At 38.1% G+C, this 72,089-nt stretch overlaps 2 protein-coding genes, 3 long non-coding RNA genes and 3 pseudogenes across 7 annotated transcripts in view; 1 reads left to right on the top strand and 7 right to left on the bottom strand.

Moving 5' to 3' along the window:
* The first annotated feature begins 870 nt into the window (after window positions 1–870).
* LOC143906779 (uncharacterized) lies at window positions 871–2,967 on the top strand. Its single transcript, XR_013259664.1, has 4 exons — window positions 871–999; window positions 1,772–1,858; window positions 2,132–2,633; window positions 2,721–2,967. It is a non-coding gene; the product is annotated as an uncharacterized LOC143906779 (long non-coding RNA).
* A 260-nt stretch (window positions 2,968–3,227) lies between these two features.
* Window positions 3,228–5,931, bottom strand: LOC143906768 (uncharacterized; annotated as a pseudogene).
* Window positions 5,932–24,248: 18,317 nt separating this feature from the next.
* LOC143906776 (uncharacterized) lies at window positions 24,249–25,547 on the bottom strand. Of its 2 annotated transcripts, none has more exons than XR_013259661.1 (3): window positions 25,292–25,547; window positions 24,909–25,188; window positions 24,249–24,262 (listed from the first exon to the last, which is right to left on the bottom strand). It is a non-coding gene; the product is annotated as an uncharacterized LOC143906776 (long non-coding RNA). The 2 variants fall into 2 exon arrangements; XR_013259660.1 differs by lacking the exon at window positions 24,249–24,262 and adding an exon at window positions 24,440–24,636 and having other exon boundaries at window positions 25,292–25,545.
* A 3,247-nt stretch (window positions 25,548–28,794) lies between these two features.
* On the bottom strand, window positions 28,795–37,166 carry LOC143906769 (uncharacterized). Of its 2 annotated transcripts, none has more exons than XR_013259656.1 (3): window positions 36,906–37,166; window positions 29,508–31,712; window positions 28,795–29,020 (listed from the first exon to the last, which is right to left on the bottom strand). XR_013259656.1 is itself a non-coding variant. In XM_077423024.1 (3 exons), exons 1-2 carry the CDS (start codon window positions 37,126–37,128, stop codon window positions 30,832–30,834), a joined length of 1,104 nt encoding a protein of 367 aa, XP_077279150.1. In that variant the 5' UTR covers window positions 37,129–37,166; the 3' UTR covers window positions 28,795–29,020; window positions 30,830–30,831. The 2 variants fall into 2 exon arrangements, 1 of the variants encoding a protein (XP_077279150.1); XM_077423024.1 differs by having other exon boundaries at window positions 30,830–31,712.
* A 20,121-nt stretch (window positions 37,167–57,287) lies between these two features.
* On the bottom strand, window positions 57,288–57,734 carry LOC143906801 (uncharacterized). The gene has a single exon (XM_077423053.1). The coding sequence runs from the start codon at window positions 57,732–57,734 to the stop codon at window positions 57,288–57,290; it is 447 nt and encodes a 148-aa protein (XP_077279179.1).
* Window positions 57,735–60,547: 2,813 nt separating this feature from the next.
* Window positions 60,548–61,236, bottom strand: LOC143906800 (uncharacterized; annotated as a pseudogene).
* A 6,027-nt stretch (window positions 61,237–67,263) lies between these two features.
* Window positions 67,264–68,564, bottom strand: LOC143906799 (uncharacterized; annotated as a pseudogene).
* A 3,210-nt stretch (window positions 68,565–71,774) lies between these two features.
* Window positions 71,775–72,089, bottom strand: part of LOC143906777 (uncharacterized) — a 765-nt gene continuing 450 nt past the window's right edge. Inside the window, exons 3-4 of the long non-coding RNA XR_013259662.1 lie at window positions 71,983–72,087; window positions 71,775–71,907 (exon numbers count right to left, since the gene is read on the bottom strand). This is a non-coding gene — a long non-coding RNA (uncharacterized LOC143906777). The remainder of the gene's footprint in view (window positions 71,908–71,982; window positions 72,088–72,089) is intronic.

Genomic DNA, 72,089 nt, shown 5'->3' with positions numbered 1-72,089 from the left:
AAGAAAAATTATGTCCAAGACATTCGAGAAGTTTTTCCCAAGAACAAACTCTCCCAACAGAAATCTCTAGATCTCCGATCTCCCCAGCACAACCTCCTCCGAAAAATCTCCAAGAAATAGAACAAACTCTACACGTTGTGCAATTGATGGCACCAGGTCTTTGTGATAGACTAGAAAAACTAATTCCTTCAGCAGAAACCTCTCGATATCCGATCTCCCCAGCAAAAACCTCTACAAAAAAATCCCAAGAAAAATTATCCCCAAGACATTCGGGAATTTGTTTCCGAGAAGCAATTCTCCTAACAGGAACCTCTGACTGTCCGTTCTCTTCAGCACAAACCCCTCCAATACTTTTGGTCGCGACAAATCCGTTGTACGGCTGCAAGTTACGCCCTTCGTTAAGACGCGAACCTGCGTATAGGTGCAAATTCATGAGACGCTGAAAATGAGCGTCAACAGAGTGAACGTGGTTTCGCTGTGACGCTAGCGTCAAAGAAATAAAGTTGAAATTGTTTAATATCCAGCGTCATCGCTGAATCATCGTTAATTGTCCCAGTTACAATCCAAAATGGACTTCGAAGTACGTAAAACATTAATTATTTTCAAATATCTTCGCACACACACATAAGTAGTAATATTTTACATATATATATATGTATATATATATATAAATATATATATATATTCTTATTTTATATTACACACACACACACACACACACACACACACACACACACACACACACACACACACACACACACACACGCGCGCGCGCGCGCGCACGCACATATATATGTATTGAACTATAAACAAATATTTAGAAATATTTGTAGTATTAAATTTAATGTATTTTTCAGAACGAATCCTTGCAATTAGTACAAACGTGCGGGTTATGTGAAATGATCTGTGACTAACCAGACATCGCAAATCACCCTTGCTTGAAAAATTACAAGCAGTATACAACTGATCCTAATACGTTGTACTTTTATCCCTTATTAGGTAAATTATAGCTTTTATATTATTACAGTCCCTCTAATCAGAGTCTGGCCAACTTGCAGTTTTGGCAAAATTCTGTGAGAGAGAAGGATATAAGAAAGAAAGAGAAAGCGATATACATACATATCGGCTTATCCACTGATACCGCGATCTCAGATCCTAGGTTCACCCCGGTCTCTAATCACTCGATAGTTCTAATCACTGGTACCGGTTTATTTTTTTTTCTTTTTTTCTTCGAACTTTATCAAACAGAAAATCTCTGTCTCTCGAAAGTGGCGGAGATATCGACGTAATTCGATGGTGATCTCTCCGCCAAGATTTTTCGACACCGGGCCGATCACACGCGACTCTCGAGCACTTTCTCTTTCTCTCTTATATCTTTTTTCTTTTTCTGTTCCTCTTGCTTTTGCCAAGAAATGGCGAACCAATCAAAAGTTGCTACTGTATGGCCAGACTCTGATTAGAAGGACTCTAATTATTATCATTATATTTAAGGCTCTTGTCCTCGCTTCTGTCTTTGTTATTTATTTCTTTAATATTTTATTGGTCTTTTTATATATATATATATATATATATATATATATATATATATATATATATATATATATATATACTTCTCATCATAGCCTTAATATTTTATTTTATTTTATTTTTTTAGAATTTTTGACATGCTATATATATTTCTCGCTTCTGACGTCATCCAAACAAGGATAGAAGCGGCGAGTAGGCAGGAGCCTTAAGATAAAGCAAGATGTTTTTAAATTATATTTTGCAGATGATGGAGTGACCATAGTCAGGAAAAGCAGAATACCGAACAATGAAGAACAAGTGGTGGCAACGCGATTGTACAAGAAGAATATAAGTAATAATTTATATAGGCTGGTTCGCGCGCGCGCGCGGCTGGTTCTACATATAATCAGTCGTATGTCGGAGTTGGATGTCGGAACGCAGCCGATGGTCCAATGAAAGAATTTCTCTTTTGAAAACGAATTTTCCTCATTGGACCAACAGCTACGTTCTGATATCCGACTTCGACATATGACTAATTGTAGAACCGGCAGTGAGAATCGTATAAAAATAATAATGTTAAACAATTTTTTTATTATTTATAATGTATTTTAATTTTATATTATAGATTCCATTAAGTCGAAACGGGAAGGAGTATTGTCTGAAGTGCAAAATGCTTTATTAAAGAAGCCCCAAAGAAATTCAAATGAAGGCGTAAGGGCCAGGCTGAATCACGACGATGAAGAAACTTTTTTTTTTGGAGGTCCAGTTACGAAAGGCTCTTTGGAACTATAAACTTCCGCTAATACAACGAAACGTAAGGATCACGAAAAATTTGTGGCAAGAAGTGGCAAATGCCTTGAACGGAAAAATTACGGCCGACGAAGCAAAAGCAAAATTTAAAAGCCTTCACGACACTTATCGACGAATAATCAGATCGGAAGCTTGCGTCAGTGGATCTACCAGAAAAGATAGTGGAAAAAAGTGGGCTCATTATATGATTCAATGGAATTTATGCGAGATTCTTGCTTGCTGAAAACGTAAGAATTATATATTTTATATAAATGTTAAAGCTATTATATTGGACAATTTTGGAGATAATGGCGAAAACGCAGAAAACATTGAACCAAGTATGTATTAATAAAAAAATATTCCATGGTATTGTGTGTACAAGTATTAAAAGAAAATAGTTAATGTTTATAATGTTTTTTTTTTAGATCATGGGCCTCGGAACATAAAAAGAAGAGGCGATCTTGAGGCGTGTACCAACGCCATAGAACGAATTGCAAGTGCAATATGTGACAATAACGACGTGCCTATTGATCTTCCGCCTCCTCCAGTTCTAGACGAAGTTGATTCTTTCTTGTCGATGTTAGGGTGCCAGTTGCGAGAACTAGTATTACGTAAACGACGAAAGATAATGAAAATAATTTTGAATGTAACATACGATGCTTTGACAGAACAGTGAATAATATTTATGCTTCTATTTATTAATATAGTTTGTAATGTAATAATAATTTTGGTTTGAGAATAAAATACTATTAAATGTTATATTGTTTTTTAATTTAAAAGAATCAAATTTAAAATTGTTATTAATGTAATAAATTATCATAAAAGCAGATTGAATGACACATAAATATGTAAACAATGCAAATTAATAATTAAGTTAAATGTCAGTTGACAATTTGAATAGAGATAAAATATGATGGTCATATGTACAAATATTAACAATGGTCGAATTGCCACGGTACAGCTCCTTCACTGTTGAAATATCTGCAAAATTCTTCTCGAATTTCTCTAGCTCGACGACTACTATTATTAGTACCGCATTTATTTATGTCACGAAGTCCACTATTTTCAATGCATTTTCTCCAAGAACCAATAATTAAACCATTTGGACCATCTTGATCAACCATTGATGAAGGAACATATTGATTTTCACCAATATCTTGTAAGCGCAGCCAATTATGGAGACATACTATTGCTTGAACTATTTTCATTATTTTTTCAATAGTACAAATGATTGGTCGCTTCAAAATTCTCCATCTACTCACTAGAATGCCAAAAGTGTTTTCAATTGTCCTTCTAGCACGACTGAGACAATAATTGAAAATTGTTCGATCTTCATTTAAATATTCTCTTCCTGGATAAGGTCGAAGTAAATAATCCGATAGTTGAAAAGCTTCATCGCCCACAAGAATATAAGGCAAAGGTTGTCCATCCGAAGTAATAAGTAATAGGTTCTGGTTCCGGTAAATTCATTCGTTTATGATGAAATGATTGACCAATCAAGGAATCCTTAAAAATACCACCATCACTGCGTCGACCATAAGCTCCAATGTCCACGAATGTAAAAATATACTTTGCATTGCATATTCCAAGCAATACAATGCTGTGACAATTTTTATAATTGAAATACGATGAACCCGCATTGTCAGGACACTGAAGAAATTAATGGCTTTAGTTTTATAATGTTTCAGTTTTATAATGGATTCATTTTTATGATGTTTGTATATATTAATCTCGAAAATTTAGATTTGTTCTAGGTTTATACATTTCAATTTAATAAATATTCAAAATTAAGGCTCCTGTTTACTCGCTACTTTTACCCTTGTTTGATGACGTCAGAAGCGAGAAATCGCATGCCAAAAATTCTTGCGGTATACGTTAAAATAAAATTCAGCAAATCGATTCAGCACATTTGTAAAATATACCGAACACTTTCCTTTGTAATCACTAAATAGCCGTAGAATTTTCGGCATGCGATTTCTCGCTTTTGACGTCATCAAACAAAGATAGAAGCAGCGAATAGGCAGAAGTCTTAATCCATTAATTCCAAGTTTTATTTGATCGCAATTTGCAATTCGTAACAAAATATTGATATAAAAAAATACCCCCAACATTTAACTCGTATAAGCATAATATGGGCTCATACTTGTATCAAGATATGTTTTCCGTCAATTGCTCCGACACAATGTTTGAAATTCCATAAATCTTCAAAATCATGTGCAATGTCCAACCAATTTTCCTTTGTTAAAAAAAAGGAAGTACTTTCTTTTGAAGGCTACTCTATATAGCATTACATGTTTCGTAAATAATGTTACTCACAGTTGTCAAACCAATAAGATATTGGTAAGACATAGAAGTCATAGAATCACCAGATGCCAAGAATCTGTTCAATATAAATTGTAAATATTTATTAAGGATGTTGGTTGCCGGCAGGGGAAAGCCTATAGGTGTGTTTTCGTCGCGTGAAATAAACGAGTTTTAGCAAATAAATATGTGGAATGCATTTAATAATTAGCTGTTTCTTTTGTAAAAAATATTTTTATTAGACTGATGTGGAATATTTCATGAAAGATTTAAAAATATTTTAAATGTTTTATGAAATATTTTTGAAAATGTATGAAAAATTTTTTACAAAATATTTCTGCAATATATATGACAAATATTTTACAAAATTTTTTTATCAATTATGAAATCTTTCATAAAATGATTGGAAATATTTCAAAAATTCTTCATGAAACATTTTTAACAATACATCAAAAATTTTTCTTGAAATTTTACAACAAATATTTTAGAAATCTTTGTGTAATATCTGTGCATTTTGAACAAGTAAATTAAAAATTTACTCATTTGCCGTTTTTATATTTATTTGAATATTTATTATTCAGTTACGTGTAAATAGATTAATTTATTAAAATAACATCTTTTTATTGAGCTCGTACCGTTGCGCGTTGGTCCATTTATCACACTGTTATTAATATTATTAATATTCATTATAGGTATATCAAAATTTTTGTTACATTGTTTTTATTACATTGTTTTAGGCTAACCTTATTGTCAATGATAGTCGTTCTTCAGCAGAAATTAGCTCTCGAATTGTTAAGAAAGTAAACTCATTTTATTTTAATATTATGTACATGCACACCCTCGCACACTCTCGTTCTAGATCGACCTATCAATCTCATACTCTATGTCGATTCTCGATTATTTGTATAAGTTACGCTGGAGAATATATAGCGTTTTTATTCGCCATTAGCACACGTAGCACGCTGTATTGTCTGATTTCATCCCTGCACAAAATCCTGCACCATCACGAATCACTGTTTGTTTGGTGATTAGAGGAGCAACTAAAAGTAATAGTTCTTCGAATTGCGTTGCCGTCATGCGAAAGTAGTTTCTGAATCAACTTTCGTGTAATAATACAACCGGAAAAAGTGCATTATAAAATCCATGAGTATGGCGTTCTTGAAATATTGGCTCAACTCAAAAGCGCTTTTGATGATAAAAGCGTTTTTCTGTTTGTTTTTGTAATTCGTGAATCGCAAGTATTGCAAGTATTTTTTTTCGCTTATTTTTCTTCTTTTTCTTGATGATTGCCATGCACTTCTTTAGCCACGTATAATATTTGTATGCAAACGACATTTCCGATGTTGATATGTATTGATCTGTATATGGAGGGGTAAAAACCAGGGATCTTAAATATTGTCTTTGTATTTGTATTTTTCGGAACAAAACGCATTTTAATTTTGGCTCCAAGAACGCTCCAAACTTCAACTACATATATTAAAAAATAAAAAGCATCAATATATGGAGGGGTAAAAACCAGAGTGGTGTAAGTCAATTTTTTTTAAATTTTTTCTCGTGTGCTTAGATGCAATTTATATATTGTAGAGATTGCATCTATGCACATGAGAAAATATTTAAAAAAATTCGACTTACACCACTCTGGTTTTTACCCCTCCATATATTGATGCTTTTTATTTTTTAATATATGTAGTTGAAGTTTGGAGCGTTCTTGGAGCAAAAATTAAAATGCGTTTTGTTCCGAAAAATACAAATACTTACGAGGACAATATTTAAGATCCCTGAAAAATTAAAGAAAAAAATAGTTTGTTGAGATTCGAAGTCCAAAAGTGCCTCGTTCAGCCGTGAATAACAGCGCGTACTTGTATATATGAGATTAAAAATTCTTAGTAGTCCTTCCTGAGTTTCAACAAACTATTTTTTTTTACTTTTAGGGATCTTAAATATTGCCTCGCACTTGTACCTTTTGGCACAAAACGCATTTTAATTTTCGTGTGAAAAAAGGCAAACTTACTTTTATTTATTTTAATTTACTTTGTGTCGTAATTTTTCTTTACTTTTCGTAATTGGAAAACGTCGAACGAAACTTGTTTACTGTAATGTATGTCACTACCACTTCAAAATAGGTTAAATTGCCGCTTAATATTTGACGCTATGGGCCTTTTCATGGATTTCAATGTACAAGTTAATAATTGAAAAAAAATAGCAAAAAATGTTTCCAAATACTTGCATCGTATTGAAAATATATCTCATTTTTATGACCACGAATTGTACAAGCGAAAGATCTTTTTCAAAATTAAAACTGATAAAAAATCAATTAAGGTCATCGATGGGCCAAGATTGACTCAATAATCTTTCTCTTGAACATTGAAAGCGATTTATTGAGAAAAATTTCCTATTCTGATATTATAAACAATTTCGCGGAAAAAGCACGTAAGATACTATTATAATCATATCATATTATAGTTGCAAAATAAATTAATCAAACCAAAAATATTGCCAAAATAATAATACATCTAATGTTAAGTATAATTGTATATTAATTAAGACATGTTTTAACTCTGAAAATAAATTTAAACAAAAACCATACATTTCGTTCAATTAAGTATTATCCTATTCAGAATACATCATTATTTGTATTATATTAATTACAGTTCCTTTTTCAGTGCTCAAATGTGCAATTATTTTTGAAAAAATCCTTGCCTTACACAGGCTCCCATTAAAATCTGCCTAGAGCCGCATATTAAGTTAATCCAGCCCTGGCAATCTCGGAGCGATTTCTATAGTATCGTGGACACAAGGCTTAAAAAGGGCGGATAGTTTAACTATAAGGGTTTAACTCATTGTCAGTCATCTCGTCATAAAATTTAAAAGTAATGGTACGTTCGACCCTTCGATATTCGAAAAATGTAAAAGTTTGATGCCATTTCAGGCTGTAACACAGCTTTCTAATTAAGGAGGTTCGATGGCTACAACAAAATGCAGAGAGTTTCATGAAATTTTAATATGTTGTTCTGGAATGCAAAATAGAATTATGTGAACTTTTTAGAAATTTTTCACCGTCCCGTTTTGAAAAAAAATCTACTCCAAAAACTTAAAAAGTACAATTTTTGGATTAGATTTTTTTCAAAACGGGACGGTAAAAAATTTCCTAAAAATTCACATAATTCTATTTTGCATTCCAAAACAACATATTAAAATTTCATGAAACTGGCTGCATTTTTAACATAGGTTTTTATGGGAAATGATATATTGCATATACCTTCAGAATAAAATAAGTGCAAGAAAAAATGCAAATGATAAGAAAAAAAAATATGCACATGTAACTTAATAATTTACAAATAAATGAGCGAAAGAAAGAGGAAGGTTACCGCACATTTCGTAGAAAAATTAATTATTAAAGCATAAATTGCTTGATTTTTCGTCTGCTAGACTGCCACGGTCGTGAACGACGTGAATAGCAGCACGCATTATACGCACGCGGCGACCAATCAGAGCAATCCCCTTCATTTCCACTACTTACTTCAAACGCTAGTGCGCTGTTTCCAGAACCCCCGCGTCCCACTACTCCCTCCGATGAAGCCATCGAACCTCCTTAACTCTGCTCGACACTCGTAATAAATTTCTTTTTTTTTTGTTTTTCAGAATTAGCTATTGCTCATTCCGTAAATGATTTACCTTGAATGCAAGCGGTGTCCTACATCATAAAAGAATTTCTAACAGACAGATGAGTTATTCGTTATAAAACAGCTATAAAACGATCTTATCCGTTTCTGTTTTTATTTCCTTTCCAAATCGAAATAAGATGCTTAGACTAAAGCTCGAAATTATACCCAGTGAAAGTTACTTTTTTTGTATTTTAGGATTAGCTTTGGTACGTTTTATGTATACCTTAAACGCAGGTAGTCCAAAAACATAAAAGAAAGACGGATTAGTCACACTATGTCATAAAGCGGTCTTGCCCGTTCCTCTTTCCCCGCCCCCCTCCGTCAAAATAAGATGCTCAGAGAGCCCCTTGCACAATGCTAGGCAATAGGCAATAAAAACAGGGAATAAAAATCAGAAATCATGTATAAATGCAGAATAAACAGTGACACAGGCAATAGACACAGAGTTTCCGTCACGTTGGAAATTCTGTACCTATTGCCTGTTGCCAACCAATCATAGCATTCGAATTTTTTAGGTTGTAATTAACGATTTTTTTGTTATTTCATGTTCCTATTGCCTATTGCTTAGCATTGTGCAAGGGGCTTAAGGCTCGAAATCACCACGTAATAAATTACGTTTTTTTTCACGCTACGTTTCATAAAATTTGAACGCAGGTAGTCCTAAATCAATAAAAAATACCTTTTTCTAAAATGGATATTGTACCTACGGTGATCCGGTGACCATAAATCTTTTATTGTCAAGGACAGTATTTTATTTCAAGTAGCTGTTCTTCGGATTTTTTTATTTTTTTAATACACAATTTTGTTTCTTTTATTTTTATAATAATGGAAAATTCTTTTCTACTTAGCATTTCAATGTCTAACGTCGTACTAACAAGAGAATTTTTACGGAAACATAAATAATTTTTAAAGCAGTGAAAAGTTGAAACTCTGGAAGCTCGCATTTGCACAAAATGTAACTATTATTATAGATAAATTAATAAATTAATAAATTGTTTACGCAGTTTTTATGATTTTTTGAAAAATAATTATGTATTTTAAAAAATTCCATTTATTTGAAAAATATTGCTGAAAGTAATTTTTAATTTTAATTTCTTTTTATATTTTAGATATACACCTAATTTGGTAAAGCTAAATTTGTGATCAATAATATTTATATTTTTACGTGCATTTTTTTTTATATAACATCTTTTCTCTTAACAATTCCAAACTTCAGCTTGAGACTGCGTTTCAAAACTGACATATAATCGACACGTAGTTTGATAAGTAAAAAAATATTACATTCTTTTAATTTTACATACATAAAAATATCCTGCTAATACTTTTTGTATAAAAAAAAAGTCTGTAGCAAAATTTTAATTGTTAAAATGTCAATATTTTATTTGCAATACAACTTTATTTCTTTCTTATAAATGACTGTTGAGCTGTATTTCGTATTCTCTCTCTGTATGTGTACTTATGCGAGTGTAGCCTCGAGCACAATAGCACACTAAATTAACAAATAATGAATCAATGTACTTGCGCGAGTATAGCCTCAAGCACACTAGCATAGCAAATTAACAAATAATAAAAGACAAGTTCAAGATTAAATACTTGTTAAATTCTTTTATATAGTTCATCCATTTTAGGGTAGCGGATTCATGAAGTTTGATATTCATTTTTAATATAATCATAATAATGTCGATACGATATATTTGATTTTTCTGACATTTTTCATAAATCTGTTACTTCATTGAGAATTTTTTAATCGCATTTTAATTAAATATCTATTAAAAATGTATACTATATATATATACATAATTATACATTTTTTAAATCTTTACATATACATATAAAAATGAACTTTTAATAAAGTTTCAAATTAATTTTTTCCTCTGATTATTATTAAATTTAAATTTTTAGAATAAAACGATCTGAATAAACGAAAAAAGATAAACGACTATTTTTACTCAAATATTAATATTTACTGGAGTTACTCCACCCCCGCGCCGGTTAGTTGTTACCTCTGATACCTCTTTTGCTTTCCTCTATTGCTCTCGGGTTTTTATTTTTTATAGTTCCTTCTTTGCCTTTGACAGAATATCCAAACTCCTTCATTTCACTATATACTCGCATCACGATGCACAACAGCGGAATTATGGTAGGACTGATCTGTTACATATACAATATTCAAATAAAAATAATATTCAAAATAAATATATCGAAAAATAATTTTTGCACTCAAATATCTTGTTCCTAACTTCAACAAATTTTTCAGAAAAGAATAACATTTTGATAAAAATGTTTTCTTAGATATTAATTTATATAAAATTTGGTAAAAAAAATCCAATAATATAATTTAAATTATTATAAATCTTAAATATTTAAAGATACTTCGTAGGTATATTTGTTAATATTAAACATGTTGTAAAATATTTTCTAAATATTTTTAAAACATTAAAATACAATCTGAAATATTTTGTATTTATTAAAAAATATACTACGTGCAATACATTATTGTATATTATACAGTGATCTAAAATGTACTATTGTGCAAATAAACAATAAACAACTATTTCCATCAATAACAAATAATAAAATAAGTTACAAAATATTATTTTCAGCGATTCGCTGTCACATCTGGCTATCTTTTTGGCCTTCTCCTTCGCTCTTCTCTTTCTATTGCTATTTCTTCGTGGCATTTAGGCAAAATTTGTTCACAATAAATTGTCGCTCAAAATTAAGCGCGATTATAAATTACTAGATTACAAACGATAGTGCGGCTATGTCATACTTCGTGTGACTCCCAATATTAATCACAACGCATACTTAATCGTGTCGCGATAGCAAAAAAATTATAGGTGCGTACGAAATTACGGCACGTTCGATATTTCACAAATAAAATGCAAATGCAAATGAAATGCATTTCTATAGGTGCATTCTGTTTCACGCATGATGCGCATGATGCATCATTTAGCTTTGTTTAACATTCGGCGAACAACAAACGGAATGTACCCATATTCTATTTGTACATTTCTATATTTTATAATACCATAAAAAAGTAAAAATAGTGATTTGGGACAAGTCGGAAATTGTTCCTTTTCTTAAATGCGCTTTATTTTATAAGTAAAATTTATGAGTAAAAAGTTTATATTATTATAAGATATTATTACATTAATAAAAAAGTTGAAGATACGATTAGTATTTAAATAAGTTTTAAATAAAAAAAACGTAACATGTACGACCACCGAATCATGAGATACATGGTAGTGTTTCGCGCCAAGTACACTGTTGGAAAATTTGTGTTAAATATAACATAAATCACATGTCCCAACCAGTCCACTCAAATTTTTTTGTTAATTTAACATAATATGGATGTGTTAAATAGTAAAACCGATACTATGTTAAAATATTTCAACAGAAAAAAATGTAAATGTGTACAATTAACATAACTTTTATGTTAAAGTTGAAATTGTAAGATAAAATCAACACTCTTTTTCTGTAAATTTTTATTCCCATTTCTATTATACAGTAAAATTAACACTTTTTTTCTGCAAATTTTAACACATTTAATAAATACGTTCAAATATTGTGTTACTTTAACATATTTTTTAAATTATTTTAATAATTTTACATTTTTAATTTGTAAAGTTAAATTAACATAGCAAGCATATGTTAAATCTACACATGTATGCGTGTTGATTATTTTACACAAAAATTTTAACACAAAGACCCTTTTTAACAAAACTACAAAAATTTTCCAACAGTGATATACGCGCATCGCAAGACCGCCTCGTGTATTCTTATGCGATAGTTAAATTTGTAATAAATTATAAATGTGAAGTTAATATAAGTTGTACTTACCAATTAAATTAGTCGCGACACCATCTGTTTCAGAGTTGATCCGTCCAATGTCCACAGTGCTTTGCAAATAAAATGTATTATTAAAACCCGTGATATATACACATAAGACATAATATATCTAGCATTTGCCTTTATTTAAAAAGTGGAAAATTCCTACTGGGATTATTGGGAACTGGGAATAGAGGCGCACGCGCGTTACGTGCGGCACGTATACGGCGACGGAGTGGCGTGGACGTGGAAACGGCGTGGTACTGAGTGTCCACCTGGGGGGTGGTAGTTAGGGGCCTGAAATCGGCATATTCTTTTGTGCTTCTCCGTTTTCTTTTGTTCGCGTGCAAACGAGAAAAAAGGCAAAGCGAGCATAAATTTTTTTCTACCTGCGCCTCTACCCTTCCCTAACAATCCGTCTACGATTCTATAAGAGCATTGCGAACGCTAAATGAAACGTACCCTATGAGTATGGGTACACGATGCGTTTTTGCCTGCTGAATTGCTACATGGCTAGATTTACGTTGAAGGCAGCTGGAAATGTGATTGCCGTATTGCTAGCTTGGCTTCAGAATTTCAAATAATGCAATAATTTTCGTTCTAGCTGAACAGCTGACAGTAGCGCGCATATATATTCGTTAATTTCAAACATATTTATTAATGTAATGTGGCGTGCATACAAGTATAATTTCTCTTTATAGACCTCTATCAGAATTGAAATAGTTTCCTTTGTCCATTTTTCTTTCCATTACTTTTGCAACACGTGGTGGACCGGTGGACGTTACATGTTTCTCCCCAGTTAAACACAAGCAGCTAGACGACGCGACGTGTGAAAAAAAATTTTGCTCACGCGATCCAAGGCTGCGTCCTAATTGGCTCTTACCATGCAAAAAAATAGCATTTTCTAATATATCACTAAAATCTAGCCAAGCAGCATGATTAGCGGATACTACACAATTTCCAGTTTGCAGTCAGAAAGATCGTCAGCACAAGCGCGCGCATGCATTCCAACAGACAAAATCGTACCGCGTGTCGTAGGTTGAAGATGGAACAGATGTGAAGAACGTTCTTCTACCACGTGGTTAATTTTACACTCTAAAAATGGCGCGCGGCCTCACATGTCCTCTTAACATTTCGCATTTATGCGTTTTTTACGTTTTAACAATAAATATGCTGTACGCTTGTTTTAAAGGTCGTTATTATGCATTATAATGCAAGTTAAATATGCAAGATAAAATTATAAATTAATATACACGATACTTGCAATATCTGAAAATGTAATCGTCTTTTTATCGATTTTTCACGGAATATACTTGAGGCCGATTGAATCTTGTGAAATACGCATATTCTAATAGATCGTCAATGTGCGAACGCAAAATTTATATTTACACGATAATTAGAAATCGGAATATTATAAGGAATAAATGCAGGGTTAACATAGATTTTACTTACCAATTAAATTAATTGCAACGCCACTTGTCCCAGAATTGATCCATCTTGTGTCCCAGCCCCTGTGTTCCGTTAATATTAACGACGAAACATTCGAGAATATCGGTCTTGACGCGCGATATTTATTAATCAAATAACGATTAATAAAGACACACTTACAATTGATTAATCAGAAATACGGAATTTAACATTGCACGTGCAGACAATCGATTACGCGAAAACATATTATGTAAAATTATATATTGTTAATCAATGTATTATTGTTTTATTTGATTCTCCGATTCGCGATAATTCTCATTCCGAAAAATGTATGTATTTATTATTTTACTTACAATAATACTTTTTTAACTTATATCGATGCAACACTATAGTAATCGACTATGCGTCGTAAGTATACAGCGTACTGAAATCTTTGAACTTGACCCGTCGAAGAACTGCTGAGAAGTGCTGCCGTATGCCGAGAGTCCTCTTCTTTTATAGGATCCAAAAAGGTTCTATAGATTTTTCTGGAAAATTCTGGTTGGTTCTATAGATGACTCATCAATATATGTATAGTATGGACTCCGCACAAGTATAGAAAAATATGACCGGCGACTCACACCGGTGGAAAAAAAGAGATAGCTCTGGTAGAGTGACCTCTACCAGTCGCTATCTCTTTTCTTCCACCGGTGTGAGTCGCCGGTCATATTTTTCTATACCTGTGCGGAGTCCATACTATATGACGCTATATGTCGATAAGATGACTCGTCCTAAGGGTACCTATACATTCCTCAGGTAGTTACATAGACGATCACAACATTTTATGTTCTCAACTATAATATTAACTTTTTACAAATTATATAAACTTTTAGACCAAAACTAAGGCATTTCAAAGTTTTTTCAAAGTTTTTATTTTTATTGCTTTGAGCATTTTAGTTGCCTAAATTGTTTTAGAAACGCAGCAGAATTATGATAATTTTTCTAATTAAAACAGAAAAAACATGAATTAATTACTTGCCAATTAACATTGACATTATAAGCTTACCAAATTATAAAGTTTTTAGTCATTTAATTTATAAAACCGAGAACTTGAGTCGCCAGTAAATAATTAACAATTAGCACAGGAGTTGTGTTCGACCAAACTGGCAATTTTATTATTCAAAAGACGCTACGTTTCGACCGCAAAATTCGGTCCTTTTCAAGCGTGTACAACTCACAAATATTAATAACACTTCTGAGATTCGACTCGCAGTTTTCGCTGACAAAGAGCGTGGCGATCTGTCCTGGGCGCTGACGAAGAGTATGGCGAACTGCAATGGTACTTTCGCTGCCGAAAGGCGTAGCGGTTACGGGGTTGATTCTTAGAAATCGCAACAATCGTTATTAATTCCCGAAAGAGAATTCGGCCTTTACGCTGACGAAGAGTGTGGCGGATTGGCCCGAATAATAATAATATAATAATAATAACTTCCCTGGTAAATTGCTTAAATGCATTGACCAAAAAACGGACGAACAACAAACAGAACGCGACAATAATGAATATACTTAACCTCCGGTGGGCAAAAGACCAGGAATGTCTCCCCGTGTAACTCGTGTTCATCAAGGTTCCTCTCGTTCACATCATGCTGTAAAAAATTAAACAAAATATATTATTTAAAAAAACGCGCACACACACAAATCACGTACTTCCGAAATAAAGTGCATGCTGCTCAATATGTCCGATTGAAACCGATTGAAAAAAGTTCAATTTGTATGAATCCGGTTTCTTAATCCGGAATTCATGGATTCGTAACGATTAAACCGATTAAAAACGATTGAAACGGATTCGTATTCAAGGATGTAATTTTAATCGGTTTCTATCGGTTTGAATCGGTTTTAGTCAATCAATTTTAATCGTTATAAATCCATGAATTCTGGATTAAGGCACCGGATTTACACCAATTTATTTCAATCGGTTTTTATTGTTTTGAATCGGTCTTACAATTATTCAATCCGTTTCAATCGTTATAATTTATCGTAAACCCCGTTTTAATTAATGTGAATCCGTCTTTGTCGTTTTTAATAGTATTTATATATATTTTTTAATTTGTTTTAATTAGCTAAATAAAGTGTAGTGTAATGCGCGATCTAATAATCATGTTTAAATATACAAATGAAATTGGTCATTTATAATTAAATACATTAAAAGGTATAATAAATTGCTTAGATGACTCAAAATCTTTTTGATTGTCAAAAAAAAATATATATATATATATATATTTGTATGAAAATAAAATAAATAATATCTCTTATAATAAATAATATCATGTAATAATAATATGTAATAAGTAATATTAACAACTTTCTGATGACTTTTTGGTATTTATTTATTACCGGTATTACCAGTAACAAGAAATATTACTTGTTAGTAATGTTTTATATTTATTTCAATATTAGTCTCGCTAAAACTAGTATTAAATCAAATTAGAAATATATTTTATTAAAAAATAAATAAACTGTTTATAATGATCGATAATATATACTGCCCTTACGTTATTTTTTTGTAGCTGCGCTTATTTAAAATGCATTTCTTAAATATCTATATATGTCTTAATCATAAAATATATCCAGCTGCATCAAACTTTCATATCATAAACATAAATCATAAACTTTATAATCATAAACATTGAAGTTAAAACATTAAATTTGAGTTATCTTAAAAAATTTGGTAATTATGCAGTGTAGGGGAGGCACCTCCGATGACCTTGACTTGACATATGTTGTCAAGGTCACCCTCCTGAGTGACCTTCAGAAGGTTTTAGCCGTCGCTCGTTTTTTATTAAAAAGTTATTAACAAAAAAAAGTTTGGCGACCTCACCGATTTCAATGACCTTGATATATGTTGTCAAGGTCATGACCACGAGTGACCTTCAGAAGGTTTTAGCCGTCGCTCGCTATTCATAGGTACGATTTACTGCTTTAAATGTTGTGTTTTGGTAAAGCAGCGATTTTTTTGCAAAATAAAGTATTCTCTGCTTTAACAAAAAAATTTCAATTTATCAACAATTTAGTGTTTTCAATGTTGTGTTTTGGTAAAGCAGCGACTTTCTCGCGAAATAAAGTATTCTCTGCTTTAAAGAAAAACGTAATATTAGTCGTTTATGCCTCTCAGTACTTAAAATAACTGCTATATTTTCAAAACTTTTTTTGTTTATAACTTTTTAATAAAAAACGAGCGACGGCCAAAACCTTCTGAAGGTCACTCAAGAGGGTGACCTTGACAACATATGTCAAGGTCAAGGTCATCCCCAAGCAGCAAAGCAGGGCATCTTAACCAAACCAAAATCAGATTGCCCTAATTAAGTGAAGAATTACCAACTTTCGACATAAAAAATGTCTTAAAAATCAAATAGCGTTTGAAGTCTTAAGTACAGGTTGAAAATTACGTAGTTCAAACCTACAAAATGCCTTCAAAGTTTAATGACTTTAAAGTTATACAATAGGTTGTAAATGACTAAATTTTGATCAAAGGTATGCCTTCAAAGTCGATTCAAATTATAAGTCAAAATTAGACCCCCATTTGAAGGAAATGTGACCTGGTTGTATTACCTAATTTCAATTTCGTAGGCGATATGACTTAATTGGTCAGGATTACCTAATTTTTACCATATATAAGTCTTGTGTGTTTGACTTGACTAATAGGGAATATTTTAGGCGCGAAATAAACCTCGCGGCCGTACTACGAGTTAACTACAAAGTTGAGATTACCACGGAAAATGACCTATAAGGGAAATTGGTCCGAGTTTAGGTCGAAATGCTCAGCAAAATTGCCTTGAGAGTTAGTTATTGGTCTTGGACCTTAAATTATTGAAAGTTACCATAACCTATCTATAATTATTGCACGTATCGATTCCTGTTTGCTGATAAATAATTATCCATTTTGTAAGACCTTTTGTAAGACGCATTATCGAAGAAAATAAAATTGTTCCTCATCGATAAATGAATAAATCGAGGTTAACGCCCGACACACACTAATATCTTCCTACTGTATTTTTCTCATTGTACAAGGCTTGCGATCGTTATGCTAGGAAACGCAAACACACGGGAATTAATTCGGCGCTCGTCACCCGGGGGGGATGAGATTTTTCAAGAAGTTACGAAGTACAGAAGAAACTCTCTATACTGTAATAAATAGAATAATCGAGACGATTCGCGCGAGCAACAACGAATTTGCGAGAAAGAGTCGTTACAGAACAAAACACGTTCGCACTTGACCGCGTCACACGGTGAACTCATGATCAATGTTTACGTTCGCGGCACAGCCGACCGGCATTTCTCGATATATCGATCCACAGATCTCGAAGCACGCCGTATCTCGAAGTCGATCTTTAAAGTCAATTTAACTTATAAATAGGGAAATCAGACTTATTAGTCAAAATGCCTTATTGATCGACAAGACGATTTTAAAGTCAACGACTTTGAAGTAAAAATGCCCTAATTAAGGAAATCTGCCCTCAAAATTTAGTATTTGGTTTTCACAGTAGGGAAATTCGACTTACAGGTCGAAATTCAGACGAAAACGTTAAATCAGCCATTATTATGAGAACCAGTATGTCTGCCATGATACATCAAAACGCTTTCTAAAATTATAGGCATTATAAAATAAATTATATTATATCTCTCAGAGTAACTAAGAATTGAAAAAAAATCTATTTTGCAATACTTTTCACGTTAGGTGCAAGATTAAAATATTTTTATTGTGCTAAATGCAAAAAATATTATTGCTAAATAATTAACGATTAATTAATAATTGCTTAAATTATTTATTTTCGACATCGCGTTGCTTTTAACGAAGTAAAATAAAATTCTGTACAGAAAATTTTCTTTCGCACTTATATTTCTGTTACATGTCACACGATATTCAGTTTCAAAACCGACGTAGTGGTGGACTCTATTAATATTTTACTCCGAGTTTCCATGGCTGGTTTGAACCATATGCTATGACTGTAGCATAGACCCGTCTTGGTAGAGAACGTAGAACTAATATGGAATATATATTTTTTCGTGATGTGCAGCGCTGCCATCTACTAGATGTCTCAAAGACAAAAGTTAGGTCGAAGAGAGGGCACAAATTGGTCAAAATTACCAAAATATTACCGATATTCGACCTTCTGATAGGTCCATTTCACCGAATCAGACTATGACTTATAAGGCGAAATGCCTTGCATTACCTAATTTCAACCGTAAAATTACTTCAACTTTATTCCCCACTTACCTTCTTTCGACGTCGATTCGACGTAAGTTGGGCTTGGTCGAACAGACTTTTGAACCTATCAGAAGGTCGAATAAACGTAATTTCGCCCTATTTTGCTGCTTGGGTCGGAGGTGCTTCCCTTATACTGCATAATTACCAAAAAATTTTAAGAAACTAAAGTTATACACTTTTTTTTACTCATAGATCCTGCTATACAACATTTATACGGCATCCCTCAACGGATCAACCTCTTCAATTTCTATCTCATTGTCAGATAAAGAAATTGAAGTGTTCGGGGACCAATCATAGAATACATCACTCGTTTCAGCATTTTCTTGATTTTCGTTATCAGGTTCACGACTGCAACTTGCAGTACTTTCGGCAGTTTTTTGTTCACACAAAGGTCTTCAAGATTTTCATTAATTTTAGCTGGATTAGTACTTGCTTGCGTCTTTTTTTCTATTTAAAACTTTTCATTATTGAGGTCTTCGTCAGATTATGATAACTGTTTAGTCTTGTTCAAGCGTTTACTTGATTTTTTACTCAAACTTTCTGTATCTTTTTTCAATTCGGCTATTTTCTTACCAGCATAAAAATCAAACTTATTTAATTCACTCAAATAATTTTTTTTTCTTGTTTTTTGTTGGTTTATAGGTGTTCTTCATCCAATAAATGTAAAAGTCTGAAAAACACAAAATTAACGTTATTAATTACTTATCAGAAAAATGACGATTGAGTTAATAATATTACTTTGAAAGTCTATAAAATGTTAAACAAAAATTTAAAATACTGATAATAAGATAAATGGTATATTGTACAACTAGTGGGAAAAGTGGTCGATTCTGAATGAGTGTGAAGCACAAGCGAAGCGAGTGCGACCATCACACTCATTTGGGCTCGACCACTCTTCTTTCCACGAGTTGTTCATACTATTTTTCCTAACAAGAGCGTGAAACAGGCCGCTTTTCGCGTTGGTTTTACAATTTTATTTCTCCACAGTTAAGAAATGGCTTCATTTCTCAACGCTTACGTCATCGATGCGAAATGGATCGTTTTTCTCCTTCAAAACAAGCACGAAAAGCGGCCCATTTCACGCTCGCATTAGGAAAATACTAATAAAATACAGAAAATTTAAAATAGTGATAAATAAAAACAAAATAAAAAAATAGTTCTATTTAAAAAAATACTACACTAACAAAAAATACTCTGAATTTATATGAATATTTATTCCAATTTTTCTAATATATAATTTTTATTTGGAATTAACAATATTTATTTGACGTAAAAATACTTATTTGATTTAAAATATATTCATACCCATAATTAATAAATATTTATTACTTTTAATAATTATATTAATATTAGTTTAAATAAATAAATTGTTAGGAGTACCTACTGAAATATTTATTTGAATTCAGTTTAAATTTTTTTTAATGCATTATAAATATATACAGTGTTACATTAAATTAAATATTCCGTTTTATTGTGAACAAATATTTTTTACCTTTACATGCACCAAATTTGACTGGATCTAATTTTAGACAAGTTTTTTTCTAATTGCTTTTTATTACTCTCGAATCCTGACTTTGTACTCGTTAATAAAATTTCCAGATCAAAAACTAATGTAAGTATGCTACTAGCACATTGGCGTGGACTTTTTGTTGTCTTTATTTATTTAAAATTTTGAGGTCTAGCAACGCCAAGTTTTTTTACAAGAAAAATTTATGTATTTTAATAAAATATTTTTATTTTGTACTGTTACCTCTGTAATTCTTTGTGACCACTAAAAAATACACATGTAAACTTTGTATTTAAATATCTTGTATTCCCTTGTTAAATTTAAACACAATTTAAAGATTTTTCAAAGTAGTGCAACAATTATTTTTTGAGGCAATATATATGTTTTCTCTGTAATTGGCGCTGTAATTTAAAGAGATATCATTTCTTTTTTGTAATTGTAATAGATTACTTGAAGCGCGACTCTTCTTTTTGATAAGGTAACATAATTTTGTGATGTCTTGATAGATCACTTAGGTTATAATTTTTCAGAAATAAAGATACTACTGCTTAAATTTTTTCGAGATTTTTTGAGATATAAAGATTACGTCTACCACTTGTTACTTAAATTTTTTCAAGGTATTTTATACGTAAATTTTTGTTTTCTCGAAGAAGAAACTTTAGGATGATAAAGTAAAAAATGTATATAACTTATTAAAGCAACTTTTGAAACCCCAAGTTCGGAAAAGTAATTTTTAAACTTATACCTATATTATTATATAGGTACTTGTAATTATTAGTAACATGTGTTTTTAAAATTATTTATAATGTATAGAACTGTATAGAAATAAAACTAATATGTGAATCATTTTTACTATAGCTTTTGTACATTTTTTGTACACAAAAGATTTTCCTGTGAAAAATATGATTATTTAAACGAAGTTGTAATTGTATAAACTGTATACAGACTATATCTAAAGTTCAAACATTATTACAACTAACAAAATAACCCCAGAAATATTCTTGATTACTATAAAAAAAAAATTCAAGCCAAAAGAGACCTTCAACAGTGTCAATTAAAGTATTACAACGTACTTCGACTTGCTCATCCTCTTCAGAAATACACTCAAATTGTGATAAACTCTTAAAATTACAAATCTGTTATTTATACTTTTAACATATTCCGTTACTATTGTTTATAATAATTAGCAATTCATTAACATACCTCTGTTTCGTATGTTTGATGTATTCGAGATTTTGCAGTCTGTAAGTATCTAAAATACAATTTTACATGTGTATAACTGTTCTAAAACAGATGTAATGTCTGGATTTATTGTTGTAGGAGAAACCGAGGCTATCTACTGTCTACGGGAGCTATATATATATTATGTGTCCACAATACTGCTATCTCAAGTTTTAAGAAACAAATGTCTCTATCATTGTAACAAGTAGTTGAAAAATGCCCTATACGTAAGATATTTAAGGTAGTTGTATCGCAAAACCCATTTTCATAGGAATCTTTTAAAATTTGAACAGCATATTAATGTAAACACGCTCTACACACACGTGCAAGTAGAAAAATATTGACTATACCAAAGTTGAAATAATAGAAGTCAAACTTAGCACTTTTTACATGTATCGTAGGACGAAAACGGCTTCCCATATCACGTTTGTAATTGTAGCGATCAAACTACTCATACAATTTTGATGAAAAACAAAGAGATAACAAAAGAGACTTGTAAAAATATTCTTACAAAAGTACAAAACCCTTGTCTATCTAGTTTTGAAGCAATTGTTACGCAAAGTACACAATTTCTTATAGCGGTGGACGCATACGACACCTAACCTGTAAAGATCTGGCAACACTGCATATGAAGGTAGTTCAGATCAGCCAATATCCTATTCTATACCGTACTAATTTATTTTATAATAGGTAAAATAATAGGTATTGTATGTGTAGAACTATAAATTTATTTATGTTAATGTTGAGCACAACAAATATAACGTACTATATATATATATATATATATATATATATATATATATATATAAGTAATATATACATTGTATTTTTATTAATCTTTTATAAAATATTTAAGAAAAAAACAGAACGACGAATATAACGTACTCTAAAAGTAATACAACGTATTTATTAATCTTTTATAAAATAAAATAAAAAACAGAACGAGATTTTGGTCGCTTGTTGTAGAAAACGCACCATATATAAACCTTAAATGAAACAATTGTAGAATAAGATACAAATTAGTTAACATGATCTTTTACATAATTAATAATATTGTTTAATATATTTTCGATCTATTTGTTACGCGAACTTTTTTATTGGTCGACTTTTCTGATAAAAATTGTTTCAGCCCGATTTTGCCCTTTTGCTTATAAATATCCTGTAAAGTATTATCCGCACAAAATTACCTTTTTTAAAAAAAGGTAAAAAAAGGCGCCAAGTACACGTATAGTAGTGTATATGTTGTTACCTAAAAAAAAAAAAAAAAGTGGTAGTATTATACCTCGAAAAAACCTAAGTAACAAGTTTTAGATCTTTATATCTTGAAAAATCTTGAAAAAATCTAAGCAGTAGTATCTTTATTTCCGAAAAATTATAACCCAAGTGATACACGTCACAAAATTATGTTACCTTATCAAAAAGAAGAGTCGCGCTTCAAGTGATCTATTACAAATACAAAAAAGAAATGATATCTTTTTAAATTAGAGCGCCAATTACAGAGAGAATAATAATTGCTCAAAAAATAATTGTTGCACTACTTTGAAAAATCTTTACCTTGTGTCAATTAGAAAAGAATGTATAATAACAATTTTATAAGATTAAAAAATTTTATTTAAATTTAACAAGGGAATACAAGATATTTAAATACAAAGTTTACATGTGTATTTTTTAATGGCCACAAAGAATTACAGAAGTAACAGTACAAAATAAAAATATTTTATTAAAATACATAAATTTTTCTTGTAAAAAAACTTGGCGCTGCTAGACCTCGAAATTTTAAATAAATAAATAAACTCATTCTATACTTAATTATAAGCCGCATTATCCGCCGTCCGCGTAGTCACGCACACCCATATCACTCACTCCCACATCCACGCTGATAATCATTTAATATTACTCCCATTGCATTCTTCTCTGAATTATTTTTATTTATTGTTGTCCTTATTTATTTAAAAGGTCTAGCAGCGCCAAGTTTTTTTACAAGAAAAATTTATGTATTTTAATAAAATATTTTTATTTTGTACTGTTACCTTTGTAATTCTTTGTGGCCATTAAAAAATACACATGTAAATAACTTTGTATTTAAATATCTTGTATTCCCTTGTTAAATTTAAATAAAATTTTTTAATCTTATAAAATTGTTATTATACATTCTTTTCTAATTGACACAATGTAAAGATTTTTCAAAGTAGTGCAACAATTATTTTTTGAGGCAATATACATGTTCTCTCTGTAATTGGCGCTCTAATTTAAAGAGATATCATTTCTTTTTTGTAATTGTAATAGATCACTTGAAGCGCGACTCTTCTTTTTGATAAGGTAACATAATTTTGTGACGTGTATCACTTGGGTTATAATTTTTCAGAAATAAAGATACTACTGCTTAGATTTTTTCGAGATTTTTCGAGATATAAAGATCTAAAACTTGTTACTTAGGTTTTTTCGAGGTATAATACTACCACTTTCTTTTTTTTTTTTTTAGGTAACAACATATACACTACTATACGTGTACTTGGCGCCTTTTTTTACCTTTTTTTAAAAAAGGTAATTTTGTGCGGATATCACGCCTTTTTGTAGTATATTACGCATTGTATAAACAGTATGTACAGGATAAAGCTATTTGGAGGTATAATACTACCACTTTGTTTTTTTTCGAGGTAACAACATAAAAGGGTAACAACATAATACATATACACTATTATGCGTGTACTTGGCGCTCTTTTTTACCTTTTTTTTAAAAGGTAATTTTGTACGGATCAACAGCTACGTCTAAAAATAAAATAATATATCAATATGATATTATGGCTACGATCAACGTGACACTACAAATGCTTCGAAGCATTCCTCTTCTCTTTTCTTTCAATGAAGAAAGAAGGAGAAGAAGAACCTCCAGAGCATTTGTATCACGTTGACCGTAGCCTATATATCAAGATATATATAATATCAACAACCTGTTCACCGTTCTCTGGATAGAATTGTAACACTGCTCTTGCGCTTCTTGACAGACATGCATACAACGTTGATAAGAAACGATATAAACGTCTTGTAGGATTGTGCAAAGTTTTGCTTGCATAGCACAACCACAAGCGCAGAAATACTGACAGCCCCATCAAACGTACCAGCTTTAAATGGCAATCCTTGACCTAAAAAATAAAATAATGTATTAATATGATATTATGGCTATACGGTCAACAAGACACTACAAATGTTTCGAAGCATTCCTCTTCTCTTTTCTTTCAATGAAGAAAGAAGGAGAAGAAGAACGCTCCAGAGCATTTGTATCACGTTGACCGTAGCCTATATATCAAGATATATATATATATATCTTTCAGCAACGTGCACAACTTTATTTGAGGTTATAATTGGGTACAACATTCATCGCACAAAATTTTTTAATTGCAAATCGGAAACGTACCTCGAGTTGAGCTCTTCTGCGATCAACGAAGTCGGGATCGAACGTGTCAGTCGTCACTTTCTGCCAAGCGTAGAGAACCTTCTTTTCCGGCAGCGATAGTAACACGATGGGTGCGTTCAGCCGATACTCCGCTAGCCTAGCAATCGTGAGCAGTCGCTCGTTTCCTCTCCTTTTAATCCATTGGGTCAAAGGAGAGGAAACGAGCGAAAACGAGCGACTACTCACGATTGCTAGGTTAGCGGAGTATCGGCTGAACGCACCCAATGTAGGGATACGAAATCTTTAGATAAGCACGAAGCAATTCAATTCAGTATATCGACGGCACGATTACGGTGTTACTGCCGTTTCGCGTACGCGCGTATGCGCGCGTTGTCGCACCTTACCTCGCGACGCGTAATAAAGAGTCACACGATCGGTCTCGCTCCGCGCGTACTACCGTGTCTCTCGATCGATCGAGATAGGTTAACTGATCAGATGATGAACTGACTGACAGGATAGCGCTCTAAACGAACGCACTGTTTGCACTGCACTGCACTGCGACACTAACGCCGCTAGCCGCCAGTGTCGAAAAAGTGAAAGTGACGTTCTCTGTTTGTTACATGTATGTTATAAAGAAAAGCGGTCGACGTAGACGACGTATCTTAAAAATAAATTTTCGCATTTGGACTTTGCGTCGCAATATCTCCGCTCGTAGGGCACGTAGCGAAATATTATGAGAGAAACCCCCCCCCTAATTGGACCCCAAGCTATCGATCAAGCCTACTTAGAAATTGATCCGTTCACTCGTTATTGAGATCTCAACATCTCGGGTACTCGCAACCCGTCGCGTCGCGTAAATGAGTCACGGTCGGTCTCGCTCCGCGTGTACTTGGCGCGAGACACTACCGTGTCTCTTGATACGTGATCCCGGCCTGAGCAATTTTTTTAATCATTCCTTCAGAAATTATCCCTTTTAAAACATCTAAGGTTAGTGCTATTTCTGCTACTTTTCGAGCTCCTATTATTTTATTTATTGATTCAGTATAAGATTTTTGCTGTTGTTAAGTAAATCTGTTGTTGAAATATATAAGCATACAAGTTTTTCTAGCACTTCTACGTCAAACAATGCTTCATGAAAATTATTATTATTCTTTTTTGGAAGCAAATCTTCAGCTAGCTTTGATAATTTGAACTGTCCTTTTCCTTTTCGATCAGGAAATCGTTTCCGTAGCAAAATTTCAGAATCGGAAAATCCACTAATGATAGATTTAAAATCGTTTATCATGGAATGACGTATTATTGCTTGAAGCAAGTGTTTAGCATCGAATTGAACATTATGAGCAACTAAGACTGACGGTTTAGATGAAATATTAAGAAATTCTTTAAAACTTTCAAGAGCATCTTTTAATGGAATTGTTTGTACCTTTACATTACGCCAAAAAAGATCTTTATTTATAACTTTTAAGCCAGTCACATAAGAAGCATAGGATACCACAGTTTGTGTAGGTTCAATGTATACTGAAAACGTGCGACCTTCTGTTTTTGCAGCAATTTGTAAAATATCCGCAGAGTTCTCAAAACCGGTAGTCTCTAAATCAAAATAAACTATTTTACAGGAATCGATTGCTATATTTGTCTTGTTTACTTCATTATTGATATCTACACTGTCTGAATTTCCAGCATCTATTTCAAGACCACAGTTTGGCAGGTATTGTATTCCTTCAATTCTTTCTGTTCTTTTCCTTAAATTTTCTCGCATTTTTTTTATTAAATTACGACGACTTTTTGTACTTTGTAATTTTGCTAACTCAGCTCTTCGTGCTTTTTGTTTATCTTGCATTATAGCAAAAGATTCCATATGTTTACCGGGCGAAATACATAATTTAGCTGAAACACGAGGCAAATATTGTTGTCCATCGTTTTTGGCGCAAACAGCACTCGCCCAACGAAAATCAGCTGATTCACTTAAACTGTAACATCTATTCTTTGGAGCTTTATGTGCCATAATGTTATTCAAACTTTCGTTCGCTTGACTGCTAGCAGCAACTGAGAATTTTGCTGAGTTATCAGCATATTTTGAAAAAATGGCACATAATGCTGTATATAATATAATTTAGAATCTTTCAATAGTATCGTCTGTTTTTGAGTATTAGTACTGTCATTGGAATTGCGGTGACACCATGCGCCGCAGTTTTCATGTTTGCCAAATACATGATCAAGTATTGTACGTAAAGTACAGGCTAATTCTACACTTTTTCCTTTATTTTGTGCTACAACATAGTTAAAACATTTTTTCAAATGAGGAATTACATCACGTTTTTTCATTTCTTTAAATGTTTTCTGCAGTTCGTATAAATATTTTGAAAAATGTTTTTTAAGATGATTATTATCGGCTAACTTGAATATTGTTTCGTCATTTCCACGACGAACGGCTGCGATTGTAGAATTATCCTCGTCGCCGATCAACACTCGAACGTTTAGACCTGTTTCTTTTAAAATAGTGTTTTCATTTACAAGCTCAGCACCTACATCAGCTTCCATAGCTTTAGCACTTCCATAAAAATTTAATCGGCAATCATGGTCTTTTCTTTCTCGGCCCTTATCGCATAATAGAATGATCGAACGAGGCCGCCGAAGGCGGGCGAAGTTCGATCAATATTATATTTACCGTCTCGTTCGAAGATGATAGAGAATTAACAATGTAGTACTGCTTGTCAGTGCTTAATTCCACAACGTTTTAGAGTGTAACATATATTCAAATTTGGGGGTTATACCGCCTTTCTATACCTGTTTGTCGCCGTCGCCATCTATCTTCATATTGTTTTTTGTATTTAGATAGTAGGCACTTTTTTAAAATGAGAAAAGTTTGAGTTATTGTCAAAGTATTCTTATTTGGTGATGATCCTGGGTATAGTTATTCAGGGTGACCCTAAAGGAAGGGACTTGGATCATCTTCGAACGAGACGGTAAATATAATATTGATCGAACTTCGCCCGCCTTCGGCGGCCTCGTTCGATCATTCTATTATATTAACCGTCTCGTTCTCGATGATAGAGAATTAACAATGTAGACTTTTAGCGTATTTAATATCTCGAATCTTTTCCATTTTATTTTAGCTTATTTTATAATAATACTGAGCGCGCAAAATGATCATTGGAAGACTGAATAGGTCTATTGTAAAATCTCATAAATGTTTGAGACTGTGCAGACCAACCAGCTGTTCGTCTAATAGTTGCGATGTCAACGCCTTTATTGAATGTAGCAGAGACCGCTGCATGTCTAGTGCTATACGCAGAGAATTGTTCTGTATCAATACCTGCTTTCGTTAACAGAGATTTTATCCAATGTCCTATAGTTTGTGGGCTAGCTGCGCCATATGGCTTAATTGTCGAGATCAATAAACGTTTATTACATTTATCTCTTAAGTCCTTTGTAATTTTCAAATATTCCAGAACACAGGATGCAACACACAGACTAGGCTTTGTTTTAAAAAAGTGTAAATGCAGATCAGGTTGAAAAGACCCTGGTCTTGATGTCTTAATCAAGTCTGGTATTTTAATTGTAATCCCAGATGAAGATTTTAGAATATTGTCAATATTAATTAACGCTAAGGTCTGGAGTCTGTGTGCCGTCGATAATGCTAACAAGGTTGTTAATTTTTCAGCTGCATCTTTAAGCCTTAGTTGGGACAGTGGCGGAAGATTTTCGATATAAGTTAAGACTGGAGTTGTGTCCCAAGTACTGGAATATTTTGGTTTAGTCGGTTTTTGTTTAAAAACTCCTTTCAAAAATCGAGCTATAAGACCATCTTGAGAGATATCCCTTAACGAAATAAGTGAAATAGCCGATCTGCTTGTATTTACTACGCTGTAACTTGCTCCTTCGTTGAACCTTTTTGATAAAAAACTTAAAATATCTGAAGTTGGAGCATTATAAATGTCCAGTCCTTTGTCATGAGCAAACTCCCACCACATCTTCAATACGCTTTGGTATTGTTTCAACGTTGAGTTTGTAATTGAGTTAATCATAACATTTATTGAGTCCTCTCTTACGCCTTTCCTTAACATCGCTGATATGACAATTTCCCTGCCACCAGGGAAAGGTGGAATGCCATAGGATGTGGTGTTTTGTCTCTGTAAGGTGATATTAAAAGATGTTTATCCGGTTTAAAAATTAACAGTTTTGAAATAAGAAGGGACTTGTATAGAAGATACCAAGATTGTGTTGGCCAAAAGGGCACCACAACCACCCCTTCTGCTTGATCAAGAATAATCTTTCTTAAAGTGCGTAAAATGAGTGCGAAAGGAGGAAAAGCGTAGAACTTTTTGTTCTTCCAAGAAACTGTGAAAGCATCTACTACTGATGCGTCTGGATCCGGAAATCTGGAGTAAAAAATTTTACATTTTTTGTTCATTCTAGATGCAAAAAGATCTACTGAGGGCCTTTCGAAATTTCTAACAATTTGATTGAAATATCTATCAGATAGTTCCCATTCTGTATCAAGATTTGTGATTCTAGAAGCTGCATCAGCTTCCACATTTTCCTTGGAGGCAATATAAGAGGCCCGAATCCACAATTTTCTACTCTCGCACCATTGCCAGATTTTTCTTGCAAGCTTACTTAGATGCGGAAACTGAATGCCACCTGCTCTGTTTATATAACAGACGGCTGTAGTATTATCTAATCTTAACAAGATTTCTTTGTTTGAGATATCTGAAGCAAAACACTTAAATGCAAAAAACGCTGCCAACAACTCTAAGAAATTGATGTGGTGTTTTCTTTCCTCCTCGTTCCATGCGCCATGAGAACTTATGTCATTGCAAAAACAACCCCAACCAGTCCGAGATGCGTCTGAAAAGATTTCTAGAGTATAATTTTGGGTTCTAATTGGATTAAAAGCCGTTTGAATATTTCTCTTCCACCATTGAAGATCGTCAAACATAGCTTTTTTAATTCGAATTTTCCCTTCGAAGTTATTATCATTAAATTTCAGGGCTAGGAACTTCTCTCTCTCCAATCGTTTAGAGTACATGACACCGTAAGTTATTGCGGGACAAGCCGCATTTAAAGTACCCAGTAGTTGTGCAAATTCGCGAATTTTATACCAGTTGTTTTCTTGAAACTGATTTAACAAAGACAAAATTTTACATTTTTTATTGTTATCCAACTCTAGGCAAAAATTTACTGTGTTAATTATGAATCCCAGATATTTACATTTCTGACTGGGTACCAAGCAACTCTTCTTGTAGTTTATGATAAACCCTAGTTGTTCCAGCAACCTGATTGCTTTATTAACATTGTTTCGACATTTCTTTATTGAGTTCTCTACAAATAAAATATCATCAAGGTAAATAATGCATAGATTACCGGCTAGTCTTAAGTGATTAATAACGGGTTTCATAATTTTTGTAAAAATATATGGACTTGTACACAGACCAAAAGGTAAGCAATTAAATTGATATAATTTCTTGTCGAAACGAAATCTTAGAAACCTTCTATCATTCTCTTTCACAGGAATTAAATAATAAGCATCTTTCAAGTCTAGAGTGCACATAAAATCATTCTTACTAACTAAATCTTTAGCTAATCTAATGTCTTCCATCTTAAAATGTACTGGATCTATAAACTTATTCAATTCCTTTAAATTAATAATAAACCTATTAGAACCGTCTGGTTTTGGAACGAGGAAGAAAGAGGAGATGAATTGATCATCAGATTCTGCATTTCTCTATGGCGTTTTTTGTCAATAATTGAGCTAATGCGGATTTGATTTCTATAAGCTGTTCTGATGACCAACTTGGTTCATTCAAGGTTTTAGATTGTATCGGATGGTCCTTAAACGGGATTGAGTATCCTCTGATACAGTTTAAGATAAAATTATCGTCCGTAATTTCCTTCCAGGCGTTAATAAAATATCGAAGATGACCAGCTGAGCCATTTACTTTCACTTCTTCGACGATGAGTGGCTCGTCGTCCTCGCTGAGGGTTTCCGTTGAGACTGTTTGAATCCTTGGTTCCTGGGTCTGAATTTGATCGTCGGACGTCTGTAATAATTTCCCACCTGCTTCCAGTTCGCAGGTGGGTATTTCCAGTTTCCCTGACTACGAGGAGCTGCTTGAGTCTTGTGAGTTTTTTCCGGTTGTTTAAGGCCAACTACCGCTTTCTCAATAACTTTTGCCTCTTTGACTATATCTCTGAATTTTTCTGAATATAACCATTCGTCTGAGGTTGTTGTATCCAGAGTTGGTTTGAGCGACTTGTTTAATAGAGGAGTGATAAAGGATTTTCTCGCGACTGAATGTTGGTGGAAAATCTCCGACAAGAGTTGGCCTACATGGCACAAGTGGTCAGAAAATTTTTCTTGATCTATACCATCTTCTGGTGCTTCTAACATCATTGATATTGCAGCGCCCAAGGCTAAGATTGCCGTTCCGACGCAATTTTGAGTATCTGCAAAGTGTTTATCTCTCTTTTTGGCAATATCTGTTAGTATTGGTATAATGTCTGTGTTTATCTTTGGAGCCTCTGTATAGAATTCGTCTTTCCTTGAATAAATTTCTAAGACCTGATTTCTTTTCTTCTCTGGAAGCCCCTCTTTCATCCATTTCATCCATGTAACTCTCAACTCTTCGTGAAAATTAATTTTTAAGTGTTTAGAATCATTAGAATCGATTCCCAGCAGTTTTTGGATCTCATCTCTGTTGGTATCTTCCTTGGTAATTGATTCAGTCTGTTCTGTACAGACTATGGACTGTTCTCCAAATGAAGCAGAAACGTTTTGGGAGGGCACGTCTTCTTTTCCAATCATTGCCTCTACTAAAATATCTGAAAATAAGTACAAAGGGGGAAATAGAAAGATAGATCAATGCAGGAGCACTTGTTGTGCATTTTCATGAAATCTTGTTCTTATTGAACTTTTTCACGAGATACTAAATATCAAACAACGTGGTGTTTTTTTTTTTTTTTTTTTTTTTTTATCAATGTCATACGTAGATCTGAGTAGCACTTGTTGTGCGTTTTCGTGAATTTTTATTCTTATTGAAACTTTTTCACGGGATGTGCTTAATGTCAAAAAACGTGTGGCTTTTTGACAACTCAATAACATAAGTGTTAGAATAAGGTTTTATTTAATATGGTACACCGTTTCGAAAACGTACACAACTTATGGAACGCGCGACTTGAACGTGTTAACGTGTTAACGTTACGACGACTATATAAAACTGAAAACAAAACTATACTAGACGCGCGCGCTGCAACAGGCAACAGCCAAGCGGAGACAGAGAGAGATAGCATGTGTTGCCAACCTAGACATTACAAAACTTCTAGTCATTCTACAGGCAGGGCGGACAACTTACAATTTAAAGCGTTTTTCCGTTCTATCTCAACACTTCCCCTAAAAACTTTAAATTAAAAAAAAATAATCGCAACAACTAAACATTAGCTCGTATAAACCTAATATATAAGAACTCTGTACTTAGTGTCCAGTATCCACAATGCCTAACATTTCACGTAGACGCTCATATTGCACACGCGGAATCGGCTTGGTTAAAATGTCAGCTACCTGATTGCTACCAGACACATGTTCAATATTTAGTTGAGTTGTTTCTTTTGATAACATTCGCGTACAAAGTGAAAACGCACTTCTATATGTTTAGAACGCCTGTGAAAAATAGGATTCTTTGCAAGCTTTATAGCACTAACATTATCAACTAAAAGTACAGGCTCCTTTTTCAAGGGCGAAATCTCATTAAATAACCGTGTTAACCATACAGTGTCCTTTGCTGCTTCACTAGAAGCAATATATTCCGCTTCAGTGGTTGAAAGGGATACACAGTCTTGTCGTCTACTCGCCCAAACAATTGCTCCTCCACTGTATTTGAGAACGATTCCGCTGACCGATCTTCGAGTTGTTGTGTCACTAGCGAAGTCTGCATCACTATATGCCTCAAGCTCACCAGTCTTCCCGGCGACGTTGTAACGGATTCCTAGACCAACTGTACCTTTGATGTATTTAAAGATTCGTTTGGTCATCTCCCAATGCTTCAGTCTCGGGTTTTCCATATACTGTGATACATGATTCACAGACAGCGTATGCAATATCAGGTCGGGTTGCGACAGCCAGATACAGTAGACATCCTACGGCTTCTCTATATGGAACATCAGTTAACTCATCACCAGCTTCCTCTGTCAGCTGACACTTTTCTATTGGTATGGAAACAGGGTTTGCATCTTCCATGTTGAACCTTCTAATTATCGATGCTGCATACGCCTTTTGGTTGATAAAAATAGAGCCATTTTCCTGACGACTGATCATCATGTTCAGAAATGAACCAAGGGGTTCTATAGTTATCTTAAATATGCCTTCCAGATTGCTTAGAAGTTCACTGATGATAGTTTTACTTGTTGCAGCCACCAGTCCGTCATCAACATATAAGACAAGAATTATCTTCTCATTACCAGATTGTTTGTAGAACATACATGGATCAGCTGAACTTTGCTTAAATCCAAATTTGGTCATGGCTTCCTTGAATCGATCGTTCCAACGTCTGGGTGACTGTTTCAAACCGTACAAGCTTTTAAGAAGAGAAGCTTGCAGACACGATCAGTACCGTCTTCATAACCTTCGGGCTGATCCATATAGATGTCTTCCTCAATCTCACCATTCAAGAATGCAGTCTTTACGTCGAATTGTGCTAGATCCAAGTTTTCATTAGCCGCAATACTTAGCACTGTTCGAATCGTATCAAACCGGGCAACAGGACTAAACGTTTCGTTATAGTCGATTCCTTCCCGTTGACTAAAGCCTCTAACAACGAGCCTAGCCTTATAGCGACTAATTTTTCCTTCAGCGTTGTGCTTGACACGGTAAATCCATCGATTTGAAATCGTTTTACGACCAGCCGGCAATTCAACCAATGACCAAGTTGAATTTTCTTCCAACGAAGCCATTCCTCTTCCATGGCCTTCTTCCAGTGTTGCTTATCTGAGGAGTTAAGAGCTTGCACAAAGTTTTCAGGTTCATCTATTTCAGCGAGCATTGACTCAACCAGTCGACGAGGTGGTTTCAACGTAGCTCTATCCTATCACGTAGCTCACGCTGAATCAGCTTCGAGTTTCCACTGGTTATATCCTTTTCATGAAGGTCTTCAGATGATGTATCTTCACAGTTGAAGAGTTCGATGATGGCGCCTTTTTCATCTTTTATCTCTTCACTTGTAGAATTTTGTTGATCTGAGATCCAAGCAGTGTCTTTCCTGGATGTTCCGGTTCAAATACACATCCCTACTGCGAATAATTTGATTGATGGACTTCAACCAAATTCTATAACCGTCAATATTATCCGAATAGCCAACTAAAATGCCAGGCTGAGATTTTGAGTTCCCCACTTCTTACGGGTACGTCGTTCCTTCGGCAACATGAACATACATGGCGTTTCCAAAAACGTGAAGATTTTTCAAGTGTACACTCTTTCCTGTAAACAGTTCATATGGGGTCTTGTCCTGAACAACGACTCGGTCCGGTTCGATTGAGGATGTACACGGCTACGTTTACAGCTTCCGCCCATAAGACTTCGGCAAATGTTCAACCACAGTTCGATTGGTACGCTCAGCACACCCATTTTGTTTCTGAGGTATAAGGGTTTGAGATTGCTGTGGTGACGCCACTCGATTTAACAGCTTCCGGACTGCTTCATTGTCAAATTCCAAGCCTCCGTCGCATTGAAAGGTTTTCACTGACTTCCGCATTGATTCCTCACGACTTGCAACATTCATTGATCTTTTCAACAGTTTCAGACTTCTTTTTCAGGAAGTAAACGATGCGTAGCCTTGAAGTAGTCACACGGTAAAACACACAAAGATCTGACCCACCAAGTGACGCTGTTTCCATGGGACCACATAGATCGGCAATGAATAACTTCACCAGGTAATTCAGCACGCTGTTGACCGTAGTTGAAAACTGTTTTCGATGTTGCTTGCCCCCTCAATGCAGGAACCACAAAACTGATTATCGTCCGTAAAAGTCAATCTGGATTTTTTCACGAGAAACTTCTTACATGATTTTTAATTCTGATTACCGAGGAGGCGTTCGTGCCATATGTGTAGAGAGTCCTTTTGATGTCAAGTTAACCTCTTTTATGCATGCCTTTCCAGGCAGTCTCACACGAATTACCATCTTGAACAACTGGCTGACACTCATCCTCGAGCTTTAATAATACCGTCCTTTTACGAACTCACAACCGTCCTTCGAAGAATTGAACTTCATGCCCTTGTCCAAAACTGAGATTACCGAAAAATAGATTTCGACGAGCAGCTTGGCACAAACACACATTTTCCATTTGTCCTGGCAACCACTTTCCGTCAACTAGAGTTTCAATCTTGATTGTTTCCTTTTCCTAGGGCATCCATTGTAGTTTTATTTCCAATGTAGATCTTCGCTGGTGTATTAAAATAGTCAAACGATGCAAACAAGTCACTTCTGTTTGTCACGTGATCCGTTGCACCGGAATCCACTATCCACGAATCATTGTCGAGCTCAGCTGTCAAGGTTTCGCAAACAAAAGCTTCTTCTTTAGAATCACTTTCCTAGGGCAGTTCTGACGAAAGTGCCCCTTCTCTCCGCAATTGTAGCACTTATAATTCTGCTTGCTTTTCTCTTTATCATTAGGCTTTGACTCACTTGATTGTTGTGACTGTCCTTTCTTAGCGTTACCACTATTATTTCCGCGATTGTGTCTTTTAGATTTGCTTGCCACCAGTGCAGCCATTTGTTCCTGCTTTCCGACTCGAATCTTCCGGCGTGCGTCGTCAGAGGTTAATACTTCGAGTAAATTACCGAACGTTTGCTGATTCTCTGCTCTTGCCCACCATGCCTGACGAAGACTCTCATATTCCTCTGGCAATGTATCCAGCAACTTAACCGTTAGCGATAATTCATCCGGCTTTACATTTAATTGCTGCATGCGTAGAATTAGTCCCTCGAATTTGGCAATGTGAGTCACCATGTCATTCGACGGATCCATATTGAAATTGAAAAATTCCGATTGGACAGTATGCGAGGCTTGTTTCGTCTGTTGTTCATAGTGTGTAACTTCAGCCACATATCCCGCGCAGTCACACATGAAACCAGAAGCGCCATTACTTTCGTATCCAGCGTCTTGACTATAATTTGACTCGCGGCACGATCGGCTTTGTCCCACGTTTTGAGACCTTCTCGATACTGATCCTGTTCCTGAGTTTGTCGCGTCCGCCGACAGCAGATTCGGTTTTAGAATTTCACCGATGCATACTTCGTATGCATTTTCCGTTCCACGTAGTAAATTCCGCACAGCGAACTTCCAGACGTTCCAATTATCCGCACCACGCAGCTTCTCGATTCCTTGATATTCCATCTTCCGGTCGTTTCCTCACAGGACACAGAGACAATGTCAATGCGTTCTTCCCGCGTTCACGCCCGTACACGAGATCCGCGCTCACGAGACAACGCCCCACGGTAGACCACGTTTTTGGCAACTACGTACTCGGTAACCACGTTCACGGCGAACCACGCTCACGGCGAACCACGCTCACGGCGAACCACGCTCTGCTACCATGTTAGAATAAGGTTTTATTTAATATGGTACACCGTTTCGAAAACGTACACAACTTATGGAACGCGCGACTTGAACGTGTTAACGTGTTAACGTTACGACGACTATATAAAACTGAAAACAAAACTATACTAGACGCGCGCGCTGCAACAGGCAACAGCCAAGCGGAGACAGAGAGAGATAGCATGTGTTGCCAACCTAGACATTACAAAACTTCTAGTCATTCTACAGGCAGGGCGGACAACTTACAATTTAAAGCGTTTTTCCGTTCTATCTCAACACATAAGTAGACCTGAGTAGCACTTGTTGTGCGTTTTCGTGAATTCTTGTTCTTGTTGAACTTATTCACGAGATACTCAATGCCAAAAACGTGTGGTTTTTGACGACTCAACGTTCGTGTGGAACTGAAGAGTATTGTCTATTTAACCTACCATTGGACTTTCGTTCTCCAGTCTTGGATTGAGACGGGATATCTGAGTGACTTGGTGTCGAGACAGATGTCTTTCCAGCGCTTTCGGTCAACTGCCTAACCATGTTTGTTAGGTTAGTTATTTGATCCTGCATCTCCTGCATCTTTTTGTCCGCTCTACGACCTCTTTTATGTCTGTCCTGAGAGTGAGATCTTGACCTTTTTCTTTTCTTCGAGTTCGACATAATCCTGAAACGTTTATTGATATTTATTGATATAATTATCCGTTACACTGTTGAAGACGTCGTGAAATCGTCACACAACAAAACAATATGAAGATAGATGGCGACGGCGACAAACAGGTATATAGAAAGGCGGTATAACCCCCAAATTTGAATATATGTTACACTCTAAAACGTTGTGGAATTAAGCACTGACAAGCAGTACTACATTGTTAATTCTCTATCATCGAGAACGAGACGGTTAATATAATTTACATTTTCGATTCCGTGTTTTAAAGTCTAGAATTTTTCCAGTCAAAAAACCAATTATGGCACCATAACCATTTAGACTATCATAGCTTCTTCCGTTCCCACGCTTACTTCAGCCCATGTCATAAGAGACGATTATGTTAATAATATTACCTATCGCTGCGTCAAAATTATTTACGTCCAAATTAGTATCTACATTGTTATAATTAGGTGTACAAAGATTTTCTAGAGAAAAAGTGTTTTCTGACGATATTACTGGTGGTAGGACGGACTGCGTAGAGCTCTCTTGCATTGAAATATAAAGATTTGCATCCTTGGATGCAGGTTTTAAAGGTATCAAGTTAGAGTAAATTTCATGAGCTACTTCGTCTGGCCTATTGACAAAAAAAGAATCAGATTTATGAATACATTATCTTATTATTTTAATACATATACAAATCAGTTTAATAATTATCAATTATTTATTATTATTAATACGTATACAAATCAGTTTAATAATTATTAATTATTTTATTATTATTAATACATATCAATTAAGTTTAATAATTATCAATTACGTATACCTAACATATACATAAGACACATATTATTACATATTATTACACATATGTATAAGACACTTATAGAAAACATATTTTTGTCTTCCTGTTTTTCTATTCAAAATAAAAATGAAAGAACAAAATCTTACAGTTCTTGACAGAGCTTTTCAACATTTTCTACAATTAATCGTCGTTCCTCTTTTGCAGCCTGCTTGCAACTCTCTTTAGCAGCTTCTTCTATTGCAGGTCCAACTTCTCGTTCATATCTTTCGAATAAATTTGGTGTTATAGATGGTATATTCATACAAGCCAGTATTTTATTTACACCCGAGCACCCAACTCCAGCGTGTACAGCTCCTGTCATTTATAAGTTAGAAGTTTAAATCAACATATTAATTTTGATAAATTATGTAATAATTAATAAAAATTACATAGATACAATGTTTGCAAATGGAAAAAATGTATTGACTATAACTTACCTAATACAATTTTTGTGTTTACATCACTGTGTTTAGAGTTATCTTTTGATGTATGAATTTTTCCTGTAGCAACATCTGTAAATGTAGAACAATCCCGACAACGTACTTTTAAAATTGAATTTAAACCAAGTCGTCTTTCGTTTACTACATTTTTAAGTAAAAGATCTTTTTCACAGTAACAGCAAGTTAGATTTTTGGCAAGCTCGGACACTTCTACAATACGTCTTCCAACACATAAATGATTGTTTTCTTGACAGGACTTTTTCTTTTTCTTTGCTTCAGACATTGCCGCTAAAGCTTTAAGTCTTTTCTTTAATACTTTTTCTTTCATTAATCTTCCTTTGTAACGTACAACAGACATTTTCGCTTATATTTCTTCTAATTCCAAATAACCTCAATAGCATAACCTCAATAATCTCAATAACGCGAGCATCGCGAGCTAACCTCAATGGTATACTGACATTACTGACGCGAGTCGCGAGCATACAGTGTTGCCAGATTGGTAAGACCATACAGGATTGGTTGAAAACGGTACAGTTTAGTCAAAAGTTTTACATAGATAAGTAGAGTTTTCCGTACATTATCGTATGCAGTGTGACCATTATTTTTGACTAATACTGTCGCGATACAACTACCTTAAAAAAAAAGCAAAAACAATTATTCACATTTTTTGAAGGTCGAAAAATTTGCTGTGCGACAGTAGTTTAACTCAAATTAAAGTAAACAATTCATAATATTATTAATTAATATATAGTTATCAGAGGTGTAAGAAGCGCCAAATCTTAGTTCCACATTATCTAAAATTGGCAACATATTAAAGACTGAAAAACGTGGTCGGGGTCTGTCCTATTTTTGATGGGGCAATGTGTCCACACTTCAATGTGTGACAAATTGTTCTTTTATAAATAGATAAGGGTGCGTAACTACAAAAGAAAGATTTTCCTTAAGACGGATAAGGTAAACATATCTAATAAAATTATATTTAAAGCAATTAAAAGAATAAAAATTGAGCGAGAATCTTTTTGTAAAAACAGCGTTAGACTTTGGAATGAATGTTCGGGCTCTTATTCGCTACTATAAAAAAGTAACCTACGAGCAACTACTTGATCCTGCGATTTAAGAATCGTCACCAAATTTTTATTTTAAAAATACACGTCAAGTTAAATATATGAGTTTGTTTTAAATTATTAAGTATTTTTTATTTTAAACGCTGCTGAGGATACTATTTTCAAGGTGGCGGCAACTTTGGTGCTACGCAGAACGTGACGAAAACTCGTCGGAAAAATAGCACACCTTGTTACTTCCACCATATGCCTACATGTTCTTTTTTTGGCAATCATTTCGTCCATCTCCATCTTGGAATCTAAAAAATCATAAGCATTTTAGTATTTATATATAAATATTTTGATAATGTTTTAGTCTTACGCATAAAAACAAATACTATTGTATTATACATTATTAATTATAGTAAAAGTATAGATTTAAAAATATAATATTTGATTTATTATAATATTTAGTAAGAGAGAAGCTGCATGCTTTATTATGACAAAATTAAACTTTTTGTAAAAAAAAAACGATTTTATTTTTTCTTTAGATATATAATGCATATTATACACACCCGAATAGCACAGATATCCTCAGGACATCCTGGATGTATGTATCAAGGATGACTTGAAGACGACTTAATTGTGCTATATCTAGCTGGGAAATATGTATATATTGTATATGAAACTTTTAAAACTTAATACTGTTAATGTATTTTTATTAACATAAAAAAACATTAATATTATGTACATATATATGTACCTGCTAATCACAAAACTGTTGCTGGAAATTTATTTTCACCCTGTGTCACTAGATATTTCATTATTCTTCTATGTGTATCTTTCTTAAAATTTTGGATGCAAGAAGTTGAAACTACATTTTTTTTCTTTTAATAAACCCGATAAAAATTTTACATAAGCAAGATGCATTTTGTGTTGGTTGTACTAATAAAGCAACGTGAAATCTTAAGTAATAAAAAACTATCACGCACAAGTTTCCGAACGCAGCCTTACCCGATACACGCGTTGCTAAGCGTTATAACATAACACTCGTCAAACATGCGTCTCCATAGTAGGTTATCATAATCAAATACGTGATTTTTGTGTGTATCTCGATCCACACGCTGTGACAGTGCGCGGGCAGCGTTTCGAAACTGTTTGAAACTGGAATCACTGCCTCGTCCTCAATAGCCCAGTAAAATGACAAAATTTGAAGGAAATAATTCGAACAGGGCTGAAACTTTGTAAACAGGCTTGTTTTAGAGTACTATTTAACATATTAAAAGTCCCCATGTGTAGACGCTACGTTGCGGGCAGGGGAGGGTCCAAAAGGTCCAAAAAACCAGTTTTATGCAAATAACTCGGAAAATATCAACTTTACGGAAATTTATGTAGATATAAAAATTGTAGCTTACAAAATTTTGCACAATTTTGTTTTTTATTCAAGTTTGTACGACCAAATGGAGCAGAGATAGAATTTTTTTAAACACCGGTAGTTTTCGACACAACGAAAACGCGTACGTGCGTCGCGCATTTTTTGCTAATATCTCGAAAATGGACTCTCGAATCGAGGCTAATGCGTACGCGCGTCGCGCATTTTTTGGTAATATCTCAAAAATGGTCTCTCGAATCTAGGCAAAACTACCGGTGTTTAAAAAAGTTTGATGGATCGTGAGATTGCATGTACTTGTTATTGGCTTGTGCGTATCTACCGGAACATTGACTGAGGCCGCGAATACTACGTTCGATAAACATTACCATATCAATGTCTGTGAGCAATTCGAAATTTATGCGCGTATGTTTTAACATAGCGTCCCACGTGAAACCCGGTAGAGTGTAATAATGCGCTGGATCGAGTCCATAACTCACGACGCAGCTATCGCAAAAATTTTCAAATATGTCGGCCAATAACAAGACATCGGTCTTTAGATACAGATCTAAATGTATTCACCCAAGGTTTGAATGGAAAACCGTTGCCAGACGTTCACGGCGTGCGCGTAATCGCTCTCGGATACAGTGTCACCGATCAAGGAACTATAAAACGATTCGCGCGGCGGTAAACATGAGTCCTCCAACTTTTCGACGCAGTCAATGTACTCGTACGAAAATACATTTTTTCTGTCAGCAAATCAAAATTTTCTATGGATAATTCACAAAATTTGCGTTGTAATATTCGCAGTTTATCCTTGCTAAGATAATATGCCAATTTGTCTAGACTAGCGATGAGAAACTTGTATGAATCGATAAATCGCAATTTGACACAAGTTTTTTTATCTTTGTCTTCAGTGCTTTCAACGTTTTTCGTAAACAAAATGTATTTTTCTTTTGTGATTGGGAGTAAGTCTACACATCTTTCAAAAGCGGTGGCTATTTCTTTTATAATAAAATGTAAACCGTAACTTGATAAATTATGAAAAACTATGGAAATGTGATATGAATTTTTATAATTCAGGTTACAATAGGGAATTTGCATGAAAAAAATATTGCATTTTTTTGTTTGTAATTTAAATATACATTATTATAAATTTATTTACAACAAAATTTTAAATTTTAATCAATAAATAGGTAGTCAAAAATGAAATTAAATTTTAATAATATTTGAAATTTTCTGTGCTGTGAGAAAACGATTTTGATTGGCTGACAAGTGCATGACGTCACATTGCAATAGTCTCAACTCTCCGTCTGCTAGGCTGCGTTTGGAAACGTCACCCGAGTGCACACGAGTATATTCCCTTCTCTTTCTATCTGAGCGAGTTATAGGTTATGTCAGCGTCAAACGGGAAGATTCTATTTGTATTCTCACGTTTTTATCTTGAGGTACATAAAAAAACAGTTTACCTGGTGTTAATAACAGTACTTTTACATAAAGGTACAAAACACGCTTTATGTGTCTTTGCTTTACTCATTTTTTAAAATAAATGATTGTTTCAATGGTTAAAAGTATTACTTTACTGCGGTGTGACGTCACACGGCGTTCGGGAAGACTCGGTCGTTTCCGGACCGTTTTCGGCATTTCAAATAATGCAATATTTTATTATTTATTTTCTCGGTTATTTTGCGTTAAAAAATTACGAAAAAAAAAACAATTAAAAGAACATACAAATTATTTAATGCAATTTTTAAAAAAATCATGCAAATTTCCTATTATAATGCGCGGGATCTCGATAATTGCCGGTCAAGACAGTGATCGCGTACTCGCACGTCGTCTGTTAAATTTGTTCCACTCGTCTCGCGTAAAATCCGCCATGGGTACTATTACGTCCAACCCTGGGATTAGGGGTCGGGGGAAGGGAGGACGCAGCTAGATACTTACAAATGTCGCTCGCAGGTGTGGGTAATTGCTACCGCCATTTTCTCCCTAGCGTAGAGTGGGGGAATCGAAAGCCTTTTCTAGTTAGTGTGCTGCCTGCGTGCAGCGTTAGAGAGACTAGACCTTGTTCAGCGCTCGACCGAGAAGGTTCTTACGTTCATAATAAACTTGTTCTTTTCTAACCCTTAATTCTGTGTGGTCTACCATTTACCCTCATCACGTCTACAACGGATCGTGGATCCGTCCTGGGATCAGACGAGAGTCAATTTCCCACATTGGTGACCCCGACGTGATCGGCAAGAAGGAAGTCGCCGGATTTCTGCCGGCAGCCGATTGGGCATTACGCACAGCGAGCAGGGAGGAACCTGGACGCCTTTTAAGGAAAACGAGGCGATAGACAGTCAGGTTTGGCAAGGTTGAGCGTTCCCGCGAGCCTACGACGATATCGTCGAAAGCAGGCGCCGGCGCGCAGGACAGCGCGCGGCGGGCATTAGCACGTGCATACCGCACCGCTGCAGAGGACGTCGCCACGCAGATACGTGGCCATCTACCAGCACGAGAGTACTGCATCGCTGCCTAGAACGTCGCCACGCAGATACGTAGCCATCCACCACGGGCACGCCGTATCGTAGCCGAGAACGTCGCATCGGCGGTGCCAGCAGCAGTGGGCGCACACGAGGACATCGTCGTCATCGGCAGCCGGAGATCCATTGTCTTCAACGGTCGAGGTACAACCGGGAGGTTCGGTCCGTGAACAGTCTAAAAAAAAACATTTTCGCTTGTGCGCGTCGAGCGTACCGCCATTGCGTCTCAGAATTTTTGAACCATCTTGTGTTCGCGCGTGTCGGTGCAAGTCCGCGCATGTCCGTTGCCGCCCAGGCAACGCTCTCGTTTTAGTTCGCGCGTCCAACGTCGCCAAAACATTAGAACGCAGCGCAACGCGACGCGATCGTCTTTTCAAGCAAAATAACATTGCGCAACGCGACGCCCTTATCGTCATTATCGAGTGCGATCGAAAATATTAACCTCGCGAGCGATAAATTTAAGAACAAACCGCACAACGCGTAATCACCACAATGCCGCCTTCCACGATCGAAGAATTGCGGGAGCAGGTAGCGCAAATGCGGGACGCGCTTTAAAACGTGCAAGGGCAAGCCGGTGTAGGCCTTCCGCGCGTCGATGCGTATCGGATTCCAAAAATTCCACCGTTCTTAATCAAAGACCCGGTTATATGGTTTATTCAAGTTGAAGCTACGTTCGAAATCACGCGTATAACCGATCAAAAAACTAAGGCACATTACGTTATTATGTCACTGGATGCGGAAGCTATCGCTTGTTGTAGAGATCTCATCGCAAAGCCTGATGAACATGAACCATATGAAAAATTAAAGGCGCGCATAATAGAAAACTTCTCAGCGTCAGCCGAAAGTCAACTTCGTCAGCTAATTAAGGGCAGGTCTTGGCCTCTGGCAAACCGTCGCAAATTCTCGGCAGACTACGTAATCTGAATCCGGACCAACGTTGTGACGACGCGGTTTTAAAAACAATTTTTTTTTAGTATCTCACGCCTTACACGCGCGGAATTTTAGCAACTTCCGAGTGTACAGATTTAGACAAGCTAGCCAAAATGGCCGACAAGATAGCTGAAACATCCAGCGAATCTACCTACTGCGCGGCTGCGTCCACCAATGAGTCGACATTGTCCGTTATAAAATCACAATCATCCGATTTAGAAAGCAAGGTCGACCGCCTTGCTACCGAACTCGCAGCTCTCTCGACATTAGTCAAGCAATCGAGCAGGTCACGTACCGACAGCGGTTCGAGCAAAAATCGTGCGCGTTCTAAAAGCCGATCCAGACTCTGTTGGCCTCACAGGACCTTTGGAGATAAGGCGCGCGCATGCAAGGGCACTGATAAATTCCCGTGTTCGTGGCCGAAGTGCAAGGCCATTACAAATGACGAGAAGGGGGAATAGTCGGGTCTGCCAAAATGGAGGCGAATGAAGCAGACCCCAATTCATCGGTACGCCTCCACATTCGCGATCGCCTCACAGGGGAACAATTTCTTATTGATACAGGCGCAGAAATCTCATTGCTTCTTGTCGGTAACGCCGTCAAGCAAACTCCCAGTAATTTTAAATTATACGCAGCTAACGACACTCTAATCAATACGTATGGGCAGTCATTTCGAACCTTGCACCTCGGTATACGTCCATTGACGTGGAAATTTTGTGTAGCATCAGTACCGTATCCAATCATTGGCGCCGATCTGATCAAACATTACGGTCTTTTGCCTGATCTTAAGCATCGCAGGCTTATCGACCCAATAAATAACGCGTTTACTCGTGGCGTGGTTAAGACGGTTGCAAGCTCACCTATCAGCATGATCAACCCTAACATAAAATTCGCGCAAATTTTAGCTGAATTTCCGGAGGTTATCGGGCCTAAGCAATCGGTTCAAACGGACAATGAAAAAATTACGCATCATATAATCACAACGGGCCCGCCCGTTGCTGAGCGTCCGCGTAGACTAAGCCCAGAGAAATTAAGAATCGCGAAAGCAGAATTCAAGCGGTTGATCAAACTCGGTATTTGTGCGCCGTCCAGTAGCCCCTGGGCTAGTCCCATCCATATGGTTAAAAAGAAAGACAGTTCGTGGAGAATTTGCGGAGATTATCGTCGTGTCAACGCGATTACCGATCCGGACAGGTTTTCCGTTCCGCATTTGCACGACTGCTCCTCCAACCTTTGTGGAAAAACTATATTTTCCAAGCTCGATCTCCACCAAGCATATAACCAAATTCCGGTCGCGCCAGCAGACGTTCCCAAGACGGCAGTCATCACGCCGTTCGGACTCTTTGAGTATAAATTTATGACATATGGCCTTAGAAACGCCAGTCAAACATTCCAGCGTAAAATTTACTGTGCGCTTGGCGACCTAGAATTTGTCTTCGCTTTTATCGATGATATTCTCATAGCATCCTCATCGCCGGAGGAGCATGAGAAGCATCTGCGAATTGTATTACAGCGGCTGCAAGAACATCAGTTACGACTTAACGTCGATAAGTGTCAGTTTGGAGAATCTAAAATGGAATTTCTCGGTTACATTATTAGTAGCGAAGGTTGTGCACCATCCCCCGAGAAAGTTCAAGCCATTCTTAACGCTCCCAAACCCCGCACTATTCTTGAATTGCGCCGTTTTCTCGGTAATATCAATTTCTACCGTCGACTTATGCGCGACGCGGCCAGCCTTCAAGCGCCACTTAATAAGTATCTCCGAGACTCGCGCAAGAACGATAAACGATTGATCGCATGGTCTCCGGTCGCGGAGGAAGCTTTTGCTAAATGCAAAGAGAACTTAGCCAACGCAGCTATGCTGGCACACCCGGCGGAAACGGCAGAAACTCGTCTTGTTTGCGACGCGTCTGACTACGCCATGGGAGCGGTTCTCTAACAGCGCCTCGATAACATATGGAAACCTCTTGGGTTTTTCTCGCGCAAATTTTGTCCAGCGCAACTAAAATATAGCGCCTATGATCGCAAATTAACAGCTATTTATGAAGCGACTAAGTATTTTCAATACTTTTTAGAGGGTCGCGAATTCGAAATAGTTACGGACCACAAACCGCTCATTTACGCTTTTTTTCAACATTCCGATAAAGCCTCGCCGCGGCAGCAAAGGCAACTTTCGTTCATTTCACAATTTACCACGCGTATCGAGCACATATCTGGTAGCGACAACGTCGTCACCGATTTTCTTTCTCGCGTTGAAACCATTCGTTTGCCAACCGAAATCGAATTAAACGAGCTCGCCGAGCAGCAGGAACGCGACGAAGAACTTCAAGTTATCCGCGAGACACCGGACTTTTCGCTAACTATGAAACGGATTCAATGGGGCCCAACCCATACCACGCTTTATTGTGAGATGACCGGAGAAGCCATCCGACCATACATACCGGCATCTCTTCGCAAACGCGTATTTCATTTATTTTATGACACGGCTCATCCAGGTGCCAAAGTCACAGATCGCGTTATTCGCCAACGTTACGTGTGGCCTAACATGCATCGTGACATCGCGAAATTGTGCAAAAATTGCATTGACTGTCAACAGTCAAAAATCTCACGGCACGTGCAAACGATTCCAGATAAATTCGTCGCACCGGACGCCCGTTTCGAACATGTACATATGGATATAGTTGGTCCCTTGTACGAGTCGGATGGGTACAAATATTGCCTTACGCTCATTGATCGATTTTCGTGTTGGCCTGTAGCGGTCCCTCTAAAAAATATCGAGGCTACAACAATTGTGCGAGCGTTTTACGACAATTGGATCGCAAACTTCGGTGCGCCTAAAACATTGACCACCGACCAGGGCAGTCAGTTCGAATCGCAATTATTTACAGCGCTTCTACAGCTAATCGGCTGTCAGCGCATTCGCACTACAGCGTATCATCCTGCCTCGAACGGTCTAGTAGAGCGATGGCACAGAACCTTTAAAGCCGCAATTATGTGTCACGCAAACGAAAATTGGACTAATGTGCTTCCAACCGTATTACTAGGTTTACGCAATCATGTCCGTCTTGACACCGGAGCGTCGCCCGCGGAATTTGTGTACGGAACAACCCTGCGCATTCCGGGCAAATTTGTACTTCCGGACGATTTTACTCCTAACCCGCACGCATTTATCGAAGAATTTCGCGAACACATGCGTAAGGTCAAACCAGTTCCAATAGAACACAGACATAAAAAACGTGCATTTTGCTTCAAGGACTTACAATCTTGTACACATGTTTTTCTTCGCGTAGGAGGCACTAAAAGAGCTCTCGAACGTCCGTACACAGGGCCGCATCGTATTATTAAGCGAGTTTCCGACCGCGTTTTCGATATAAATGTAAACGGCACCGAGCGCAGTGTGTCCGTAGAAAACTTAAAACCGGCATACTTTGTACACGACGACTTAGCTAATACGATACCAACGTGCAATCAAACACTCAATCCGTTCGTCGTTGCACAACCAGCGTTAAGGACATACGCACGTCCTAAAAAGAAAGTTACCTTCGCCTCTCAAATAAGTAATTATAAGTACTAAAAAAATTTATGTTCCTCACGAAGCTATGTACACCAAAGTTTAAGTTAAGTAATATATTTAGTATATTAAGCAAGCTATTCAAATAGTAGCATTAATTTGTTGCCACTCGGGGGGGAGTATGTGGGGAATTGCTACCGCCATTTTCTCCCTAGCGTATAGAGTGGGGGAATCGAGAGCCTTTTCTAGTTAGTGTGCTGCCTGATGCGTGCAGCGTTAGAGAGACTAGACCTTGTTCAGCGCTCGACCGAGAAGGTTCTTACGTTCATAATAAACTTGTTCTTTTCTAACCCTTAATTCTGTGTGGTCTACCATTTACCCTCATCACGTCTACAACGGATTGTGGATCCGTCCTGGGATCAGACGAGAGTCAATTTCCCACACAGGTACGCGCTCTGAGACGCGTGGCGCGAGCCGAACGCACTTTTATGACTCGGAAAGGGTCAACGTTCGTGAAGACGTTAGGGCGCCTTTCGTGAGCGGTGCAATCGTCGGTCCTTTTTCGAGTCAGAGAATTTAATCCTTTTAACTCAGGATCGGACCTCGTGCAATTTCGAGAGGTGGAATAATGGTACGTGGGTGAAGTCTTAGATTATAAATAAATTGAAATTTATATTTAACGTAAATAAAACATTTATTATAAATTTAAGTTAAGTAATCTGTCGATATTACAATAGGTGAGAACTAGGCAAATTGAATGGGAGATTGAGAGCATTTTACAATGGAAGTGTATGTTTAAGGTATATGTGTGTACTTCTCGCGGGTGTTACATAAGTGCGGGGGTGATCGGGCAAAATTTCTAAGGAGATACCTACTTGAAAATGGACATCCTGCCCGCTATTATTACAATTAGTTTTAGGATTGAAGTTACATGAATTTACTATGTGTGTGTGAGTGTGTGTGTGTTAATCGATGAAGTACAGCATATGAGAATTGAAATAAGTAAAACTTAATTTTATAGCTATCAATCTAAGGTTACGATCTCAGGATCGGCTACTACCTCAAGATCGAGAGTCGAGGCGGTCAAAGAAGTTGGGGACGGATTTCGGGAAGAAGAGGGGGAATCGGGAGGTTCTAGGAAGCGGGCTGGATCGGGGTTGACGGGGACCACGCGAGGCGGGACTACGCGAAACGGAGCCACGCGGCAATTAAGGCGATGTTCGGCAATTGGACGAGAGGGTAGGACAACTGGGCGATAAGATAAGATGATAGCGGGACGATTCTGATGCGAACAACCGGGTTTCTCCAAAAAAGTTGGTAGGGGCGGTCCTACCTCAAGAGGGTAGGACTCTCGGGTTCACTAAAATTATTTATTTGTTTATTCGATCTTTCTCGAACCCGGTCGGAAGCGAACAAAAGGAAATCGTTGAGCTCAAAGTAGGGGAAGAGGTCAGTGGACAGGCTGGGTCCGCGACAGCGACGAGACGCCGGGAGCCAAGTCAGGCCTACCACATCGCCAACGACCGCTGGGAACTCGATGCCTACACCGACGGACCTACGAGCATAAGCTCAGGGGGGTCAGCGGACCAGCCGAGTCCACGACAGCGATGAAGACGCCGGGAGGCAAGTCAGGTCCACGACAACGCCAACGACCGCTGGGAACCCGATGCTTACACTGACCGACCCCAAAATAATAAGCTTCCGGGGATCCAACAATCGATAGACCGTTTAAGAAGGGAGGCGATAACGCGGAAAAAGAAAGGATTAAAAGAATTACGGGACTTACTACTTGATGAGTTCAAAACGAGTGGGTTCTTCTCGGTGTCGCTGGTGGATGAGTCGGAGCGACTGATGTGCTGCTGGATTTCTTGCACAGACTCTAAATGCAAAATCGTGACTCGAAAACGGAAGAGATTACGATTATAATACCGAAATGCAGACTAAATCTTCAGAGGCTTGAAGAGACTGAGAAGTTTTGAGCGCGAGTGCCGCAATCTCAGGGTTTATATAGGAAAATGTAGGGAATGGAAGGGGTGGATTTCATGTGGGGTGTGTCTGGTTTTCGTTTAAAGGATTTCGGGTTGGCGGGATGTTTCTAATTTTTGTTTAACGGATTTCTTATTGGTTGAGATGTTCCTCACCCAAAAGGTAGATTCTTAAGTTTCTGCCTATCCTGGAAAGCTAGAGACGGTTATCGATTTTTGCGGTTTTCCATTGGTGAGCCCCCTCTTAAGGCCCCCACTGTCTTATTGGGGGTGTAACCCATCGGTTCTTTCCAGTGACGCATTTGTTCTTCGGCTATTGCCGATTTCTCTTTTATTGGGGTTCCTTACTCATCTCGCGACCCTGTTTCTATATCGACAGACAATGCATACTTCTCAATCTTAATAGTAGGTACAAGGCAAACAGAACTTCCACCACGTGTATTTACAATCACGTCCTAGGTTTTGGCTTTGTTTGTCAGAAACATCGCACGAGCAATTTTATGGGCCAGACAAGGTTGATAGACAAAATCCGATTACGTATGCCCCGTCTGTCAATATTTTACTCTGGAAGGTCGCTTCGTCGCCTAGGCAAATAGCTATTATAGTTGTATAAAAAAAGGAATGCGAGATCTAACCTCACCCCGATCGATAACCGTCCGTACTCGCCTTGTTTATCCTAATCTAATAATTTAGGGGCATCTTAGGTGCATAAGAATTCCCGCGAAAAAGGGATATCGTGGATACCGCAGGACGTAACACCTCCCGCCTTAGACAAATGTTGGGGGTGTGTAACACAACATTTGCGGATTAATTGATTAAGGAACGATTTCCGTTTTTAGCAAGCTTCTTGATCTTCTTTTCTTTCCCAAAGGGTTCGTTCTTGGTTTCTGTTTAGAGAAGGAGGAAAAAAAAGGCAACCACCATAACCCCTTCTTTTATTCCTTTGTCCTTCTGGTTTGTGCTGTTGCCTGCATGGGCATGTATTAGATTATTTTAAATCAAAGTTTTTAGAAAATGGTAATTCCGATTTACATGCCCATTCAAACGCGCGAGGGATATTTATTATATACGCATATAAATATATAATTATATATATATATTTTTTCTAAATTTAATAATGTCTTTATATTATTCGCAACACGCAAGATTTCGTTTCATGTAAGGCTGTTTTTCCTTTCTTTAATGGGGCAATAACTGTGCCCCTTACTACCTAAAGTGAATTGTCTACGTGGTTGTCGTCCGTCCCGAGACGTCCCCTTTTTTTGCAGTTTTTCAACTGACTTCTTGTGCGGCAGCCCCAATAAAGCTCCTTGTTTTTGTATGCCTTGCCGGCTTGCTGACAGATTTTAATGTATTTGTGATATATCGCAGGTTTAATACTTGCCATTTAAATATAGCTGTATTGTTATGTACTCGTCTGGCTGGGCATGGTATCTTAATGAATAGCTCACCGAGGACGATGAGGGGCTAGCAGTCTTTCGTCTAGCAGTTGCTTTGTATAACAATGGTGGCAAGTTACGATAAATAGATGAAATTCTCAAACGGAATAACTCATCCGCTGCCACCGTCTTCCTTCACGAACGGCGACCTTCGTTTCGGGCACGATCTGGTCAGGTGGGAGGTGGAGGAACTCGCTCCTCCGATTCATCCTTTGCGTTAGATCCTCGATGAGCTCGTCGAGATCCTCACGCCCACCGTCGAGATGGACCCATAGAAAAGTAGGGGAGTCCACCCGGATCACCTTTACCCCGAGCGGGCCGCGGCTCAACAGACTGGTGTTGATGTGTGTGTGCATTTTATCTCCATATTTTTGGCTACAAGGAATTTGTTGTTAAAATATCTGCATGTCGCAGCATGCGATTATAGGAGCAATGATAGATTTTTTTTTCTTTATGCTACCCTTTGAGTTCGAAAGTGTAAGTGGAAGTTTCTTTCAAAGGGAGAAGGGGATAGGAGTGTTCAGGTTTTTTGTTCATTGACCCGACAGGCTGGACATTTGCCTGCCATTCAAGATCATGGAGTGGTGCGCTAGCTGACGTTCCTTGTTCCGGATCGTCTTTCGGAGCCGGAGTATTGGCACTTTTGGTTTTAGGCCTTCCCTGTCCCAAGTGTAATAAAAGCTGAGTTAACAAGTCCCATATCGCGCCTATTAGATATATCGACCACCCATATACTGTATGAAGAGCATATCCATGTACGAGTGTATCCAATATCAATTTAATGCCTATTGCAAATAAATATATTCCAAGTAGGCCAGCGCTAATATTGCCAAAGATTAAACATTTGCTCCAGAAATTTTTCCAAGCTAAAATCGCAATTTTTTTGATTGAAGCTTCATCGAATAGATTGGAAATTGATCCTCCACGCAACACGGTCCCATTAATCCTCTTGCTATGGTGTTGAGAACGGCGGGTCTCTCAGCGGGAAACATTATGTGGTCCTTTAGATCTTCTAAATCCTTTTGTGTATATATGCCGTTAGTAGCAAGGGCACCGGGGTTAACGTATTTCCAGGTAGGTTTAGTTGTGGGTTTTATGACGGTGGAAGTCAGTGTTTCCACAGGTCTTGGCATAATTTTATACCACAAGTCTTCAAGGAGATACATGGAAGGTGCAAGTGAATTGCAATTGATCTGTGTTCCCTGCCGTAATAGTATATGTGTTTTGGATGTTAAGAAGTATGTCTCATTGTTAAACATTACTGGTAGTTGTTCATAACATTCTTGAGCGTGAATTATTTTTACTTCTACTGGAACATATTTTATTATGTGAATTACTTCGCCTGCTAAAAGAGCCATATATCCGGAGTAGCTAGAGAATATACATTCCTGCCCCAGGGATCTCGGGTTGCGGTTAGCGGGGTCGGGGGGGGGCTTCGCTGCCGCGGGGGGACCGCCGTAAGCGGTAAGCGAGGGGGTCGAGGGACGGTGTAAAGGGTCACCGGGGGGAGGCTATGCGGGGGGAAGCGAAAACTGGGCGAGAGGGGGAGCGCGACGCGGGGGGAACACTTTACGTAAAGTTAGGTGTGGCAGGGCTGCCAACGGTGGTGATTTTCCGATGTACCTCGTTAGCGATTGGCTACTTACTTTTTCCCTACATCTTTTTTCCCCATTTTTACGGTGAAAATCGCGAGTCGTCCTCCCGCGAGGGGGAGCGTCGATCGCGCGCTTCTTCGTCCCAACGGGACGGACGCGGTTTTCCGATGTACAACGTTGGCGATTGGCTACGCGGACGCGGTTTTCCGATGTACGACGTTGGCGATTGGCTGCGTACTTTTTTTCCACTTTTATCGCTGACGTATAAAAGTGGTGGTTTTTCCGATGTACGACGTTAGCGATTGGCTGCTTATTTTTTTGTTTTTTTCCGATGTATCGAGAGAGAGACCGAGAGAGACGATACCGCTCTCTTCGTTCACCCCCCCGAACCGTACGTTTCGCTAATAATATTTTTTATCGCGCGTCCGAACTCGCGTTCAAGGTCGCTGTCGACGTCGCGTCCTCCTTTTGTTTTTCTTTTCTCGATCGACGCTGCGAGCGGTCGTCGTGTCCTCCCGCGAGAGGGAGCGTCGATTTTTTTATCGCGCGTCCGAACTCGTTCAAGGTCGCTTTCGACGTCGCGTCCTCCCGCGAGGGGGAGCGTCGATCGCGCTCTTCTTCGCCCCGACGGGCCGGACGCGGTTTTCCGACGTATTGAGAGAGAGACCGAGAGAGACGGTACCGCTCTCTTCGTCCACCCCGAACCGTACGTTTCGCGAATAATATTCTCGTTGAATTGTGAGTGCCGCAACGCTCATCAAAGCTGGCTGTGATATGAGCATCATTACATCAGCATATTACAACCACTTTGTGAGCAACGCGAGCACGCTTTCCTCCTTGCAGTCGAGAATACAATCTCCAGAACGTCTCTCATGTTACATCCTTTCGCGTTTCCGCACGGTGTAAACGGAGAGGGCGATGCGTAAAACGGCAATCGAAATTGTCAAAAATGGCTGTGATATGAAATTCAAAGGAGCAACACGCCAAAATATATTTGGCAATAGAAAAACCTCCAATTCGATTGGCGATCGGCGATTTCGATTTTCGCGACAGATCAGATATCTCGTTACGTCGACTCTCCACAAATCCGATCTGCAACAATTCCTCACGAGCGGCTCGCTTACACCGTATGCCGCGCCGTCGCGAGCAAAACTCAGGTTCGCGAATAATACCGAACTCGTTCAAGGTCGCTGTCGTCACATCCTCCTTTTGTTTTTCTCGAACGACGCGGCGAGCGGTCGTCGTTTTTTCCGGGGAAAGACAACGTTGAGATAACGAACGCGTATAAAATGAGTTTTCCCGTTGTCCTTCACTGATGGGTAGTGCTATATGGTAATATTTTGTATACTTTACGGCCTTTGCTTTACCTAAAGTAAGCGGGCTTAATCGTGGGATTTTGTTTCGTTCGAATAACTTTTGTGATCCGGAATCTAACGGTTTTCCACTAGTGTCGACAAAGTATGCCAAATTGTCTTTACGTAAAAATAGCAAATCGCGAGTTTCTACTATATTACCTTTGAGTGTTTGATCATCAATATCGGTAGTCTGAAAAAGTAAACCGTCTTCAAAAACCTTGGCATGCGCACAAGCTCGATTCCAGGAAATAATGAAAAATTTCCGAAACCAACGTAAATCAAAGCAACATCAGCTAATATTAAAAGCACCAACTAATGACGTTATTTCACGCGAATGTTTCGTATCATCCGGAGAACCTAAGGAAGATAGGCTTACGGAAATTACAAAATTGCTACGATTAGAGCATTTAAGTAATGAAGAAAGAAAAAGCGTTATGAAACTTATAAGAAATAGTCAAGATCAATTTCATATTCCCGGAGAAAAATTAACAGCAACTCATGTACTGCGACATCAAATCCAGACAACAGATGATCGACCTATAAATACTCGACAATATAGATTTATGCAAATCCACAAAGAGGAAATAAATAAGCAGGTAAAGGAACTGCTCGAGGCAGGGATCATAAAACCTTCTCAGTCACCTTACAATACACCCATTTGGATAGTGCTAAAAAAAGAAGATTCAAAGGGAAACAAACGTTGGAGAGTGGTACTAGATTTCCGGGGCGTAAATGAAAAAACCATGGGCGATGCCTACCCATTACCGAACATTGTCGAAATTATCGACCAATTAGGCAATGCAAAGTATTTCATAGTATGTGATCTTGCCTCTGAGTTTCACCAAATAGAAATGGACTCCGCAGATAGCCATAAAACCGCATTTACGACTCCTAATGGTCACTATGAATTCAAAAGAATGCCTTTCGGGTTAAAGAATGCCCCCGATACCTTCCAACGACTAATGGATCTAATATTAACAGAAATAGAAGGTGTATTCATGTATATGGATGATATTATTATTTCCGCTCCTACATTAGAAGAACACGAAAGAAGGTATAATTTAGTAATGGAACAACTCCGCCAAGCTAATTTAAAACTACAGTCCGATAAATGCGAATTTAAAAAAACCGAGGTAACATATTTGGGATACATAATCAGTAGCGATAAAATTAAACCCGATCCAAGAAAATTAGAAGCCGTGAGACACAATTTCCTAGGCCAAAAAAACTCCGAAAAATATTAAACAATTTCTTGGGTTAGCAGGATATTACAAGAGATTTATACCAAACTTTTCAAAATTAGCTAAACCTTTGACGAACCTATTAAAAAACAATACGCCTTTTGATTGGACATCTGTTCAAGAAGAATCTTTTGAAATATTAAAGCAGGAATTATGCCAAGAATCAGTTTTACAATATCCTGATTTTTCAAAACCTTTTATTTTAACTACCGACGCTTCTGGAATTGCTGTAGGAGGCATTTTATCACAAGGAGAAATAAATAAAGACCGACCAATAGCATACGCATCACGAACTTTAACCGACAATGAAATAAAATACGATACATACGAGAAAGAAGCATTAGCAATAATATACTGTGTTAAACACTTCCGACCATACTTATACGGGCGGAAATTTACATTAGTCACAGATCATAAGCCTTTACTTTGGTTTAAAAATGCCCAAGATGCAAATATGAGAATTCTCCGCTGGAGATTGAAATTAGCAGAATATAATTATGATGTAGAATACAAGGCAGGAAAAACTAATGTTAACGCTGACGCTTTGTCAAGAAATCCAGTAAATTTCGAAGAAGCAGACTGCAATGTAATTAATCATAAGAAACTTTTAAATCCGAACGATCCCAAAGATGCAGAGACAATTTTTAAAATATTAGAGGAATCTGACGAGGAAGAGGAGGACGAGGATTTTAATCTATACCTCTCAGATGATGAAAAAATGGAAAAATTACCACCTAACGAGGACTCACCTGATAAAAAATAAAAATACAGATTCTATACTTTTTACGCAGGAAGAACTGCGTGAACCGCCGAAACCGAAAATTGTAGAAAAAGCATTAATCCACGACCCTCTTAAATATAATAGAATACAAACTTGAAGCCAGACAGCAAAAAATATACATGACCAGCAAGAAAGAACACAAGATCAGGGAGATGAAATCGAAAAAATAGAAGAAAGAAACGACCCGCCAGACAAAGAAAGTGACATTGAAGATAACGAAATAGTTGATAAAGAAGACGAATCTAGCAAATTTAACGTCCCCGCTAATGAAAATAAAAATCCACGGATAAAACCTACCGATAAAAATAAAGCATGTACTGTGTAAAGCTGTGAAATATTATTTGTCTACATTTGTCATTTATGATGGCCGGCAAAATTGGCTGATAAGTCGAGTGTAAAATCAAAGGCGAAAAGTGTGAATCCTTCGGCGTAATCTTCTCTACTTATAGAATTACCCTCGTTCAAAAAGTGTATATACCGGTTCTCGAAAAGAGAGTGTGATCAGCTTCGACGTAGAGTGGCTCGTCTTTCGAGAAGCTCGGCTGTAGCGGTCTACTGTGAATTTGTATACCGTCGGCGTACAGCGAAAAAAAATTTATACCATAGTTTTTGAAATTAACGGGTTTAATTTTCTATCGCTGTTGAACGCTCTGTTATCGACAAAACCGACTATTATCCGTTTCGGCAGTTGACCGAGTATTACATTGTCTATCGATTCTCCTACGAGACCCGCGTGAATCGTAAATGTTTTAACTTCGACTCTCGCAAGGGGATATTTGGCGGTAGTTTGACTCAACATTTTCGCATGCGCGAGTAAAATGCCAGGACTTATTTTTGCTCTTCTCACTAGCAGACTGGCGTCTAAAATGCGTATTTTTGACGTCGATCAATTTTCCATAAGGCAAAACGAATCCTTCGAACGAACGAGTCTCATTCTAACTTCCACACCGTTAATTAAAAATTTATCCTGATTGAAAATGTCGCAATGAAGATGACCTATGAGATCTAGCGCGTGTCCCTCGTGAATGTAACGAGTGCGTCTCACGAGAGCCGGATTTGGTGTTTCTGAATCTACGAGTGCGTCCATGAGTCCGGGGTATCCATGTCCCACAAACAAGAGGTCAGATGGGAAGTTTTTGCGGGTGTATAGAATAATTTAACAACGCTTCTATGTACGCGCGGTACGCGTAAGCGTTGTTTGGGGGTGAGACGAGCTTTTGATTGAAATACACGTCGATTTGATTGAACATGGAATGCAGTAAATAATTTACAGGGCCTACTTTGAACGCGCTTCCGCCTGGTGTACTTGTTTGGCTGTCGCCACCACCGCCTGCTAGGGGAGAAGTTTCTACGCGTATGCGAAGACTCAACATGGTGTGAGTGAGGTCCAGGTAGTCTTCTCCGTGTCCGGGTATGACGAATTCTATAGGCGCGTTGTCCCCGAGGGAGGTTATGGGCTTGTAATAGATCCATTGCGAGCTTTCGATACTAGTTTGTGTGGGTGGCAATGAGAAGAAATCGAGTTTACTTTTTAAACACTTGTTTGAATGCGTGTGAAGAAAAGACATGCTTATCCTTCTCCTCCGCTCCTTGAATTCTTGGTTTGCGTGTGCGCGCGCGACGATTAAGAGAATATGTCGGATACGCTGCGTTTTTTTACGCTAACTCGACGACCACGTTGTCTCGCAGTGGTGGTAGATGACTTTCTGTTTACAGCACGAGTCTTCTTCTTCTTCGATGATTTTTTGTTCGTTATTCTCTTCCTTTTGCTCTTTGATGACGATTTCCTTTTGTCCGTTTGAGGACGACGACGTTTACGAACTGCGACGCGACTGTCGTGGATGCCGAGGGGAAACTGAAACGCTGAATTTTTTGCGGTTACTTTATACCGGTTTATTTTCTCCTGTGCTTTTCTTTTAAGATTTCCACTCGATTCCTTGAGGCGAGTTTTGAGCGCCTCCTTCAACGGTGTATTATTGTCGACATTTTTCATCACATTGCGCGCGTAAAGCTTCTTTAGCGACCGCTCGCGCGCCTCTACTTAGGAAAGGCAATACCTTTCTGAATAATCCGCCGAGAAAACTACCGATTCCATGACCTCGTTGATAGAGTGCTTCGACAAAAACTCGTGGAATTCCTCCGCCTCATCCACTCTGGTAGTGTGAATTGTAATATTCGTAGTCCATTGTACTGAAACTAATTTTTATTTTTTTCGACGACGACACTTCACCGCGGTTTTACTGGAAACGTCTAAAGTGCAATGTCACCGTCAGCGTCCCGGATTCGAATGGTATACTTTTTCCGAGTTGATTTTTTATATCTATTTCAATTGTGCGGAAATTTGTTTTGCGTAATGGAATATAATGCAGCGGAAAGAAATCACCTGATTCGTTCCGTAAGCGTCCACGTGATTATAACGGTATGTCTCGACCGGCACTATTCGGAGAAGAGGAGTTTGTACGTCACCTGTTACATAAGGCTCGCAAATATCGCAATAAACGAACATTTTATCTGGAATACCGCGCTGCAAACTACAAGGTTCACGACTATAGAAAGCTGTTTCGCGTACACCTTTACTTTCGTTAAAAAATCCAAGTTTAATATAATTTGCAGTAAACGGTTTTTTGGAAATAGGATAAATTGCGTTGCGCCTGGCATATAATTCGCCATAGTATACGGGATTATTGAGAAGAGCATGACCTAAACCGAGTATTTGTAGAAGAGTATCGGAAACGCTCATATAATGTATTAGATTGCATTCGCTTGCGTTACAGGTAATGTTGATGAGGATTTTTCCTCCAGTCTTCTCTTGCTGATCCAAATAAAAGTGCGAGTCAGCTTGTTTGCATGCTTCATTAATCGCCGAGATAAGTTCTGTGGTATTTTTGTAAAGACCGTACCATATTGTGCCTTTCCTCGCCACCTGTGCTTCTTTCTCTCCCGGTTTAGTATTGAAGAAGTAGATTTCATTTTCTTGATAGCGCAAGTGTGAAAGAGTACTTGGAAATTGAATCTCGCTAAGCGCGACTTCCCATTCGCCGTGTAAGTGAACAGTTTGAGGTAATTCCGTAACGAATGACGAGGTTCTATTTTCCGGGAAATAGCGCATACTGCTATTGCTCGGAAGAACCATGAGAAATTGATCGTCCCTCATCTTGAGGAAGAAAAGTTAAATTCGAAGCGGGGATCCAAATGTCGAACTTGCTGGGATAACCGCGCCAGCTAACTAACACCTGTTTATTAGCGCCGCGTCCCCTGGTCTTTATCACGCGATCGACGATAAACTCTTCTTCCCGCAAGTTTTTCTCAACTCTAGCTAATTCTTGTTCATAAAAAATACCGTCTATGACCTCATCCGCTAAATCGCTCAGTTCGTACACGCGTGGTTTTTGCCACTCGAGAACGCGGTGAATTCGAAATATCTCTTCACTCCACCTCGCCTCGTATCCTTTCTCGAAGGTAGCTTTTGCTCTACTGACGCGAACGAGTTCTCCGACGCTGTATTTAGCTTTTCGCGCGCGTTTCATTTTTTCGCTCTTTCTCCATCGTCGAACTATATTTTCGCGCGCTACACGAGCGTTTTCTGTCGTAACGACAGCCGGTTGCATTCTGATGGAGGAATGACGGGTGTGATTGTAAGCGCTTACGATATCTTGCAAAACATCGACGTAGCGGCGCGTATTTTTATGCGTAAAATAGACGTCGAGTGGTAAGGGTGAATTAAAAATGAGACTCATCTCCGCATCGAGTCGCGATAGAGGTGTTCCCGGTGTACGCACGGAAATATTGGCGTTCTCCGAATTTTCGCTATTTTCCATCGTTTGTTCGCTACCGACAGCGGTAAACGCGGTGAGGAGCGTTTGTTGCGATAATTGATGCTGCATTCTTTCGAGATTTTCCGTAGTGATCAAAACCTTTTTTTTTGCCCTTTCCATAACGCGCTTTTTAATCTCTACCGCCAATAATTCGCGACAGTAAGGCGGTTAATATAGGACCGATAATATAAGGTAAGAATCCACCTTGTACCAATAGCTTTCTTTTAGCCTTCAAATTACTGCCTTTTGATTGCAATGCGACGCAGCGTCGCTTTGTGTTTGCTTAATCGTTTTTTTTTTTCACGTCGTTTGAGCGGAACATTACCTTTGAGCGTATTGAAAACGCATTCGCTGATACACCGTATTAATTTATTGTCAGCGGTCGGTAAGAAGGTCGCGCGTTGATTTTTGTTTAAATACAGCAACGCCTCGAGAAGACAGGTATTTTTCTTTCCAATCGAGCGTCTGGCGTTTTTCGTCGCTCTGTCTGATTTCACGTTATTTTCTTTCTTTTCCATCGCGAGAAAATTACACGACTGGCCAGCGTGTGCGCTAGTGCGCGTCTTTTATACGTAGCCGTTGGAAAATGATCTACGCGGTACGTTGACGAAATGTGCCGTATCGTCGGGAAAGATACACGTTCGAAATCGATATTCGTCCGGAGTCGATTGTTTCAAATCGAGCAGTAGATACCCGTGCGGTCTCGACGTGGCGTCGTAGTACGCCTCTTCTAGAAACTTTGGATCGTTGGGAAAGACTTGACGTGCTAAAGACGAATTTGCGCACGATCGCGAGGATTCTTGAAAACCACAATGTAATTTGCATTAAGCGATATATCGCGTTGCCCGCGTCCCTGATGAAAAAGATTTTGCGAGATGAAAATTACGCTGAGATTCTTATGATGACTGCCTTTGGTAAAGAGATCTACGATCGCGTCGCTCGATGACGATTCTCTCATAAGATCGTCGATTATCACCAATTTAGGGGAAAGCGGATTGGCGGAATAATCTTCCGGACGTGGCAATCCCTCGCAAAATTCAATTATATTTTTCTTCACCGTTGCTTCCTCGCGCGCGTCGTATTGTAATTGACGATAAGCCTCCTGCCACTCGGCGTAATAAAACAAAACTCTCTCGAAACGTACGTCGGACATGTGAGATAGTTGTCGGAGAAAGATTTTTACGAAGATCGTCTTTCCGCAACCGGTGGGTCCGCACACGATCGACGTCCAGGGATGTTTCCAGCGCACGTCCATCTTGCGAAATGATTGACTCGAATTCCGCGCGTGACTTCAAAAAAAATAATTTGAGGAAAAGAGGAGCGGAGAGAGGGGAGGGGATAAGGTAATCAACGGCGGCGGCGGCGGCGGCGGCCCGAACGCGCGCACCAGCGTACCTCCGCAAACGCTCGCGCGAGCGAACATCACCGCGGCCATTGATCATCAGCTGATTCACGCGCCGCGGTGGACATAAACTTATTCACCCGTCTTAGCTTATTACGATTCCGCAGCGAGAGCATCGCAATCGACGAGCTTGTACGCAATGCTCCGAGCGGAGAAATGAGAGAGAAAAAATAAGCGCGGAGGGAAAGGAAGGGGACGAATATATATATGATACAGCAACTATTTACGTTTTAAATGTGAAAATATTTTATTTTTTTAGAGATTTTTTGAAGAAAGAAATCACAAATTTTAAGAAATTTTATATTTAATCATACACACACAGAATATATTTACATATTACTACATTATATTTTTTTAGTTACATATGTACAAAAATCCTTTTACGCACTTACAACTATTTTTACAAAATTAAAAAACTATTTACAATATAATACAAAAACATTTTTTTTGTTACCTTAAAGTGGCAGAAAACGTGTTAGCCTAACTTAAAAATAAAGAAGAAGGGGAAAAAGTTATTCACTCCACGTAACCGTACGGAAGTGAATAACAATTATGTGGAGAAGTGAGAGAATGAGAGTGAGAGTGAGAGTGAGTGAGTGAGTGAGTGAGTGAGTGAGTGAGAGAGAATAACTGTCTTCAGGAGCGCCCGTGGTAACAGGCGCGATTTTCATTTAATGTTTGAATGTTTGATCAATAAATGTTTTACTCCAAATTTTGTTTTGTTGTCAAGCGAGATGCTGAGGACGATCGGTCGGAGTTCAGTCGTAAATCGGCGTTACGAGAGAGCGTGATCCGAGAACAGAAATGTAGTGCGTGAAAGCGAAACGAGAGTTTATTATTTGTCACTAATTAAACGTTCCTTGGTCTAAACTGTTGTAGATTTCTTTTAAATAAAATAAAGATTTTACATAAATTGGGGGCTCGTCCGGGATACGGCCAATGCGGTTCGCGAGATTAGTGACATTATCGTGAGAACGAGTTCGATATGGATAGCAACGTTAGATACGCAAGCAATCTGACGGTCTTACAGCTGAAGGAGAAATTGAAAGAATTAGGACTACCTTGTACCGGCAACAAGAACGAGTTAGTGATTTGATTAAATGCGTCCACCCCTTCTGGTACATGGACTGAACCGCGTACGATAGAGAGTACGGACGAAGCCGCCGGCGCAGATATGAATGAGAGAAGAAGGAGTACGGACGAAGCCACCGGCGCAGATATGAATGAGAGAAGAAGGAGTACGGACGAAGCCACCGGCGCAGATATGAATGAGAGAGGAGATTCAGAAGAAGAGTTGCGATCAGATTCCCGTCCTTGCGATGTACGTGTCTTTGAGATGGAGTTAAATGCGTTGAGACGAGAGATCGAGCAATTAAGAATACAACGGCGATCCGACGTTCGTGTTCCCAACGCGCATGTTGATGTGGAATCCAGGCTAATGCAGCCGAGAATAAATATAAATTCGATAGCCGAGCTTCTCGTTATATTTGACGGTACAACAAATAATTTTGAGATTTGGGAGAGACAGCTTAGGCAGTTGAGACGAACTTATCGTTTAGACGAAGAGCATACAAGAGTACTGATCGGCATGCGGTTGAAGGGGAAGGCGTACGAATGGTTACATTCAAGATCGGAACTCGCGGAAATATCTGTGGAAGCATTGATTTGTGAACTCAAGGCTATGTTTGATCATCGGCCGAGTAGAATAATGTTGCGCAAGAAGTTTGAAGAACGCATGTGGAAAAAAGGTGAAACATTCAGCGACTATATGCATCGGAAGATAATTCTGGGGAACCATGTTCCAGTCAATGAAGAGGAAATTATCGACTACATTATCGACGGTATTCCTGATGTAAGACTGCGGGATCAAGCTCGTATCAGCAGTTTCAAAACGAAGAGATCGTTGCTGGAGGCATTTGAGAATGTCATGCTGTGGGAGAAGAAACATCCTGGAGTACGAGGTGACGGAACAAAAGAAAAGGTACAGTACCAGAAATCAGCCAAAAGCGGAAAGGACGAGCGGAAAGAAGCATCAGCTGATGACAAGAGGCGCTGTTTCAACTGTGGTCTACCCGATCATCTGGGCAAGGATTGTCCGACGAAGGAGAACGGTCCGAAGTGCTTCAAGTGCGGTGAGCGAGGTCACATCGCGTCCAAGTGTCTTGGAAAACAAGAGGACGTTAAAAGTAGCTATGTTGTAACGCAGGTAACGCAGACAAAATGTAATAAAGAGGTCGCGATAAATGGTTGTAATATCGTCGCGCTAGTCGATACCGGGAGTGATTTATGTCTTATGCGCGCGGATCAATACGTTGATTTAGGATCTCCGCCGTTAGAATGTAAAAACACGCGATTTACCGGTGTAGGGTTAAAAGAAAACGAAACGTTAAGAGAGTTTCACACAGAACTAACAGTTGACGGACGTTCATATCCCATTCTAATTAGAGTTGTCGCTAATGACGTGATTAATTTCAAGTTGCTTATTGGCATTGATTTTTTGAATACGGTAGAGTTGCGCATTAAAAACGGAAATGTGTTGATTAGCCCCTTGGCGGAGACAATCGTGGAGAAGTTACCGGAGATATTTCAAATAGATCTTAAATGTGAAAAGACTGACGAAGTAGATGTATCGCATGTTGTTAATTGTGAGCATCGGTCAGCTCTTGAAAAAATTGTCAGCAGCTACTCTCCTGTTAAAGTTAGAGAAACTAACATTAAAATGTCAATCATTTTAAAAGATGAAGAACCTGTTTACCAAAGAGCCCGACGATTGTCTCCGACGGAAAAAGAAAAAGTGAATGAGCATATTAACGACTGGATTCGGGATGGTATCATTCAGCCTTCCTTATCTGATTATGCGAGTCCTGTAGTTTTAGTTGCGAAAAAGGACGGAAATACGAGACTGTGTGTCGATTATCGACAACTTAATAAAAAAATTGTACGCGATCGATATCCACTTCCCCTCATAGAGGATCAATTAAATCTTTTGCAAGACGCGAAATATTTTAGTACATTAGATTTAAAGAACGGATTCTTTCACGTCCCTATGGATAAAGACAGTATAAAGTATACGGGTTTTATAGTTCCTGATGGACAATATGAATTTTTGAAAGTGCCGTTCGGACTCTGTAATTCGCCGTCGGTGTTTCAGCGGTTTATTAATGATATTTTTCGAAACGCGATAAGAAAAAAAAAGTTTTAACATATTTAGACGACTTGATAATTCCTTCTAAAGATGAAGAGACAGGAATAATGAATCTTAAGATTATATTAGAAATTGCGAGCGAAGCCGGATTGATTATTAACTGGAGAAAATGTTGTTTCTTACAAACCAGAATTGATTTCCTTGGTTATGTGATAAAAAACGGTCGAGTATTATCCGTCCACGCGTAAAATCGAGGCAGTGCGTAAATTTCCAGAGCCGATAAGTGTTAAACAAGTACAAAGTTTTCCCGGATTGAGCGGATACTTTAGAAAATTTGTGCCGAAGTATTCTATTATAGCGCGTCCGTTGACGAATCTGTTAAAATCAAATGTGAAGTTTTACTTTGGCGAAGAAGAGAAAAGAGCGTTCACTAGTTTAAAGGATATTTTGTGTGATCACCCCGTGTTACATTTGTATAGAGTCAATGCGATTACGGAATTACATACTGACGCGTCCATAGACGGTTACGGCGCGATACTTTTACAAAAAAGCGATGAAGATGGAGCTCTTCATCCTATCTATTACTCTAGTGGTAAAACTACGCTCGCGGAACGGCGTTATACTAGTTATGAGTTAGAAGTACTTGCTATAGTTAGAGCTCTTAAAAAGTTTCGCGTTTACTTGTTAGGTATCTCTTTTAAGATAGTGACAGATTGTCGTGCATTTGCATTGACAATGCATAAGAAAGATTTGTGTGTGCGAGTAGCGCGATGGGCACTTTTATTAGAAGAATTTGACTATGTTATTGAGCATAGGCCCGGTAAGAGTATGATGCATGTTGATGCGTTAAGTCGCAATCCCCTCCCGATATGTATGGTTGTGAATGAACGCGATAGTTTGACTGTAAAATTTAAGCGAGCACAACAAGATGATAATGATGTAAAGAAAATGTTTGATGCGGTAAAAGAAGAGAAACTTAATGGTTACACGATTAAAAACGATTTATTATTTAAAGAGCATAATGGAGACCTATTATTAGTTAAACAAGCGCATGAACGTGGTCATTTTTCAGTGGCCAAAACTGAAGCGTTTTTGTGTAAAGACTATTATATTCCCAATGTGAGATCAAAGATCGAGAAAGTTGTGAGAAATTGTGTCACTTGTATCTTAGCAGAGAGAAAACAGGGGAAACAGGAAGGATATTTGAATACTATAGAGAAAGGTGAACTTCCGTTAGATACGTACCATGTAGATCATTTAGGGCCATTGCCTTCCACGAGAAAAAATTATAAACATGTCTTTTTAGTAGTCGATGCGTTCACTAAATTTACATGGTTATACGCGACTAAAACCACGAATGCTACTGAGGTTTTGAGTAAGCTTAAGAAACAAGCGATTATTTTCGGAAACCCGCGAAGGATAGTTTCAGATCGCGGAGCAGCATTTACGTCCAAAGAATTTGCAGAGTATTGTGCGGAAGAAAAGATACGTCATATATTAACCACAACCGGAGTCCCTCGAGCGAACGGTCAAGTAGAGCGAGTAAATCGAGTACTTATTCCACTGCTAACTAAACTCTCAGATAAACGAGAAGAATGGTTTAAATTTCTTGATGTGTCTCAACTTTGTTTGAATTGTACATCACATAGAAGCATTGGAACTTCACCATTTCATTTAATGTTCGGTACTCATCCGCGTGTGCGAAATGATCCTCAAATTCGAGAGTTGTTAGAAGCGGAATGGGTTAATGATTTTCAAAATGAGCGAAATGATTTGCGAGAGCAAGCAAAAGAATGTATTGCGAAAGTACAGCGCGAAAATCGAGTAACTTTTGCGAAGAAGCGTAAAGCAGCTACTAAGTATGGAGAGAATGATTTAGTGGCGATAAAGCGTACTCAATTAGGCCCCGGTTTAAAACTTGCGAACAAATATTTTGGGCCATATGTTGTAACGAGAGTATTACGTAATGATCGATATCTTGTACAAAAAGTTGGTGAGCATGAGGGACCAATGAGAACATCCATATCCGCTGATCACATGAAGCCATGGGTAGAATGTATGAGTGATGATTCCGAGGAAGAAGAAGAGGCGTAAACATTCGGGGCGAATGTTATTACAGAATGGCCGAGTGTGGAGAAGTGAGAGAATGAGAGTGAGAGTGAGAGTGAGTGAGTGAGTGAGTGAGTGAGTGAGTGAGTGAGAGAGAATAACTGTCTTCAGGAGCGCCCGTGGTAACAGGCGCGATTTTCATTTAATGTTTGAATGTTTGATCAATAAATGTTTTACTCCAAATTTTGTTTTGTTGTCAAGCGAGATGCTGAGGACGATCGGTCGGAGTTCAGTCGTAAATCGGCGTTACGAGAGAGCGTGATCCGAGAACAGAAATGTAGTGCGTGAAAGCGAAACGAGAGTTTATTATTTGTCACTAATTAAACGTTCCTTGGTCTAAACTGTTGTAGATTTCTTTTAAATAAAATAAAGATCCTACAATTATTGATAAATCTACGTTTTACCAACACCGGTGCGCACGTTTTTGTTTCTTTGCGAGTTACAATTTCATGAAACGCGGTGCGGAAACGCGGTGAAATTGCACTAAAACGTAGATTTATCACCGTCCTCGCCGCCGACGACGTTCCTTCCTCTTCCTCTTTTCTGCCCTCTCTCTCTCACTCTCTCTCTCTCTCTCTCTCTCTCTCTTTGTATTATTAAGTTTTTAATACTATTGAAATTTAAAGCTATAGAATTCCTATAATTTAAAGTAATACCTTTTACTTTACACGACTCTACAGTACGTCCGTCCGGTATACGAACAATATAAGCGTAGAATTTCGGCCCGCCCGACACGAACTTCTCGATATAGCTGCCGTTGCCGTAGCTCTCGAGTTCGTCCGTCATGTCGCCGAGAAAGTTACCGGTACGCGGTTCGTACTCGTTTGGATCGCCTGTACTTACATATATACAAGAGTCGGAATCGTAGTATAAAACGCGTCTATCTAATGCTTCTAAATATTCGTATAATTTTAAGCGCGTTTGTGCCGTCGTGTACGCCGCGATCACGACATTTGTCAATGGAGAAGCCACGACGGTCTCTTCTCGTAGCCGCCACGAAGCATATATCACCTCGTCGTTGACGGGTAATATGTCGATTATCTCGTGCTCGGGACTCGTGAGCAAAGTCATGAAACGCAAACAAGATTTCACGACTTCGGTCTGAGGCAAATTGGTTCGCTGGCCGAATTTCCCCCAGAAAGAATTTAAACAGTTTCGCGACCGAGCGCAGGCCAGGATTCCGCACGATGTTGTCCTTATCGAGAACAACACCCTCGGTTTCCGCGTATTCTCGCAGGTATCGTTCTTTCGCCTCGTCGTCATGACAATCGTTCGGCCACCCACTAGCTTCTTGTTTTAATTTCAAAAATGTATTTATGTATTCGGCGAACAAACCACCCTGCCGAGTAACGGGGTCATATCGCGCAACTTTATATTGCCATATTTCGCTTACATTTGTCACGCAATATCCCTTCTCGACGGCTTTGCGCAATTCGACGGATACCCAAGTACCCTCGAATTCACGATCGGCGGGGTTATCGTGAGTGCACGCGGCCTGCGAAAACGTTTCACAGCAGCTACGGCATAACGCGAACAATAATTTTCCGCGTACGCAATATGGGAGTACCGGATGAAAAAGATCGCGCGGTGGAAGTACTCGGCATCGGATAAGTCCTTCGATCGAATCAAAATTATAATTTAGTGCAGTTCCGATTATCGCTCGGCATTCTTCACCGATAAAAATATCGGGGTGACCGATCGGAAAAGCACCGGTTTTTAATACGTAGGGATACAGGGAGCATACGTCCACGCAACGTATTTTCTCCGTACCCCGAATTTCGCGTCGAGTGGCGATGTTTCGCGTGCGTCTTCCGTAAAATGCGTCGCGAGGATCGAGAGGTGCGTGTTTCAATAATGGATGATTTTCTACATAATCTTTTATCGCCTGATTTTCTCGCAACTCACGGTCGAAATCGCACTCCCACATCTCCGACACGAGGTACCCCCTCCTTCGGAGACGACATGTCATCGCGAGTGTTCGTTCGTAGCGCGCGTCGATCGTGCCCTCGCGATTCGCGGTCGAAAGCTTTCTATCGCGATTCACTTGAAAATTTAACATGTGGGACATCCGTGCCAAAAGCAACCGTGAAATTGTAGTACGTAACGTCGCGTCTCGTTGTCGTCGTCGTCGTCGTCATTAGTCGGCGTCTCGTAATATCCGTCAACGCGCGTTCCGTCGATTTTATGCTCGCGCCCTCGCCCTGCGTGAATTATGGGATGTCCGAGCTCGTGCTCCATCCATACCAGCCACTGTAGAGCTTTATGCGAGTGATTATCGGCGAATCTGTATCCTCCCGCCGGAATGATTCCTATTTTCTCCTTGCGCAGAAAGTTTTTGCGAAAAACTCTCATACACGTGGAAACGATAGTCGTGCATTCTTCGAACGGACACACGTTCCCGAATTCCAAAAAAAATTTTCTGAAAGCCATGCACGCGCGTCGAAGAATATCCACGTCGTTACGGCAATATTTAATAATTTTACTTTGAAAATTAAAAATAAAGTTGTTACGCGTCATCTCCGCGTGCCACGAAAGAAAGTGTTCGCGTTCTTTCGGTTTCATTTGCTCGGGAGAAAATTTTGTATGTCCGACCGTATCATCACGACAATTTTCGTTCCGTTTAAAATTATTTGTGGCTCTTCAGTCTTTTCCGTATTTTCGACTAAATACTTTAGAAAAAATTGCGCATCAAACGCTTTCGCATTATGCGCGATGCAAATAATTTTTTTTTTTTTTACATTTTGTCGTTCGCGTTACAAAATCGACGAACTCTTTTACAGGATCGCGCCGAAATACAAACTCGCGCACTCCACACCAACGGCATCGCTTCGACATGTCGTCTATCGCGCGCGCGGCGCACGCTTCGCAAATCTGTTGCGCGACGCAGAGAGTCGGTACGTGAACTTTGACGTTGTCCGTACCTTTGAGCGTCTTGACGCGTTTCAAAATTGTAGAACACAAATGCGACGCGTTCTTTTTTGCTATCACGCTTGTTCGTTGCATTCACCCCATCATTTTCGTTTTCAAGCGATGCCTCTCCCCCCGTGCCAGCGTAGTACTCGTACCCTCGCTCGGGTCGTCGTTTACGTCGGCATTACGTCGAAGAGGCCGCATAAAACGTAAATGATTAGCGGACTGCAACGAACAACACGTCTTGCAATACGTAACGCCGCATTCGTGTCGCGAACCTCTCTTGACGAATCGCCCGCAATTATCGCAAATCTTCACGGAACTGCAGACGCTCGCGAGCGATTTACCGTCGTAAGATTTTTGCGCGACATGAAGTTCGAAACACGAGTTTCCGAAAAACGCACGATTACACGCCGCGCACTTGACAATTTCTACTTCGGGATGCTCGCACGAGGGTGTAGCGTAACAGCGCGGACGTTTTTTCGAACAGCGATGTTTTCTGTCTTTACGATACGCAGTGTTGCACGACACGCAAAATTCTTTTTGAGTACCGGCGGCGGCATTCAAATTTAAAATCAGATTGTAATGGCGCGAACGCTCGTAAAACATGATATTTAAACGGCACGTAGGCTCGCGTTCTAACGAGGCGAGTAATTTGGCACCGTCGTACAAAGGATTCTCGCCTCTACCAAAATTGTTGGAATTATATACGATTATTGCTATATTTTCATTCGCGAAAAAATGTTGAAAACGTGTAATCTCCGGAATTCCGCACCCGTTTTCGGGTATCGTAACACCGGCGTTCCTCACCAGTTCCAACGCTAATTCACGCTGAAGCGCGGAAGTCCGGCATCTTACGGTATTCTACCTGTCGTGCAACACTCCCGTACGTAGCTTTCCGCGCTCGCGATAAATTCGTGCCAACACGAGGGAACGAGGTAGGCACAAATTATCTCGATTACCGAGATTTAAAATTGACCGCTTAGTGATGGCTGTTATCCTGTTTGTCGCACCCCCACGACCTACCAGCATCGCAACGTTGAAAACGCGCACGTCGAAATTTTGCGCGATATCAATTCCCCCGTTACTTTGCGCGATCGAACTCACGAGATCCCATATATTCTCGGGTGTTAAATCTCGTGCTGGGCGAAACGATAGCCCCGCCGGACCGTGCGTTAGTTCCGCCGACTCGAACGATAAGCCGACGTAATCTCCCGGACCAGTCGAACGTAACGCGTACGCGTGAATCTCGCGGAACGCGTTTTCTAACTAACGCACGGTATCCTCGTCTTCGGGTATCGGACGTACTCTAAAACTAGCCTCCCTACCGAGTTATCGGAAATTTCTAAATTGTCGCGCGTTTTCTGCCACTAAATCTATATAATTAAATTGACCGACCTGGTAATGTTGTTGCTGCTGCTGCTGCTGCTGATGGTGATCCTGCTGACGTGCCTGCTCCTGATGTTCCTCTTGCTTCCTCTCCACGGGGGTATTTTTCTCCTCCTCCACCTCATCGTCTCTCTGCGATTGAGATCCGTCAGCGTCGGCAGCAACAGTATTCTACCCCTCCTCCTCCTCCTCCTCCTCCTCCTCCTCCTCCTCGCTAGCACTCTGCGTTTGCGTATCATCATCATCGTCAGTGTTCGGAACAACAGCAGCGGTAGGACGATCCGCACCACCTCCACCCGACTGTACTAAAAAATAAAAAAAACTTAGTATCGTATAATATCGATTTATATTACGTTTAAAAAGTTAAAAATTTTTTCACGACCGCGATAGAGCATACTACGGTAACTTACCTTTAGTTGCTTTTATCACTGGCGTAGGTCGAAGTTCTTTTCTTTTTTTAATGTTTGTCTCTTACTAATTTTCCGGAGACAAGGATCAAACCGGTGAGTAAGAAACATCTAATCAGAAATAATTACTTGTGTGATTTAAACAAAAAAAATTACGGAATTAAAATTATAATAGACAAATATTATTACCTTCATAATTCCTGGGTGCGTATCTCTCGTCGTCGTCGTCGTCGTCGTCGTCGTCGTCGTCATCGTCGTCGTTGTCATCGTCATCGGTTTCACTAATAATAATATCATGGTCAATATTATCGATATTATCATCACTCTCCTCCTCCCCCTCCTTCTCCTCCTCCTCCTCCTCCTCCGCCTCGTTCATCACCTCCTGCGACTCTTCTGCGTTTTGAACTTCTTGTTCTTGTTCATGTTCTGCTTCTTCCTCTTCCTCTTCCTCCTCGTCGTCGTCGTCGTCGTCTTCCATCAATATTCGGTCGATCACCCCATCGATCGTCGAAACATCATCATCAGATTCCGATCCTTGTTCTTCTTCTTCTTCTACTTCTTTTTCTGGTAAAATGTAACATTTCGTTATTTTTTTTATTCGCTGCTAAATTTTTATCTACTTATTTTTTAAAAACTTACCACGCGGCGTATTAAATATGACCGAATCGGGTGAGCCCACAATTCTCACCTCCGCTTCTTGATCTGCTTCTTCTTTTTCCACCTCCTCTTCTTCTTCATCGTCATCT

Source organism: Temnothorax americanus, unplaced genomic scaffold (genome assembly GCF_048541705.1).
Source record: "Temnothorax americanus isolate GAGA-0224 unplaced genomic scaffold, ASM4854170v1 Scaffold76, whole genome shotgun sequence".
Lineage (NCBI taxonomy): Eukaryota > Metazoa > Arthropoda > Insecta > Hymenoptera > Formicidae > Temnothorax > Temnothorax americanus.
The sequence above is the reverse complement of the archived record's forward strand: the minus strand, read 5'-3'. Positions and strand labels throughout refer to the sequence as shown.

What these genes read in the sequence shown, in the direction of transcription:
- LOC143906801 (XM_077423053.1), bottom strand. Translation starts at nt 57,734, where the DNA reads ATGTCTTTTCTTCACACGCATTCAAACAAGTGTTTAAAAAGTAAACTC.
- LOC143906769 (XM_077423024.1), bottom strand. Translation starts at nt 37,128, where the DNA reads ATGTCGAACTCGAAGAAAAGAAAAAGGTCAAGATCTCACTCTCAGGAC. An exon ending in TGGAGAACGAAAGTCCAATG is followed by an intron (nt 31,713 to 36,905) that starts GTAGGTTAAATA and finishes ACTTATTTTCAG; the next exon opens with ATATTTTAGTAGAGGCAATG.